Source organism: Lagenorhynchus albirostris, chromosome 12 (assembly GCF_949774975.1).
Source record: "Lagenorhynchus albirostris chromosome 12, mLagAlb1.1, whole genome shotgun sequence".
Taxonomy (NCBI): Eukaryota; Metazoa; Chordata; class Mammalia; order Artiodactyla; family Delphinidae; genus Lagenorhynchus; species Lagenorhynchus albirostris.
In genome coordinates, this window is record NC_083106.1 from 50,489,631 (window position 1) to 50,550,578 (window position 60,948).

At 38.6% G+C, this 60,948-nt stretch overlaps 1 protein-coding gene, 1 non-coding gene and 1 pseudogene across 4 annotated transcripts; 2 read left to right on the forward strand and 1 right to left on the reverse strand.

Annotated features, from left to right (window-relative positions):
• The first annotated feature begins 7,554 nt into the window (after positions 1-7,554).
• OSTM1 (osteoclastogenesis associated transmembrane protein 1) lies at positions 7,555-55,416 on the forward strand. 3 transcript variants are annotated; one of them, XR_009543756.1, is made up of 8 exons: positions 7,555-8,030; positions 22,069-22,183; positions 33,244-33,341; positions 38,187-38,354; positions 40,639-40,804; positions 44,545-44,781; positions 48,502-48,744; positions 55,302-55,416. XR_009543756.1 is itself a non-coding variant. In XM_060167370.1 (6 exons), the coding sequence occupies exons 1-6, from the start codon at positions 7,626-7,628 to the stop codon at positions 44,598-44,600; spliced, it is 1,008 nt and encodes a 335-aa protein (XP_060023353.1). In that variant the 5' UTR covers positions 7,555-7,625; the 3' UTR covers positions 44,601-46,631. The 3 variants fall into 3 exon arrangements, 1 of the variants encoding a protein (XP_060023353.1); XR_009543755.1 differs by lacking the exon at positions 55,302-55,416 and having other exon boundaries at positions 48,502-49,750; XM_060167370.1 differs by lacking the exons at positions 48,502-48,744; positions 55,302-55,416 and having other exon boundaries at positions 44,545-46,631.
• On the forward strand, positions 26,531-26,637 carry LOC132530944 (U6 spliceosomal RNA). Its single transcript, XR_009543951.1, has one exon. It is a non-coding gene; the product is annotated as a U6 spliceosomal RNA (small nuclear RNA).
• On the reverse strand, positions 35,203-35,683 carry LOC132530386 (small ribosomal subunit protein eS25-like; annotated as a pseudogene).
• Positions 55,417-60,948: the final 5,532 nt, after the last annotated feature.

Consider the following 60,948-nt stretch of genomic DNA (forward strand, 5'->3'; position numbering starts at 1 on the left):
TGAACACACATATTAATGTGTATCTCTATTCATTTCTTTATTGAGCAGATATTTATTTAAAATATATTGATACAAACATGAAGTCCTAATAAGATTCATCTGTTAGAAATATACATTTACAATCAGATAGTCTGTCAGGTAAGTGTAATTAAACTTCACTGTTTTAAAAATATCTTCTAACGCAGAGGCTATAAAATACTCTGTTTAGGAGTAGGAGATTTGGAAATGAGATTGGCCACCAGAGTGAGTACATGAGACTCTCTGCGAAGTGTCATGAATGAACAACATGATTTATGTGTTCCACGTGTTCAGGTCATTTTAGTCATGCATGCAAAGTTTACGGACATTAGGAGTTAACTTATTGCATTTTTGCATATTAAAGAATTAGGAAAATAGAAGTATAAGTTTCCACTGATATATTAATGGAAAAAGCATTTAAAGCAGATGTGAATTTGCATTACATAAGTTCAGTGTAGCAAATGTACTGAGTACCTATTAAGGCCAGGTACTTCTGAGTATACAAATATAAATAGGACACAGTTCACATTCTCCATGAGGTTATCATCTCATGGGAGTGGGGGGTGGTGAATAAGAGACACATTCTAATTACTTTAACGAAGAGTGAGGTAAAACAGGGGAAACTGCCATTTAAGATAGCAAGTTGAATGCATGATTAGATCTGCTTCTTCCTGAAATCTCACCAAAATGACAGTAAAAGAATTTTTTTTAAAAGACACACAAGGACGTAGACAACAGGAGGGAAGAAAACAAAATAAGAATATTGGAAGCTGGAAAGCAGATGGACTAATGATAACTGACTTAGCAGAACCAGGAAAATTAAATCCTAAGCCTGCAGTGGGAGGGAAAAAAAAAGCAAGTGAATTACATTATAGAACTCTCAAATAACCCAGGAAGTGGGGGACCTCAGGTATCTCTGAAAATGTAGGTGGAGGAGCTAAAAAGAAGATGATGTTTGAAAGTTTGTTTACAATACCCTCCCTGCAACTCTGTCTCACTCTGATTCCATCAGAATACCCCTGAAGTTCTGATCTCTGGAGAAAGTGAAACAGAGGGAGTCTGGACCAAGAGGCACAAGCATATTTGAGGGCAGGAGTGTTTTACTAAAAATAGGGTAATTAAATAAAGGTTTACTAACAGAGTGCAAAGACTGAGTCTTTTTCCATTGCTAGGATCTCAGAATGCTGGCAGCCAGATAGCATATTGGCAAGTCTTCTCTGAAGAGCGTGATCTGCACAAGAGAAAAGATCTAAAATATTTATGTTTTCAGTTCTTTGTTTTGGGTGACCATTCTGTGCATTGTAAGATGTTTAGTAGTCCTGGTCTCTACACACTAGATACCAGCAACACTCCTCCCCCTGTTGTAACAACCAAAAATGTCTCTAAACACTGCCAATGTCCGCAGTGGAGGAGGATAAATTGTCCCCAGTTGATAACTACTGGCCTATAGTGATCCCTACAGTCAAAAAGCCCTTTCCATGAACTTCCATTCAGCTTTGTAGTGCCTCTCTCTTAAATATAAGCAGAAAGAGCCAAAGTTCACCAGAAATCCAAGGAAAAATGAAGAAAAAAGCAGCTTGGAGGAACCAGGCTATGAGGAAGAAGAAAACTTTAAAGAGAGCATATAGCATCTACAAAAAAAGAACTACTGGAAATTAAAAATGTAGCAGCAGAAATGAAAACTTAGAAGAAGCACTGGAAAACAAAGGTAATGAAATCTCCAGAAAGTAGGGTTAAAAGACACAGAAATGGAAAAATAGGAGAGGACATAGAAGATGAGAAAATTAAAGTAACAGCCTAGGGGGACTATATTAGGAAGCAGCTTAAGTTGTTATAACAAGGAGACTCCAATATATAGTGGCATAAATAGCAAAGAAGTTTATTTCTCTGTAGCCTAGGGTAGGTAAATGGCTCTGCTTTATGACCAGCTGGCTCTGTCATGCCAAACATGTTACATCCATATCCATCCCTGTAGCCAGGGCTGCTGTTTCAGTTGTTAACATTCCCTAACTAGCAGGAAGGAGGTCAATAAAAGTCAAAACTTAAAGATATGACTCATAAGGTACATGTATCACTTCTGTTCACATCTAGCTGCAAGGGAGGCTAGGGGATGTAGTCCTGCCTATGCAGGCAAAACTCAGGAGAGAGTTATTAAAAGGAAGAAGAGGATGGATATTGAAGGAAGTTGAGCAATTTCCTCAATAAAGTCTAACATCCAAATAAAAAGAGATCCAAAGAGAGAGAACCAGAGAAAATAGTGGGGAGAAAATCAGCAAATAAATATATATTAAGATGATTAGGTTTTCCTGGGGTAAAAAGCAATCCCTAAATCTTAGTAGCTTATAAAAACAAAGGTTTATTTCTCATTCAAGTTGCACGTCCATCACAAGTCAGTCAGCTGGGAGTTCTGTTCCATGCTTTCTCACTTAGGCCAACAGAATTTCCATCATTTAGAAAAGTGTTAGTCATTGTGATGGCAGGTGGGTGGGACCCCTGGTGAATCATACACTCATCTCTAAAGCTTCCACCTGTCATTCTTGCTCACATTTTACTGGCCAAATTAAGTCAAATGGCTAACCTAACTTCAAGTCAGGACAAACTTCAAGGGCACAGCAAAATGCAATCCTATTACGTGCACAGGAGAAACACTGGAAATATTTAGTGAAAAATATTAATGACTACCACAGCTCACCTAAATAACTGGTTCACTTTCCTCCTTGCAGGCAATATACACTCATTCCCCCTCCATGGGAAACAGCTCCAAAGTCCCATGTTGTCATTGTATAAAGCTCAAAGTCTAGACTTTTGGGCTTCCCTGGTGGCGCAGTGGTTGAGAGTCTGCCTGCCGATGCAGGGGACGTGGGTTCGTGCCCCAGTCCAGGAAGATCCCACATGCCGCGGAGCGGCTGGACCTGTGAGCCATGGCCGCTGAGCCTGCGCGTCCGGAGCCTGTGCTCCACAACGGGAGAGGCCACAACAGTGAGAGGCCCATGTACCGCAAACAAAAACAAAAACAAAAAACTATGATGAAAGTTGTCATTCTTCTCAGAAAGATATACATACATACAAAATTCCATGAAAAAGTTTCGTAGGATTCACAAATGCCCTGAACTCACTGATAGCTGACAAGTGAAGAAACTATCTTTTCATTTTTATTAATTTTTTTGAGTAAGAATAATATTCACATGGAACAAAAATTTAAAATAAAGTTTACAATGAACAGTCTCTCTTCTAGCCCTGTTCCCATACTACTCAATTCAATTCCTCTTCTATCAAAGTGACCACACTTAGTGTATCCTTCTGGAGACAGTCTATGCATATGTATGCATGAGGATTAAAAATTCTTTTTCTTGACACTTTCTTTTTTTCTATTTAATTTATGTTGGCAATTGTTCCACATTGGGTACATAAGACGTCAAATGCACAGAATTCTATTGCATTGCTGTACCCTAATTTTTTTACAATGTATTTTAAATTTTGAAACAATTTCAAGCTTACAAAAAAGTTGGAAGCACAGTACAAATCATTTCTTTCCAGAACCAACTGAAAGTAAGTTGCTGAATCAAAACGACAATGAGATATCACCTCACACTGGTCAGAATGGCTACCATTAAAAAATCTAAAAATGATAAATGCTGGAGAGGGTGTGGAGAAAAGAGAACCCTCTTACACTGTTGGTGGGAATGTAAATTGGTGCAGCCACTATGGAAAAAAGTATGGAGGTTCCTTAAAAAATGAAAAATAGAGCTACCATATGATCCAGCCATCCCACTCCTGGGCATATATCCAGAAAAGATGAAAAACTCTAATTTGAAAAGGTACATGCACCCCAATGTTCACAGCAGCACTATTTACAATAGCCAAGACATGGAAGCAACCTAAGCGTCCACTGACAGATGAATGGCTAAAGAAGATGTGGTACATATATACAATGGAATACTACTCAGCCATAAAAAGAATGAAATATTGCCATTTGCAGCAACATGGATGTACCTAGAGAACATCATACTAAGTGAAGTAAGTCAGACAAAGACAAATATTATATGATATCACTTACATGTGGAATCTAAAAAATAATACAAATGAATGTATATACAAAGCATAAACAGACTCACAGACAGAAAACAAACTTACGGTTACCAAAGGGGAAAGGGAGGGGGAGAGGGATAAATTAGGAGTATGGGATTAATAGATACACACTACTGTATGTAAAATAGATAAGCAACAAGGATTTACTGTATAATAGGGAAAAATATTCAATATCTTGTAATAACCTATAATGGAAAATAATCTGAAAAAAATATGACTGAATCACTTTGCTGTACACCTGAAACTGACACAATATTGTAAATCAATTATACCTCAAAAAAAAAGTAAGTTGCTGACCTGATGTCCTATCACCCCTGAATGCTTTCCTGTGTATTTTATATTTACAAATAAAAACATTCTCCAGGGCTTCCCTGGTGGCGCAGTGGTTGGGAGTCCACCTGCCGATGCAGGGGACACGGGTTCGTGCCCGGTCTGGGAGGATCCCGCGTGCCGCGGAGCGGCTGGGCCCGTGAGCCATGGGTGCTGGGCCTGCGCGTCCGGAGCCTGTGCTCCGCAGCGGGAGAGGCCACAGCAGTGAGAGGCCCGCGTATCGCAAAAAAAAAAAAAACATTCTCTTGCATAACCACAATACAATTATAAAAATCAGGAAATTAACATTATACATTACTACCTTCTAATTCTCAGATCCCATTCAAATTTCGCTAGTTGTCTGAATAATGTCCTTTATGTCAGGTGCAATTCCTCAATCTTTTCTTGACTCTTGTAGACATAACACTATAGATTATAGGCTAGATATTTTGCAGAATGAAACAACTTGATTTATCTGATGTTTTCTCATGATTAGAATCAGGTTATGCATCTTTGGTAGGAATATAATAGAATTGGTGCTATGTTCTTCTAAATGCATTCTATCAGGTGGCATACAATTTCTATTTGTCCCATTATAATGACGTTCATGTTGATCATTTGATTAATGTGGGATCTGACAGACTTCTCCACTGTAAATTTACTCATTTTTTCCATTTATAATTAATACATTTTTTAGCAGATGACTTTGAATAGATGTAAATATTTTAATCCCCATGAAACATTCAGCTTATTCATTTATTTAAATATATCACAATAGGTTCATGGTTTCCTGTTTTATTCAATGGTTTACGACCCATTAACCATCATTATTTATTTTGATGCTCATATTGTTCCAGATTTGGCCAGTGGGAGCCTAGTTAAGCTGGCTTCTGTGTGTTCTTGACACATCCCCATCATTCTCTCAGCACTTCCTTACTTTCTGGTACAAAATGATGATCCAGGCTAAACTTCTGCTTTTCCTACCCCAGTGGTAGAATTGGCTATTCCTCCAAGGATTCTTGATTCCTTTTAGTGGGGAATGACATTTAGAAGCCACAATCTATTTCTGTATGTATTTGCAGCCACTAATAATACATACATTGCTAATTCTAATCCAACACTACAGAGTTCATTCTACTTTTCTCCCTTTTCATATTTGTAACTCCCTTCTTGGACAATGAGAAACCAGACTCCCATTATCCTTAATATATTTACCTATTTGATCAATCCTTCTGAAGGTAAGCAAACTCCCAGTCACTGCTGTACCCTCCCTTACAGGGAAACCCTTCTTACCCAACTCAGGATCCAATACCCTGCATCAGGATACCCCCACCCCCACCCTGGTCATGTCTTCCTCGTCTTCCCTGTGCTCTGACACCCCTCTCTGGGCCTCTGACACCCCCACCCCACCAAGCATGGATGCCAACCTTACGCTACTTGATCTAACGGCTTTAGGATGGAATTGCTCCAGGAAGGGAAGTTTGAAATTGAGCGGTTTGTCCAGGATTTTCCAGGTTTTTGCATTGGATGCAGGTTTGTGCTGCATGCACTCTAGGAACTCCTTCAGTCCTAAGGAAACCTGGACATTAGCCACCCCAGTAAAATAAGTTGTCTTAATTTTCTCAAATGTCATCCTATAACTTTTAGGTCTTTCTACATGTTAGAATTACCATTCTTTAAGAGTTCTTTAGGAACCATTATGAGTAAATTATTAAACCTCCGTGGAAAGTAATATAGCACAATCAACAACATCACAAATACACATACTCTCTGACCCAGCAAGTCTACTGCTAGGAATTTATCTTAAACATATACCAACCTTGTATAGATATGATTATTACCTGCAATATTGTTTGTAATAGTAAAAGAATAAAGAGGCATGTTAAAGAAATTATGGGCCTTTTCTCCCTTCCCATTAGGAACACAAAACAATAATCAGACTTAAAAAGGTAACTCTACCAACTCTCAGAAACATAAATTAGCACCATAAGATGAATAGGAATTAGTACAGCCACTCTGCAATTTACAAGGCAAAAACGAAAGCGGGATGACACAAAACAGCCAGGAAATAATTTTTCTACCAAATTTGTTAGCATATGCTTGTCAGAAAACCGTTTTCCAGGTCATTAGCTAAATTCTTTTTACAGCCCAGTAGTGGTATCAGGAAGCTTTTCCGAGTGTCCCCAAAGATTGCCCTGGGCTTGTCAGAAACTGGATAGGAGTTTGAAATTGAGCGGTTTGGCAAGGATTTTCCAGGTTTTTGCACTGGGATACAGGCTTGGGCTGCACCCCAGGAACCCCTTCAGTCGCAAGGAAACCTGGACATTAGCCACCCAAGGACCAGGCTACACAGTGAGAGAACTTAGACCTGCGCTGTCCGACACAGCACCGCTCGCCAGATAGGGCTATTTACATTCACATTAAATACAGTTAAAAATTCAGTTCCCCGGTGGCAGCAGCCACATTACGAGTGTTCCACAGCCGCAAGTGGCTAGTGGCTACTGTATGAGCGCAGATACAGAATCTTTCCATCACCTCAGGAAGTCTATCGGACAGCGCTGACACAGATGAGTTTTTTTTTTTTTAAAAAAAGCTTTAAGCCGCTAGGTTCCACTATCAAAAATAATCAACACACGTCATTACTCTTTCCAAATATTTTGAGGGGGAAAATTATGCTAAGAAATACCAAGTAAAAAAACCTGCAAGGCACGTGCCAGCAGGCTTTCTCAGAGAACTCACTCGTAATTCCCACGGCGGAGGCCGTCCGTCTTTCTGTGGCACATAACTCCTCAGACTTCTAGAACTCAACGAACTCCTAAAGAGGTGGGCAACCGAGGGCAAGACCCCAGAGATTTAACTGCTCAAAGCGGCCGACGCCTATATTCATAGGGCAGGCGAGCCTCAGCTCCGGCCTCCACAGCTGACGCCAACCGGGTCTCGCGCGCCCCTCGGTCAGGCGCTTGCCACAGGCTGGGAGCGCGAAACCGCCCCTGTGTGCGCGCTCCCGCACGCGCGCCGGCCCGCGGCGCGAGAGGCTCTCTGCAGCCAATGGGGCGGGGCGCCGCGCGCCGGAGGCGGGGCCGTGACGCGCGCTCCTCGTGACCCTGCTCGCGGCCTGCGCCCGAGGAAACCGGAAGCGGCAGCTGTCCGCAGCACCGATTAGGGGCGGAGAGGTGGAGGTCTGTACCTTGGGGTTCGTGAACCCCGCGATGGACCCGGACCGGACAGTCGCGCGGCGGAGGTCATCGTTGCTGCTGCTGCGGCTGCTGCTAGTGGCGCTGCTGTGGTCGGGGCTGGCTCTGGGCACCTTCTCCTTGGGCAGCAGTCCCCACCGGGTCCTCCACGACCTCTTGTCGGAGGAGCAGTTGCTGAAGGTGGAGGACTTGTCCCTGGCTCTACTGCAGGGCGGAAGCATGGGGCCACTGTCACTACCCCCAGACTTGCCGGATCTGGATCCCGAGTGCCGGGAGCTGCTGCTGGACTTCGCCAACAGCAGCGCAGAGCTGACCGGGTGTCTAGTGCGCGGCGCCCGGCCGGTGCGCCTCTGTCAGACCTGCTATCCTCTCTTCCAACAGGTCGCCAGCAAGATGGACAACATCAGCCGAGCCGTAGGGGTGGGTAGAAGGCACACCCGGGACCTCTGGCGTGGATTGTGGGAAAGGGAGGAGGATGGAATGATGGTTATCTCGGGGTGGGGGGGGTGTTCAGTTTCCCCTTTTGTGAGAAAAAGAGGTTGGATTGGGACTGTGGAGTTAGGGGCATCAGAAAAGTGGGTGGCATTATGGGGCGTGGGGTTTGGATTTTTGCTTCCATGGCTGCTGTTGGGCATCTTTGGGTACATATTTGCAGATAGGTATGACTAGTTTTCTTGGGGCTTCTGCACCCCAACTCTACCTTTCGTCACCTCTTTCCCCCCAGTCTGCCACAGCTTCTTCCCATCTCCACCTGGAGTTCCCAGGAAGGACTCTTTCCTGAAACCCCAGGTGGAGTGGGGAAACTATAGTGTGCTGGTGGTAAGGAGCTTGAGCTCTGTAGCCAGGCATTTTCAGATCCACCACTTTCTAGCAGTTGGACCTTGGATTAATTATCTTGGAGTCTATCTTGGAGTTTCCTCCTCTGTAGAATGGAGAAAAACCGCTGCCAGATGTGACTGTTAAAAAAATAAAAAGAGATAATGCATGAGAGTTCATTTTAGTCATTAATACAGGCTGGAGCCATTCTGCCAGGAGACCAGTTCTCTGCTTATTAGAGGTGTACTCTGGGCAAGTTATATTCTCTGTAACTGTTGTCTCATCTGTAAGATGGGGATGAGAGGAACTCTTAGAAAACTATTACTACACATAGTAACAGTTCTCAGTAAATGGGAACTAAAATTTTACAAAAGGGTAAATCTGCCTTCCACTCTTGGTACTCTTCGAGCTCTCTGGTCATGTGGTTGGTGCTGTGAGGGTCTTAATTAAAAGAAAGAAAGAGAAAGAAAGGAAGGCAGGGAGGGAGGAAGGAAGACAGGCAGGCACAGACATGTCCTTGTTCCTAAGTACCTTAAAGGGGCTAGAGTAGGAAGGGATTAGTGTCAGGGCTGGTGGGAGTCATGAGGTATGGGCTGGATATGCCTTGTAAAGGAAAAACAGGAGAAATGACTTTGCGATTATGGAGTGGAAAGTTCCTCTTGTACTGGGAGAAAAAGTCTCATGAAAATGTGGTTGGAATTATTTCATAAATTATAGTTGATTTGACAAAATATAAACATATATAGTTGCATCCTACTTTGTCAGCTTGATATTACTTGACATAAATATGTATTTTTTACAAAAATAGGGAATTTATTTGCATTAAATAAATTCTGTGGCCAGTCTCTGTAAAGAGCTACTTTTCAAGGTACTTTAAGTAAATGTAGACCTACATGTAGTATTTTTCAGGCATACTTCTCCTGGGTATAGCAAGGGATATGTGTGTGTGTGTGTGTGTGTGTGTGTATGTATATATATACATATATATATATATATATATATAGTATATCTCACCATGATTTTAAAGTAAAACACCAAAGACTTGTCCCTGTCAACTACAGCAGGATATGATATGGCATCATATTCTGTTTTAAGCAGTTACGTGCATTGTTCTGTGGCCAGAATGACCGTGAGTCCTGAAGCAAAGCTTGGATCTTTTGAGGCAGCAAACACATTCCTCATTTGTGTAGTTTCTGTGGAATTAAGAAGAGGTTAAAAAATTACCCCAAACTCTGGTGGCACAGTGATGGGCATCTGTGGGCCAATTATGGGCATATTTGTATATGAATTTCCACATGAATTCCCTACTGCCTACAGGAGGCTTCCCAGTGTGGAGACGGCAGAAACTTGCTTCCTCTGCTTTGTGTCTGATTCTACCAGTGACCTGCACACCCAGCTCGCCTCACTGTTGTGTGAAGGAACGGGGTAAAGAGATAAAAAGAGGCAGAAACCCCTTTCCCCAATCCGTATTTCCTCTCCAACTCATCCTAGATCTTGCCTACCCCCCATCCCCTTTCCTCAGTAGAGCTGGATGTGGTAGCTCAAAAGCATGATTTCTGCAGTTGTGAGGTACTTCGTGGATTTTATAGGCCTTTTCAGATTGGTCTGGGAATTGAACCATTATGTGTAATGATGAACCTATGGAAAATTATGTCTGAGTTTCTTAGGAGTGAACTTAAAGGAATCAGTTGTCCTTTGTGTGTGTGTGGCAGGGAATTGTTTCTGGAGAGTAATGTATTTTCTTTGACTCACATAGACTCAGTCTTTCATTTAAATAAGCTTAATTAGCAAGCACATGCTATTCTTAAATATTGGGCTGGTTAAAGGGTATTTGAAGGAAAAGGAGGGTAAAGTCCAGGCCTTAAACTGTCAGTGTAGTTGGGGAAATAAAAATAAATCTATACTGAGAAAAAGAAAAAGGGAAAAAATCATCAATGTGAGTGTTATAAATTGTACAATAGGATTTTAGAACAAAAGAGTGAAGGAGATGCTGAATTAAAGGAGGGAACAGAGCAAGGTGGGGTTAATCAGAGAATACCTACAAGTGCAATTATGAACAAGACATTCTTTCTCACCTCTTTAGGGTGAATCAATGTCCATGGATTGATTGAGAGAGGAGGGGAGTATAACAAGGAGAAAAAGAATCAAAGGTAGAAATTAGTAAGCTATTTCTGTGGTACAGCAAGCTGATTCATTTAACTGTAATAGAGTTGTCTGATGAGAATTCTATTTTCTAGTCACTTCCTCTTGGAATTACTGGGTCAAGGACTAATAAGATAAAACTAATATAAAACAAATAATATCATTTTATTATCTCAAGGTAAAGAATACAGTGATTTGTGAAACCTGAATAGTAGAATTGACGGATTCCCTCTTACTTAGAGTCATAGTTTCTTCTTTAATTTAAACTGAAAAGAGATGTAGTTTCATTGAGCTGTTCAGCATCACTAGAGTGGTTGCCAGGTTGCTTTGGCCCCCCAAATTCTGAATTGCTAATCTTCATCTTATTATACTTGGTTTGTTTAAAATTTATATAAGCAGATAGACATATAGATATGTATATATATATTACCTATGATTGGAGGTATGTATCTGGAAGTGTTCAACATAGTTTTAGTGTAGTTTTAGTCTCTTTCATTGGAGATCAGAAAATGTAGTGCTTCTTTTTCACTAAAAAAAAAAATTATTGAGTACCTGTTATGTGCAGGGTAGTGGTAGTAACTAGGCATATAGCTGTGAATGAGCAGAGCTTGTAGTCTGGTAGGGGAAACAGACATTAAACATATTGTTATAAAAGTAATTATTTAATTCAGGTGTGATAAGTGTTGCAGAGAAAAAAATCCCAGATGCTGCCAAAGCATATAACAAGAATGCAGATCTTGAGCATTCAAGATCAGCTGAGAGTAGATAGAAGTGGTCAGTGATTAAAGCTGACACCTAAAATTTGAGAAGGTTGGGGAGGAGAGAGAATGTATACATGTTACGAAGTAGCAGGTGTGAAGACTCTGAATGGGAGTCTGGTATGTTTAAGGACTAGAAAGAACTCAAAGCACCGTGAGCCAGGAGGAGACTAGTGATCTGAGCCTGAGGAAGTGGGCAGGTGCCAGGTCATATTAACTGTAGGGTATTACTAAGGGTTTTAGTCTTTGATTTTAAAGCAGTGTGATATTACTGAAGGGTTTAATTCTGTGAATGATATGATCCGATTTGTACTTTAAAAGGTCATTATGGCTACATGAGAGAAAATGGAGGGGACAGGGACTGGGGAGGGTAGGGGAATAGTATGTGTGGGGAAATGAATTAAGAGACTCTTACAGTGATGTGAGAAATGGTGGTGGCTAGGCCACATGGGGGCCATTGTGACGGGGAGAAATGGATAGATTTCAGAGATATTTAGGAGGTAGAACTGACAAAACTTGGTAGTTAATTGAATATGGAATATGAAGGAAAGGAACGATGATTTCCAGGGTTTTAATAAGAGCAGCTTAGTGAATAGGGTTGCTATTTACTAAGATGGAGGGAGGAACCTGTTTGGTGGGGGAAGATCATGAACTTGATATTGAACTTGTTGATTCTGAGGTGTTTATGAGACATCTAGGTGGAGATATTGCATATGTGGTTGGATGTGTGTGTCTAGAGATGTGGATTGGGGATAATAGGTTTGGGAGTAGTCAGCTTAAAAGTAGTGTTTGAAACCATGGCATGATGAGTTTGAGTAAGAAGTGAGAATACATAAGAACTGCTGGGTTGAAGATTTGGTTAGAAGATAAAATATTGAAAGAGACCAAGAAAGAAGAGCCGGAGAGATTAAGAAAAATCAGGAGAATGTGCTGTCCTATAAATCAGGGAAAAGGGAAGGGGTGGTTATTTGTGTCAAATCCAGCTGAGAGGACCAGAAGTGAATCTATCAACATTGGCATTCTTGGTGCCATAAGAGCCATTTTGAGGGAGCACTTGGGGGTGGGAGTAAGATTAAAGTAGATTAAATAATGAATGGAAGATGAGGAAGTGGGAATAGTGATGTTACACAACTAAAAGTTTGGCCATAAGGAAGAGATAAGAAAGGTCACTAAAGAGGAATTGAGACTCAGGGATTTTCTTTTAATTTCTTTCGGTTCCTTTGTCCCTCCATCCCTCTGTCTCTACTTCCCTTCTTCCTTTCTTAAGATGGGAGAGACCTGAACATGTTCAAATGCTGATAGGAAGAATCCTATAGAGAGAGGGAAGATATAGGAAACAGTGGGAAAGTAAACAAGGTCAGTTTTCCTGAGAAGGCAGAGTAGTTGAGATCTAAGACATCCACAGAGAGAGAGAGAGAGATGAGCCTTTGACAGGGGCAGGCACGTTCTGCACTCTAACAGGAGGGTAGAAGGAGAGGTTGGGTGTAGAGGGGTAGGCAGATCAGAGTTTCAGCTTGATGGTCTCTGTTTTCACTGTCAACCAGGAGGCTAGATCTTCACTTGAGAGTAAAGGGTCAGAGGGATATCAGAGTTTCAAGGGAGAGTGGAGAAGATTGCAATAGTGGTGTTAATCAGGGGAGAATGAGCAGACAGAGTGAGGAGTACAGTTTGGGATTATGGATTTATTGTGGAAATAATCTGTCTGGTTGTTTGCATTTAGCCAAATAGGCATGATGAAAGTGTATTGTTGGATTCATTGTGGTTAGGTTTCTGCTAAGTGGTTGTGACAGATTTGAGTTCTAAAAGTTCTAAATATAAACCAAAGGCCAATGTTTTTTGTCATATGCTAGGTGTTGGGAATACAAAGATATAAGACAAAGTTTCCATCCTAAAGGAACTTTTGTCCAAATAAGGAACCTAGACATATATAGGTGGATATCATGCTTTAAGAAACTGAGCCTCGGAGTGATTAAGTAACTTACCCAAGACCATGCAGTGAAAGAGGCTGGGTTTGAATCCAAAAGGATACTACTGCCTATTTCATAGCGTTGTTACAAGGATTAAATGAGTTATACATTTAGAGCTTTTAGAACCATTAGGTATTCAAAAGTACATCATCGTTGTTGGGATTATTCATCACTAACCTTCCATTCTCACTGTTGCTACTATCTTCTCATTATACATGAACTATGGAAATAGTCTATTTAGTCTCCTGCTTCACCCTACATATTATGACATAGACCTATGCTCTCCAAACTCTGCTTTTCATGCCATCTTCCTCAAAAATCTTAAAAAGTTTCCCACTGTGTGACTCTCATAACCCTCAAGACGTTTCATTACCTTGCCCTGACTTCTCCCTCTACTGCCTCTACTTTCATAGAGGTACCTTCCACTGGTCTCCTGAATACTCCCTGAATACTGCATAACCATTCCTACTTTCACCCCTTGATCATTTTATTTACCCCATTTTAAAACCTTCTTCCCTTTCTTAGTATAGGGCTTAGTTCAAATCCTGCTTCCTCCATGAACTCTCCTTATTTCTCCCAACTACTCTGATGTCTTCCTCAACTGAACTGTTCCGCACGTTGACCACTCATACAGGTTATTCTGTATTGATTTTGACTTATTTATTTATTTTTATTTTTAATTTTTTCTTTGTACAGCAGGTTCTTATTAGTCATCAATTTTATACACATCAGTGTATACATGTCAATCCCAATCACCCAGTTCATCCCACCACACCCACCCCCCCGCAGCTTTCCCCCCTTGGTGTCCATACGTTTGTTCTCTATATCTGTGTCTCAATTTCTGCCCTGCAAACCGGTTCATCTGTACCATTTTTCTAGGTTCCACATATATGCGTTAACATACGATATTTGTTTTTCTCTTTCTGACTTACTTCACTCTGTATGACACTCTCTAGATCCATCCACGTATCAACAAATGACCCAGTTTCATTCCTTTTTATGGCTGAGTAATATTCCATTGTATCTATGTGCCACATCTTCTTTATCCATTCTTCTGTTGATAGGCAGTTAGGTTGCTTCCATGACCTGGCTATTGTAAATAGTGCTGCAGTGAACATTGGGGTGCATGTGTCTTTTTGAATTGTGGTTTTTTCTGGGTATATGCCCAGTAGTGGGATTGCTGGATCATATGGTAATTCTATTCTTAGTTTTTTAAGGAACCTCCCTACTGTTCTCCATAGTGGCTGTATCAGTTTACATTCCCATCAACAGTGCAAGAGGGTTCCCTTTTCTCCACACCCTCTCCAGCATTTGTTGTTTGTAGATTTTCTGATGATGCCCATTCTAACTGGTGTGAGGTGATACCTCATTGTAGTTTTGATTTGCATTTCTCTAATAATTAGTGATGTTGAGCAGCTTTTCATGTGCTTCTTGGCCATCTGTATGTCTTCTTTGGAGAAATGTCTATTTAGGTCTTCTGCCCATTTTTGGATTGGGTTGTTTGTTTTTTAATATTGAGCTGCATGAGCTGTTTATATATTTTGCAGATTAATCCTTTGTCCGTTGATTCATTTGCAAATATTTTCTCCCATTCTGAGAGTTGTCTTTTCGTCTTGTTTATGGTTTCCTTTGCTTTGCAAAAGCTTTTAAGTTTCATTAGGTCCCATTTGTTTATTTTTCGTTTTATTTCCATTACTCTAGGAGGTGGATCAAAAAAGATTTTGCTGTGATTTATGTCAAAGAGTGTTCTTCCTATGTTTTCCTCTAAGAGTTTTATAGTGTCCAGTCTTACATTTAGGTCTCAAATCCATTTTGAGTTTATTTTTGTGTATGGTGTTCGGGAGTGTTCTAATTTCATTCTTTTACATGTAGCTGTCCAGTTTTCCCAGCACCACTTATTGAAAATACAATTATTTCCATTGTATATCCTTGCCTCCTTTGTCATAGATTAGTTGACCATAGGTGTGTGGGTTTACCTCTGGGCTTTCTATCTTGTTCCATTGATCTATGTTTCTGTTTTTGTGCCAGTACCATATTGTCTTGATTACTGTAGGTTTGTAGTATAGTCTGAATTCAGAGAGTCTGATTCCTCCAGCTCCGTTTTTTTCCCTCAAGACTGCTTTGGCTATTCGGGGTCTTTTTTTTTTTTTTTTTTGCGGTACGCGGGCCTCTCACTGTTGTGGCCTTTCCCGCTGCGGAGCACAGGCTCCGGATGCGCAGGCTCAGTGGCCATGGCTCACGGGCCCAGCCGCTCCACGGCATGTAGGATCCTCCCAGACTGGGGCATGAACCCGTGTCCCCTGCATCTGCAGGCGGACTCTCAACCACTGCACCACCAGGGAAGCCCTATTCGGGGTCTTTTGTGTCTCCATACAAATTTGAAGATTTTTTGTCCTACTTCTATAAAAAATGGCATTGGTAACATGATACAGATTGCATTGAATCTGTAGATTGCTTTGGGTAGTATAGTCATTTTCACAATATTGATTCTTCCAATCCAAGAACATGTAATATCTCTCCATCTGTTGGTATCATCCTTAATTTCTTTCATCAGTGTCTTATAGTTTTCTGCATTCAGGTATTTTGTCTCCCTAGGTAGGTTTATTCCTAGGTATTTTATTCTTTTTATTGCAGTGGTAAATGGGAATGTTTCCTTAATTTCTCTTTCTGATTTTTCATCCTTAGTGTATAGGAATGCAAGAGATTTCTGCATTAATTTTATATCCTGCAACTTTACCAAATTCATTGATCAGCTCTAGTAGTTTTCTGGTGGCATCTTTAGGATTCTCTATGTATAGTATCATGTCATCTGCAAACAGTGACAGCCTTACTTCTTCTTTTCCAATTTGTATTCCTTTTATTTGTTTTTCTTCTCTGATTGCTGAGGCTAGGACTTCCAAAACTATGTTGAATAATAGCGGTGATTGTGGACATCCTTGTCTTGTTCCTGATCTTAGAGGAAATGCTTTCAGTTTTTCACCATTGAGAATGATGTTTACTGTGGGTTTGTCGTATATGACCTTTATTATGTTGAGGTAGGTTCCCTCTATGCCCACTTTCTGGAGAGTTTTCATCATAAATGGGTGTTTAATATTGTCAAAAGCTTTTTCTGCATCTATTGAGATGATCATATGGTTTTTATTCTTCAGTTTGTTAATATGGTGTATCACATTGATTGATTTGTGTATATTGAAGAATCCTTGCATCCCTGGGATAAATCCCACTTGATCATGGTGTATGATCCTTTTAATGTGTTGTTGGATTCTGTTTGCTAGTATTTTGTTGAGGAATTTTGCATCTATATTTATCAGTGCTATTGGTCTGTAATTTTCTATTTTTGTAGTATCTTTGTCTGGTTTTGGTATCAGGGTGATGGTGGCCTCATAGAATGAGTTTGGAAGTGTTCCTTCCTCTGCAATTTTTTTGGAAGAGTTTGAGAAGGATGGATGTTAGCTCTTCTCTAAGTGTTTGATAGAATTCACCTGTGAAGCCATCTGGTCCTGGACTTTTGTTTGTTGGAAGATTTTTAATCACAGTTTCAATTTCATTACTTGTGATTGGTCTGTTCATATTTTCTATTTCTTCCTGGTTCAGTCTTGCAAGGTTATACCTTTCTAAGAATTTGTCCATTTCTTCCAGGTTGTCCATTTTATTGGCATAGAGTTGCTTGTAGTAGTCTCTTAGGATGCTTTGTATTTCTGTGGTGTCTGTTGTAACTTCTCCCTTTTCATTTCTATTTTTATTGATTTGAGTCCTCTCCCTTTTTGTTAATGAGTCTGGCTAATGGTTTATCAATTTTGTTTATCTTCTCAAAGAACCAGCTTTTAGTTTTATTGATCTTTGCTATTGTTTTCTTTGTTTCTATTTCATTTATTTCTGCTCTGATCTTTATGATTTCTTTCCTTCTGCTAACTGGGTTTTGTTTGTTCTTTCTCTAGTTCCTTTAGGTGTAAGGTTAGATTATTTATTTGAGATTTTTCTTGTTTCTTGAGGTAGGCTTGTATAGCTATAAACTTCCCTCTTAGAACTGCTTTTGCTGCATCCCGTAGGTTTTGGATTGTCGTGTTTTTATTGTCATTTGTCTCTAGGTATTTTTGATTTCCTCTTTGATTTCTTCAGTGATCTCTTGGTTTTAGTAACGTAGTGTTTAGCCTCCATGTGTTTGTGTTTTTTACGTTTTTCCCCTGTAATTCATTTCTAATCTCATAGCGTTGTGGTCTAAAAAGATGCTTGATATGATTTCAGTTTTCTTAAATTTACTGAGGCTTAATTTGTGACCCAAGATGTGATCTGTCCTGGAGAATGTTCTGTGCACACTTGAGAAGACAGTGTAATCTGCCGTTTTTGGATGGAATGTCCTATAAATATCAATTAAATCTATCTGGTCTATTTGTGTCATTTAAAGCTTCTGTTTCCTTATTTATTTTCATTTTGGATGATCTGTCCATTGGTGTAAGTGAGGTGTTAAAGTCCCCAACTATTTTGTGTTACTGTCGATTTCCTCTTTTACATCTGTTAGCAGTTGCCTTATGTATTGAGGTGCTTCTATGTTGGGTGCATATATATTTATAATTGTTATATCTTCTTGGATTGATCCCTTGATCATTATGTAGTGTCCTTCCTTGTCTCTTGTAACATTGTTTATTTTAAAGTCTATTTTATCTGATATGAGTATTGCTACTCCAGTTTTCTTTTGATTTCCATTTGCATGGAATATCTTTTTCCATCCCATCACTTTTAGTATCTATGTTTCCCTAGGTCTGAAGTGGGTCTCTTGTAGACAGCATATATATGGGTCTTGTTTTTCTATCCATTCAGCAAGCCTGTGTCTTTTGCTTGGAGCATTTAATCCATTCACGTTTGAGGTAATTATCGATATGTATGTTACTCTGACCATTTTCTTAATTGTTTTGGGTTTGTTTTTGTAGGTCCTTTTCTTCTCTTGTGTTTCCCACTTAGAGATGTTCCTTTAGCATTTGTTGTAGAGCTGGTTTGGTGGTGCTGAATTCTCTTAGCTTTTGCTTGTCTGTAAAGCTTTTGATTTCTCCATCGAATCTGAATGAGATCCTTGCCAGGTAGAATAATCTTGGCTGTAGGTTCTTCCCTTTCATTACTTTAAGTATATCATGCCACTCCCTTCTGGCTTATAGAGTGTCTGCTGAGAAATCAGCTGTTAAACTTATGGGAGTTCCCTTGTATGTTATTTGTCATTTTTCCCTTGCTGCTTTCAATAATTTTTCTTTGTCTTTAATTTTTGCCAATTTGATTAGTATGTGTCTTGGCGTTTTTCTCCTTGGGTTTATCCTGTATGGGACTCGCTGCGCTTCCTGGACTTGGATGGCTATTTCATTTCCCATATTAGGGAAGTTTTCGACTATAATCTCTTCAAATATCTTCTCAGGTCCTTTCTCTCTCTCTTCTCCTTCTGGGACCCCTATAATGCAAATGTTGTTGCATTTAATGTTGTCCCAGAGGTCTCTTAGGCTGTCTTCATTTCTTTTCATTCTTTTTTCTTTATTCTGTTCTGCAGCAGTGAATTCCACCATTCTGTCTTCCAGGTCACTTATCCGTTCTTCTGCCTCAGTTATTCTGCTATTGATTCCTTCTAGTGTAGTTTTCATTTCAGTTATTGTATTGTTCATCTCTGTTTGTTTGTTCTTTAATTCTTCTACGTCTTTGTTAAACATTTCTTGCATCTTCTCGATCTTTTCCTCTGTTGTTTTTCCGAGGTCCTGGATCATCTTCATATTATTATTCTGAATTCTTTTTCTGGAAGGTTGTCTATCTCCACTTCATTTAGTTGTTTTTCCGGGGTTTTATCTTGTTCCTTCATCTGGTACATAGCCCTCTTCCTTTTCATCTTGTCTGTCTTTCTGTGAATGTGGTTTTTGTTCCACAGGCTGTGGGTTTTTTCCCACAGTATTGTAGTTCTTCTTGCTTTTGCTGTGTGCCCTCTGGTGGGTGAGGCTATCTAAGAGGCTTGTGCAGGTTTCCTGATGGGAGGGACTGGTGGTGGGTAGAGCTGGGTGTTGCTCTGGTGGGCAGAGCTCAGTAAAACTTTAATCCACTTGACTGCTGATGGGTGGGGCTGGGTTCCCTCCCTTTTGGTTGTTTGACCTGAGGCAACCCAACACTGGAGCCTACCTGGGCTCTTTGGTGGGGCTAATGGCGGACTCTGGGAGGGCTCACGCCAAGGAGTACTTACCAGAACTTCTGCTGCCAGTGTCCTTGTCCCCGTGGTGAGCCACAGCCACCCCCCGCCTCTGCAGGAGACCCTCCAACACTAGCAGGTAGGTCTGGTTCAGTCTCCCCTGGGTTCACTGCTCCTTCCCCTGGGTCCCGACGCGCATACTACTTTGTGTGTACCCTCCAAGAGTGGAGTCTCTGTTTCCCCCAGTCCTGTCGAAGTCCTGCAATCAGATCCCACTAGTCTTCAAAGTCTGATTCTCTAGGAATTCCTCCTCCCGTTGCCGGACCCCCAGGTTGGGAAGCCTGATGTGGGGCTCAGAACCTTCACTCCAGTGGGTGGACTTCTGTGGTATAATTGTTCTCCAGTCTGTGAGTCACCCACCCAGCAGTTATGGGATTTGATTTTGCTGTGATTGTGCCCCTACCGTCTCATTGTGGCTTCTCCTTTGTCTTTGGATGTGGGGTGTCTTTTTTTGGTGAGTTCCAGTGCCTTCCTGTCGATGATTGTCCAGCAGCTAGTTGTGATTCTGGTGTTCTCACAAGAGGGAGCGAGAGCACGTCCTTCTACTCCACCATCTTGGTTCAGGCCCCTAGTTTCTATCTGTATTGATTTTTAAAATATCCAATCATCTACTTATAAGACTCTACTTAAGTAACTGGTTATACTTAGCCAGCTACACCCACTTAGAGCACTTCTTGTTGGCAACAGGTAGCTAGGTGAAATAGTATATATCAGTTACTTACTAGGTGCCAGACATTGTGCTAAGTGATTAACATATGGTATTTCATTTAATGCTGTACCTGTAGGACTCATGATCATGGAACTGAGCCTCAGAGAGTTTACCTCAGCTGTCCAAGATTACCAGCTAGTAATCCAGGTTTGTCTGACTCTTTAGGCCATGCTCTACTTTAATCGGGTGGGTAAATTATCACAAACCATTGTTTGATCTTTTATGAAATCTTCTTCTATAGCTGATATTGCTCTGAAAGCAATTCCAAGAAAAGGGCTTTTTAAAATGTTTTATTCAGGGCTTCTCTGGTGGTACAGTGGTTGAGAGTCCACCTGCCGATGCGGGGGACACAGGTTCGTGCCCCGGTCCGGGAAGATCCCACATGCCGCGGAGCGGCTAGGCCCGTGAGCCATGGCCGCTGAGCCTGCATGTCCGGATCCTGCGTGTCCGGAGCCTGTGCTCCGGAACGGGAGAGGCCACAACAGTGAGGGGCCCGCGTACCACAGAAAAAAAAAAAAAGTAAAATGTTTTATTCAATTTACTATTTTAAAGGCAAGCATTCATTTGGCTGCATGTTTTAATGAGAAAACAAAACTAAGCCACAGAAAGGGTAATCATCCCAAAATGATCTTCAGAAATATTTTAAAACAAGAATTCTGCTGTTAAGCCCTCCTTCCCTCTTTTCTTATCCCACATGGCTGATCAGTTCTTTTCTAGAGTTAACATATTCTCTCTTTTATTACTAATGACACTATTTAATTCCTTATCTGTATGTCTCTGGGGAGGTTTTGAAGACCCAGTGTTGATGGCATTCCTTTATACTCTTTGTATACTCAAAACTCCAAGATTCTTATAGTGCCGGATAAATAGTAGGAGTTAAATAACTTTGAAAGAATGAAGAGTCAGCAGGACTTAGTTCCTTGCTTGGGGCAAAAAGGAAAGGAAATAGATAAGGATCCAATAATTTAGGAACTTGAATTTATTATTTGCATAGTGTGAGTTTCATTATTAAAACGATCTGTGGAAAGCATGTTCTTCTATCTGGGTACAAACTGTTTCGGTACAAACTAGATGTATCACATTTTCTTGTGGGTTTTAAGATTTTGAGCCAAAAAATGTCCAGAAGATGAAACAATTTTTTTTGTTTTTTGTGGTATGCGGGCTTCTCACTGTTGTGGCCTCTCCCGTTGCGGAGCACAGGCTCCGGACACGCAGGATCCGGACATGCAGGCTCAGCGGCCATGGCTCACGGGCCTAGCCGCTCCGCGGCATGTGGGATCTTCCCGGACCGGGGCACAGGGGACTGTGTCCCCTGCATCAGCAGGCGGACTCTCAACCACTGCGCCACCAGGGAAGCCCTGAAACAATGTTTTGTGATCATTTATCCACCAGGTTTTTAAAAATGTGTAAATAATATATGTTCATTGTAGAAAAATTTAGTGTAAAAGAGGCAAAAAAGAAATTGAAAATCGCTCTATTTCCATTATTCAGAGATAACTAATGCTACATTTTGGTGAATAGCTTTCCAGAATTTTTTCCTGTGCGTAAGGAGTAAGAAATATTACATGTGGGCCTAAGCAGTTGAGATTGTACCATAGAAGCAAGTACTTATTTATTTAAGAAGCAAAGATTTTCTTCCCTTGCAAGTGAACCTGGTACCAGTAAATGTTAGCTGCTATTGTTTTATTACAGTTGTTATTATTAATGACATCATTATTTGATTATAGCAAAAAAATTAAATGCTTATAATAAATATTTGAATTATTTTTATAAGGTTTTTTGCCTCAAGTAGTTGTTTGGGAAGTCTAAAAATATTCAGAGTGTATTTTTCTTTCTTTTTCTTTTGTCGTTATAGAATTCCTCAGAGAGTCATAGTTGTGCCAGAAGTCTCTTAATGGCAGATAGAATGCAAATAGTTGTGATTCTGTCTGAGTTTTTCAATTCCACATGGCAGAAGGCAAATTGTGCAAGTAAGTAATTCTTTCATTTTCATGTTGCTGTCATGGTTCAACAGTATAGATGTCATTTTATTTGACTCTGAAAATTTTGAATATTTTTTGTTACTAAGTTTAAATGAACTGTGATTAGCATCACGGTTTATTAGTGAGAAATGCTTGGGCAAATACTGAAAGGCAGAAAAGTGTAGCAGTTAACAGTGAGCTTTGCAGTCAGACAGATCTGGAATTTATTCTAAGCTCTGCCGTTTATTAGCCCTAACCTACTACTGTCAGACCTTGGGCATGTGATTTTACCTCTTGGAGCTTCAGTTTCCTCATCCGTAAATTGGTGGTAATAATGGAACCTACTTTATATGATTGTTTTGAGGAGTAAATGAAATAAACTGTGTAAAGCACTTAGCTTAGTATCTGGCATATAGTTAATGTTCAAGGAATGTTAGCTGCTTAATATAATAGTAATTATGATGTTTATAATAATCTGTGATGGGGGAGGTGATAACGTCTGTTCTACCAGTTTTGCAGGCTTGTATGTATTTGTATAATGAAATGAGATCTATTTTCAAGCATTCTTTAGGAAAATTAAAATCACTATTTCAATTCATAAGTGTTTTGAATACCAACTATGTACTAGGAAATTCTTATTTTCTATTCCTTATAATGTTTGAGGAAGGAAGTTATAGTTACAATATAACCTAAAGCAGACAAATAACTGCTATAATAAAGTTATAGAGTCTTGGGGAAGCTGAAAATAAATCAGATTGGAGAGAATTTGAAATACTTCCTGGAGGAGGTACCTTTTGATCCTACACTTTTGTGACTGGACATGATTTCAATAAGTAGAGATGAGAGGAAGGACATTGCAGATAGGGAGGCATCGTGAACAGAGGCACAGAGGTATAAAAGAGTAGTAGATGTTACAGGATGCTGGAAGCACAATGGGAGGTAAACTTGGAAAGGGAAGGTAAGACCTTGACCTATATAGTAGTTTATCACTTATGCCAACATTTTTCATACTGCCTAGAACACCAGCATAGTATTAAGAAATGGTTATATACTATAGTATCTTGGGAATTTACAATACACATAGAATATTAAAAGCAGTGAGAAGGACTATAGGTTAAAAAAAACTTTTAAACATCATTTAACCTAGCACTTTCTGAGCTTTTTTTTTTTTTAAACTACAAAGACCCTTTCTTTTTCTTTTTTTTTTTGTGGAACCCCATTGGAAGAGAGAGACCAGTGAGGAAATTCTTACAATGGTTTAGGCAAGAAGCAAAGAAAACATTAAGTAGGGCATGGGCTGTGGAAATAGAAAGGATAGAGTGAATTAAAAATCTGTGTATCTGTAAGTCATTAAGGAGCTTAACTTTTTAAGGACTTTGTCTTTTTGTTTAGTTCATATGAAGAAAAACTGTAAATGGGAAAGACTCCCTGCTAAGTTTCTTTTCCTTTGTAGTATACCATGGATATTGAATATTAACTCTTTTAATTTTGTCTCTATTAATTCAAAATTTCTGGTAATTTGAACAGAGGCTTGACTGACAGCTAACTTTTTTTTAAAGCAAATCTTTACTTTTTTGGAGTAAAACTTTTTAGTGTAAATATGATTGAACAGAGTTTGCTTAACTTATACGGAAGAGCTGTTTTTAATTATTCTTAAGCCCTTCCGAAAAATCCATTGATATAGGAAAAAATATGTTAATTGCAAATAATTTAAAATCAGTTAATTAGAATAAGTGGGGTATGTGTTGGGATTCACTTCTTTCGACTGATGTTACTTAATTTACATACTTGAGAGGTAAATCATCTTTTCTTTAAAAGATATTTTGTAATGAATTTACTAATTTAAAATAGCTTTCTTCTCTGGCTATTTAAAAAAAAATAAAAAGGAAAGAAAACATTTTGCTGCATATTTACTCAGTATGGTAGATGTAAAACTCTTTAGAATAAATTCTTAGGGTACTTTTGTTTTTCTGTGAGGCATCCTATCTTGAACATATTCCTTGATTGAACTTCTTCTGAAGAAAAAATGAAATGTTTACTTCCTAATTAAAATTAATTTGGCCAAAATATATGACCAAGCAAGGTGCAGAGAAATATGACATCTTTTGGAGAATTAGATAGCTGAGTGGGCAGGAAAGACAGGAAGACCTAGTTTTCATTCTGCTTACATTTGTACCCTTTGGATTGTATACCATAGCATTTAATACCTATTCAAAAATACATAAAGATTTTTAAAACTTGACGGACTGTCCAAATCTGCCATGATTATTCATATGTTAGATGTAATCAGAGAGATTGGCTATTTTCTTTTTCCAGATTATGCATTTTAAAAAAGTTATCTTCCATTCGTTGTTTCATTCACATTTTAAAATTTATCATAATTTATATTCTGTATTTTATATGGAAATAAAATAGTTTTATAAATTTGTGCTCCTCAGATGTTTTCCCTTGGGTATTCATTCTAAAGTAATCATCTAGGACTTCCCTGGTGGTACAGTGGTTAAGACTTTGCCTTCCAATGCAGGGGATGTGGATTCGATCCCTGGTTGGGGAGGTAAGATTCCACATGCCTCGAAACCAAAAAACTAAAACATAAAACAGAAACAATATTGTAACAAATTCAATAAAGACTTTAAAAGAAATGGTCCACATCAAAAAAAATCTTTAAATAAAATAATAAAATAAAATAATCACCTTACCTAGAAATGAATAATCTTTACCAAATTACCTGGAAACACTTCTAATTATGTTTTCTACAAATCTCTGTAATAAAGATAACATGAACATTTTCTGAAAAATTTAAAGAATTGTTCAAAAAACTTTGCAATTTTTACCAAAATTTAATAAAGCATTCTTACTTGAGCAACATAGTCTTCTGTTACAAAGCAGTGAGAAAAGAAATTTGAAGGAAGGAGAAAATGAGCTAAAGAAGGTGAATAGCAAGTCAGCAATTAAATTAAATAATATTTCTCAATGTCATGGCCCTTGGTTCATTTGAACTTCACAATAAGCCGAGCCCTGTGAGGTAGAATGGGGGCTCAGAAAGTGTAAATGAACTGCAGATCAAGAGCCTAGAACTAAAATCGGAGGGCTTTAAGATTGTTCATCTGAATAGACAGTGTTCATGAGTTAAGGCCTAATTTTGTTTTTAAAGTGCTATTTGACAAATTCATTGCACAGTCTCCATTTTAAGAAATATTAGCCCTGCACTTTAGCCCTACAAAGTTTAATATCTATGCTATATACATGTTTGATATCATGGAAAACCTGGTCTTTTACTAAAGATATAAATGTAAAATACTCTTTTTTTGCCTAAAGACCTATCAGTACTACATAAAATTAAAACTAGATAATGTGAAAAAAAAGTTTTTAATAGGGTTGCACATTTTCTAATGTTAATGGTCAGCAATGATCAGGAATCAGGCATCAGGTTCTGAGACAATCGCATCTCTAGCAACCAGATCTATTAAACCACTGATTTCATGGAATCCTCACTCTTCTATTTTCTTAATAAATAATGCTAAAGGCTTCTCTTTTCCTTTTACTTAAAGGATAATCCATTTGTTACCTATCCAGTCATTGTTTTTTAAAAATCTTTGGCCTTTAGAAATAGGTAAAAGAATGAATACAAAGGATATTTACTCTTTTAATAAAATGGAAGAAAGCAATCATATCACACTATAATTTTAAGTGAATTTGTGCCTGATCAGAAGTTTGCCTAGGATGTTGTCATTTTGTATTGTCGGAGACCAAAATGTGCCATCCCAAAATATGCCTCTTTGGCATAAGGATTATTTTGAGCTGATTATTTTGAGAAACCGCAGACACAGGAGAAGCTCTGAAAACAGAGTAGAAATAACCATTTTGTATGAGAAATTTATATTTATTAAGGAAATCTCCACTGCTAAGGGTGTCTCCCTCTCTGTACCAGGAAGAAAAGGATGACTTTAAATCACTAGAGAATCTTGTAAATGGAGAAGGCAGGGACATAATCTGCATAACCTTATGCTTGTTTACCTCACTTTTCCTGGTCATTTCCCCATAACTGACCTCCCCCACACCCATCTTTGCTTTTACCTGAAGATGATATTCAAGTCTGACTTCTAAGCCCCTTTGAGTTACTCAATTTCCCTTTGTATCTTCTGTGTATATGCGGAAGATATACAAGTTAACAAACTTCTGTTTGTTTTTCTCCTATTGATCTGTCTTTTGTTACAGGGGACCCAACTGAGAACTTACAAGGTAGAGGGAAAATTATGTTTCCTCCCCTACCTTATATACATGAAAACACAGTATAAATATTCCCCCCAAAATCTAGATTATTTGCTTTTTTATTTAAACATAAAAAGACTGGTTGTGCTTGCTTCGGCAGCACATATACTAAAATTGGAACGATACAGAGAAGATTAGCACGGCCCCCGCGCAAGGATGACACGCAAATTCGTGAAGTGTTCCATATTTTTAGCAATTATACTCCAAGAAAGATGTTAAAAAAATAAAAAATAAAAAAAATAGACATTAAAAAAAAAAGACTGGTCAGTTTTCTCAGAACTTATGTAAAACTGTTAAATACAAGCTATGAACCCTTTTGTCTCAGTTAACTTTTTGTGGTGATCTAGTTATTAAATTTGCAAATACAGAGCTGATAAGTGATGCCAGCAATAGAACTCTTTAATGGTAAATAATCTGGAGTCTATTCAGTCTGACACCTAAAAGATAAAATGGGAAGGAAAAACATTACGAAGGAAGAACGAAAACTACTGAGGTGTTTTTAAAATTTGTTTTTAATTGAGACTTAAACCAATATGTGATCCATTTTGTAAGAATATATATTTTGATATAAAATGACTATTCCTTTTTCATCCTCTGTGCTAGAAAATGCAAAACTATAATTATATAAATATCTTTTTTTTTTTTTTTTTTGCCGTACGTGGTCCTCTCACTCTTGTGGCCTCTCCCGTTGTGGAGCACAGGCTCCAGACGCGCAGGCTCAGCGGCCATGGCTCACGGGCCCAGCCGCTCTGCGGCATGTGGGATCTTCCTGGACCGGGGCACGAACCCGTGTCCCCTGCATCGGTAGGCGGACTGTCAACCACTGCGCCACCAGGGAAACCCTATAAATATCTTTTAAAGTTAATTTAAGGGGCTATTAAAAATTTTTTAAATAATATTATTAAAAATATAAACATGTAAAGCTATAAAAGCTAAAATATTGTTTAAAAGAATACTTTTAAAAGTAATACATTGCCAAAAAAAATCACCTTTCTACTTGATCTAGCTGTGGGTTGGCACGTAGTCTTTGCCATTATTACTTGATGAAAGGAAGGCTAGACTCTCAATGAAAGAGAGTGCCATCCTGATACAACATTGTTAATCAAGTATACTCCAATATAAAAAAAAAGAGTGCCATCCGTTACCACTACCATCTATTTTATCTTTAGAATTTCTGTGTCTTTGAATGATATTAGTCTTCATCAGAAATGAGTTTTTGGAAACTGATTGAAACTCAAAAGGAGTGTACACAACTCTTCCAATTCATATTACAAATAGCATGGAAATTAATTCTTGTGGAGAGTGACTGTTAAGAAGTAAAGAAAATATATCAAGGATTTCTCCTCTTCACAATTTTAAAGCTGTTATCAGAAGTGTATTGTTAACGCATATATGTGGAACCTAGAAAAATGGTACAGATGAACGGGTTTGCAGGGCAGAAATAGAGACACAGATGCAGGGAACAAATGTATGGACACCACGGGGGGTAAAGTGGCGGGGCGGGGGGTGGTGGTGTGATGAATTGGGAGATTGGGATTGACATATATACACTAATATGTATAAAATGGATAACTAATAAGGACCTGCTGTGTAAAAAAATAAATTAAAAAATGTCTATGTGTTTGAAAAAAAAAGTTTTTTTTTTAAAAAAGAAGTGTATTGTTGACATAGGGATAGCCTGGTTATTGAGATGCTTCTTGGTTATCTTATGCATATGACAGGTGAATAATCAGTAGAGTGACCAGATTTGATGAGACTATGAATTGCTTTATGGTAAAGTGTTTTGGTACTTTGTTTTTGTTCTTTTTTCAACTTTATTGAGATATAATTGACATATAACATTGTTTAAGGTGTACAGTGTGTTGATTTGATACACTTATAAATTGCAGAATGATTACCACCATAGTGTTAGGTAACACCTCCGTCATGTCACATAATTACCTTTTTGTATGTGTGTGTGTGTGTGGTGAGATCATTTAAGATTTATTCTCTTAGCAACTTTCAAGTATAGAATACAGTATTGCTAACTAAAATCACCATACTGTACATTTGATCCCCAGAACTTATCTTACAGCTGGAGGTTTGTGCCCTTTGACAAATATCTTCCCATTTCTCCCACCCCCCAGCCTTTGGCAATCACCATTCTGCTCTCTGTTTCTAGGAGTTCAGCTCATAGTTGACTGTATATGCAAGAATTTATTTCTGGACTCTCCATTCTGTTTGATTGGTCTCCTTTCCTCTGATAGGGGAAAATCTTCCCTAGTTGATGAAACTCCTGGAGAAGGGATTTATGACAACTGATTTTCTTTTGGAAGCTCTGTCTTCAAGCAGATAAGGGGAATTCACAGAAAGCTTCTCTCTGCCTTGGCTATTTTCCAAGTGCCGTCAGCTCAGAATAATCCATATGGCAAATATTCTGCCACTTTTCACTTTTTATGTCTTGATTCTTTAAAAATCAATAATAAAACTTGATAGTTAACCAGAAGATCAATTAATCAGAACCCATCTTTCCCATATTTTATCTAAATGGTAACATACTAAGCATTGGACTCATTTATATCTTACAACTTAAAATGTCCTAGTTTTCATACTTATTAAACTTAATTATGTTGTTTAAGTACAAAGTTCCCATAGTTTAATACTATGTTTTCTGAAGCTTGCCCTGTTTTTCAGAAATTGATAATTGTCTCTGTTCTCTATAGAATTAGTTTTGAAAAACAGCAGAGATCCTTATACAAGCTCCTAATAGATGCCAAATACTTTATCTAAAGATGCATACATAATTCCTGTTATGATATTTAGTGGGTTTCTATGTAAGGTCTTAACTTGAATCCTTAACACCTTTAAGAATGCCTCTTGAGCTGATGCTTGAGCCCTCACTGAGAAAGAAGCTATGCTAATCTGTCCTTGATGAGGCTGCATTGATTATCTGAGATGAGGAAAATTCATGATGACCACTTCACTTAGTGCTTATAGGAAGCTTTAGTACTACTAATGTTTCTTTTTTTTTTGCGGTACGCGGGCCTCTCACTGCTGTGGCCTCTCCCGTTGCGGAGCACAGGCTCCGGACGCGCAGGCTCAGCGGCCATGGCTCACGGGCCCAGCCGCTCCACGGCATGTGGGATCTTCCCAGACCGGGGCACGAACCCGTGTTCCCTGCATCGACAGGCAGACTCTCAACCACTGCGCCACCAGGGAAGCCCCATATAAATTACTTTTTTATAAAGAAATTATTTCAGTTACATACTTTGTATAGAAGTATGAATCACATTCATGCTTTATACTGCTTTTGTAAGACAATCCAGGGACACACACACCCCCATATTGTGCATGTCATTTGCCATGATGTGGCTCATTATACACAGATGTACAGTTGTTGTGGATGAAATTGTATTCCCTGTACTTCCCTCCAAAATGTCAACTACAAAAACTGAAAACTTCTTCAATCTCGTTAGCACAGTATAATAATATTATGCATATTTGTAACTTTGTTTTTATTTCTATATACTCTACCTCGTGTAAAAAGATTCAAGGCTACTTTGTGATGATGTTAAACCAGGATTAAGAGAGACTTATGTTATTTTTTTTTTTTAAGAATTTAGTGTGTGAACTTTTTGAAAGCCAACAGAGAGAGTAACATTTTTAAATAGTAAAGGAAAAATGGTATAATTAGGATAATACTTAATCAAGAGCCTGGAAAGTATATTTTGTATTTCAATGCCTTACTAACTTGATGTATGATCCTCAGTATATCACTTTATTTCTCTAGCTGTTTCCTAATTTGTGAAGTGATCCCTCAGATTTTTAAATGATAAGGTGAACAGTCAGAACAGGACTTACATGCTGGAGAAGATAAAGCTGCAGAGAATGTAGAGTGTGTGAGTTCAGAGAGGGATAGACTCTTGGAATAGGTTCATCAGTAGAGCCCCAGGAATGCCAGGTGCAGGCCAAGTCCTACACTAGGGGCCATGTAAGGGGATGAGTGGGGCTGGATTCCAGCTCAGCTTCTGGAGGTAGGAGCACTTTTTTGTAAATAATCTACCTGGACGGAATGTCTTTTTCCAGTTTGCACAAAGGAGTCTTTATGTGCTAGTTGCTGCCCTGTTTACCAGTTTTATGCTTCATCTCAGTTGCCAGCACTGATCAGTTGGTAGCGACTGCCTGAATCCCTGCATGGTGTAAGAAATCTATGGGTGGTGGAGGGAGGAGCAGTGGCATGTATTTATTGATTCCCAGTATTGAACTTTAATTGTCTAGAGTGTAGATATTTTATATTTGTAGTGTTTGCAAGTGCAGGCTCAGGAATCAGACTGAGTAGAAATTCCAGGTTTTTACTTACCAGTTTTATGACCTTGGGTAACTTCTTAATTCCTCTCTGCCTTTGTTCCTTATTTAGAAAATGGAGATGATAGTTCTTGCCTCATAGGATTGTTGTAAGAATTGAATAAATGTGTTTAAAGTACAAGCATGGCACTTGGAACATGGCAACTACTCAGTTAACATTAGCTTTCATTGTAGTGATTGTTGTTTATAATAGTGCATGCGTCATATAGTGTGTCATATCCTAATGTCTACTCTAAGGGAGGGAAAAAATCTTTTTCCTCTATCCATTTTAGGTTCTCTGGCTAGAACTCTCTAATTAGACTGGCCAAAGACGGAGTAACAAGAGAAAACAAACAGAAGTTTATTAACAAGTGCATTGCACATGTACACACGGGAGCACCCCGTGATGAGTAACCCAAATGGATGGTTAGAATTTGGGTTTATATACCATCTTAGGATAATCAGAGGAGAAAGGGTTTTGGTCTTCTGGATGAAGGAGGCAAGTTATGGGAAAATGACCAGGAAAAGTATGGTAAACGGGATTGTTTAGTAAGGTTTGTTACATAGATTTAAGTTAGAACCATCTCCATTGGTAAGAGTTAGTTGTTAAGAGTCCTCCCTTTTCTTTTTCTTGAGAGAGAGAGACATCTTTACAAATGGAAATTTCCTTTACAAGTGTAAATTTTATCTACAAAATAAAAACTTGTGCCCTGTTTTTAGAGTTTTTCCTGAATCTGTTGGTTCTTAAAGGCCTTTACTTTTTTAAAATTTATTTATTTTTGGCTGCGTTGGGTCTTCGTTGCTGTGCGCGGGCTTTCTCTAGTTGCGGCGCGCGGGGGCTACTCTTCTTTGCGGTGCGCGGGCTTCTCCCTGCAGTGGCTCCTCTTGTAGTGGAGAATGGGCTCTAGGCGCGCAGGCTTCAGTAGTTGTGGCACGCGGGCTCAGTAGTTGTGGCTAATGGGCTCTAGAGCGCAGACTCAGTAGCTGTGGCACACGGGCTTAGTTGCTGTGCAGCATGTGGGATCTTTCCCAACCAGGGCTCGAACCCACGTCCCCTGCATTGGCATGCAGATTCTTAACCACTGCGCCACCAGGGAAGTCCTTAAAGGCCTTTAGCTCAGAATAATCCATATGCCAAAGAGGCATATTTTGAGTTGGCATATTCTGGTACTCTTCACTACCTATTCTGTGTATCTCTTATCCATTGATTTCTTTCTGTTTGCATTGCCACCTTTCTCCTGGATAACTGCAACAGCCTTCTATCCTGTCTCTCCCCTCCCAGTTGAAAGATCATAATAGATGGCCCTGAGTGTGTATAATATACAGCTCTCAGTTAAATTTAAGAAGAACAAGAGTATGGTTGAGTACTAGAGAATAGAAAGTATTTGAACATCCCTTGTGGAGTAATTGGTAGGGCATCTACAAGGATTGTTTTGTGGCCCTGAAACTAGTTTGAATTGAGTCCCCTCATTATAACTTTAGAATTTTCTATAATAGTGTTCTACAACCACAATTGGGAGTAGAGAAAGTTAATGAAGGTTTTAAATATTTGTGAGTATGTGGAATGTAAAAAGGGCAAGGATTCTAGGAAAGTGAGATTGAAATGGTTGACTATGAGTTCCAGGATATGGTGCCAGGCACTTGAACCTAGATCCCAGAGGGTAAGCTGAGAGCACAGGGAGAGGTAAAAGCAAACTGAGGATAAAGAATAAGTTCATCCAAGAAGGGAGAATAGATTAAAAAATTGTGCTATGTTCATACATAGAAATAGAAAACAATTCAAAGGAATGAACTTGCTAAGTGAGAGTAGCAAGTTGCAGAGGAATATCATTTATGTAAGATTTTAAGAAAAACATAAAACAAGTGTATTTATTTCCAGATTTTACTTGAAGCCCCTTTATCAGTATTTTATGCAAGATTCTCACCAGCTTGTTTCTCTGGTCTCCCAACTCACAATAGATTAGAAAGAGCAGATTTTAAAAGATTAACCTCTTAGATGCAATAACTGACCCACTAGTGAAGATGGAAGAGACCCAGAACTACTAAATGTAACACAGAAAACAATCAAACAGCATATGAATTTAGCTAAAATTAATGCAGGATAGTCTTATGCCTAAACAGCACTAAGAGTACTCCTATTAAGGCGGCATTTGATAACTGATATTCATGATTAAGACTTTGTACCATCAAAAATCAATTTCAATTTTACATGGTATATGGTTTTTACAAAGAGAGAAAAGTATGTGACTATTTTAATATTTTCATTTAAATGGTTATGATGTAAAAAAAACCTTTTGGAAACTAAAAGGGGTAAGCTTCATGTATTTGGAAAATTCTCTTAATGTGGAACACTTCATGCTTGTCTGAATAAAGGATTACGATAGTGTGAAACAGAAGATAACAGCTTGAGAGATAAATGACTATATATAATTGTTGCTTGAGATATATTAATCTACTTTTTGGTTTCTTGACAGATTGTTTAACGAACAAAAGTGAAGAATTATCAAATAGCACAGTATACTTCCTGAATCTGTTTAATCACACCTTGACCTGCTTTGAGAATAACCTTCAGGTATTTTATGTATGACACTTGAAATTAAAATGCTGTCTTGTCCAAGTGAATAATAAATAATTCCAATTTTTATAGCATTAATTGTTGATATTTATCTACATACACAGTGTAGAGGTAGACCTGGATTTCTGCTAAATTCTTCTATTACTAGCCCTTAGGCAAATCATCAAAACTTCAGTTTTTTAATTTGTAGGATGGGAATAGTAAGATCTACCGTGCCTACCTTCCAGTATTTTGTAGTCAGGATCCAATGAGTTAATGAGTGTGAACATATAAACTGAGGCATGTGATTGTTTAATTAAAACACAGTGTTGTTCTATCAGACAATAATTTTTCTTGACTTTGTTTATGCAATAATGTATTTTGCAATTCAGTATGATTCTGCCTATAAAAAGCTTATTCTTTGCCTCAATATTTGCTTAAATATATTTTACCTACTTTAAAAGGTGCTGTTTAATAAGGTAACTTTGAGTTTTGAATTATAATATAAAAGGTAGCCTTTAAGAAACCTACTTTATTGGGTTTTGTTTTCTCCACCTCTGACCCTTGAATGTTAGTACTGGAATGTTCCTGGTAGTGGTGAGGGGTGAAATTGGAATTCTGGTAAAATCCTAGTTTTGAAACTTGCTTTTTAACAAGTAGGTAATCCCCACAAATAGATAGAAATATATTTAGGATATAGGTATGTATAACTTTCTCTTTAATAAATGTGATAACATAGTATATGAATTTCCCTGAGTATAATAAAAACTATTAGATGAACATTTCCCAAAATATGTTCTGCAAGATTTTAATAGATAGCCCATAAAAAAGGTGTAATGTTCTTAATAAGGGTAAGAAATGCTTTAATACAGGACTGCAGAACTTTAGTGGACTAATGTACATTATATAGAACTTCAAATGGTAACTTTGTATACAGCATTTACCAAGACTATTTGACTAGGAACTCTGGTTTTAGAGACCAAAGACACTAGTTCTGATGAATGTACTTTAGGGAAATTAGCATTTTTCCTGGGATGTTAGTTGCAAATATTTTTTCCTCATTTGTTGTTTGTCTCTTTATCGTGCTTCTCTTTTTGATATGAAGAAAATTTTAATTTTTATGTTGTTAGATTTACCAAAATTAATTTAATGGCTTGTGGATTTTGTGTCACACTAGAAGGCCTTTTCCCACTTTGAGATTATTTAAAAAATTTCTCCTGTGATTGTTTTAGGACTCATGGTTTTGTTTTGTACATTTAAGCATCATTTTATCTGTTTGAAATTTATTTTGGTGTAAGACGTAAGGTTTAGCGCCAACCTTTTTTTCCTGTTGGCTTCTTGACTTTCAAAACATGATTTACTAAATAAATCCATGAAATGAATTTTAGAACCAAGTTCAAAATAATCAATCATTTTGATATTTTATTAGAATTGCAGTACATTTTAGAGTCATCATTTGGGAAAAATTGACCTGTTATGATATTAAGCTTTCCTATCTAGGAGTACAGTATATATTCACTATTTTTTATTTCAGTAAAATAGAATATAAAATTTACCACATTACAACTTTTAAGTGTACAGTTCAGTGGCATTAAGTACACTCACATTGTTGTACAACTCTACCACCATCCATCTCCAGAATGTTTCATCTTCTCAAACTGAAACTCTGTACACATTAAGTAATAACTCCCCATTTCCTCTTTCTCTAGCCCCTGGTAACCACCATTATTCTTTATTTTTTAATGTTCTCTAGCACAGTTTTACTTATTTATTTAAATTTCCTATAGGTTTATACATTTCTTAAGTCTATTTCAAGGTACTACATAGTGTTTGGTGCCCTTATGAACGATATCTTTTCTTCCCCCACTACAGATTTTTTATTTTTTGATTTAATAAAGCTTTATTTTTCAAAATATACAGCTGGTGGGACCTGTTAATGCATCTTCACCAGCAGCTGGAGCATCTCCACCCTTGGTATTTCTGGTGTAAATTACTTGAGCTCTGTGCTTTGAAACCAGTTTAATAAGTCCTTTACTAAGCAGCTCCTGCAGGGCTGCCCTGGCCAGGGAGCCACGACAGTCTCTCAGAGACGACAGCTGGAGTTATAAGCTTATAGTTGGGAACTTCTTTACAGAGTTTGTCATACGTTGCTTTGTCAAACAAGACTAGGTTATTGAGCTTGTCCCGAACTTTGCCTTTGGACCACTTCTTCTTTTTGGCCTTGCCCCCAGATTTGTTCACTGGGTCTTTGTCTTTCTTGGCTGACTTTCCGGCATCTTTCTTCTTCTTGTCATCCTTGGGCGGCATAGCGAAGCCGGGAGAGCAACTGCTATCACCTCACCTCCCTAAGATGTCGGACAAAAAGGCCCCACTACAGATTTTAACTGCCTATTTTTAAATGGTTTTTTTTTTTTTGGAATAATTTTAGACTTACAGAAAAGTTGCAAAGCTAATATAGAGAATTCCTGTATATCCCTGACCTAGTTTCCCCTAATGTTCACCTTATGTTACCAAGGTACATTAGTCAAAAATAAGAAATGAACATTGGTATATAACTATTAACTAAATGCCAGACTTCATTCTGATTTCACCAGTTTTTCTACTAATGTCCTTTTCTGTTTCAGGATTCATTCCAGGATAATGCATTGCATTTAGTAATTGGTTACTCCTTAAAATTTCTATCATATATATAGCTACATTTCCTTTCTATTTCCAAATGCTATACTTGTGAGTCCTTTTTTCCCTTGAATTTTCTTTAGGCTTGTTGAAGATACATTTATATTTATTGACCTTTTTGAAAACCCACCTTTGGCTTTATTTATCAGTTTCTGTTTTATTTTTCTTAATGTGTTAAGTTATGCTTTTGCATTTATTAATTCCTCCTATATTCTTTTGGTTTTGTCATTTTTCTATTTCCTTAAATTGAATGGTTTTTAAAAATTAATTAACTAATTAGTTAGTTTGTTTGTTTATTATCAGGGGAGAGGTATGAGCTGGAGCTGTAGATTTGAGAGGCATCAGGTACAGATGGTATCAAGCCTGGAGACTTGGATGTGAGTGAGTGGAGATAGAGATGATGAAGAGGCCCCAAGGACTGAGTTCTGGGCAATGCCAACGTTTTATAGGTTGTGTGTGTGTGTGTGTGTGTGTGTGTGTGTGTGTGTGTGTTTGAAAAGGGAGGAGAACCAGCTAAAGAGATAGGTGGTAGCAGTGAAATTAATGGTATTGGCTGTGGCAGTGCCTTCTGGCTCAGTGATGAGGCAGAGATGTGGGTTTAGGTTCCAGACCAGCTCCACCTTATGGTAGTATGCGTTTGCAGGTGACTTCTCTGGGAACCTGGACTGTCTGGGTGACTGTGGAGACTGCTTTTTGTGGGTGGTCCCGCAGGTAGGGTGGGGCTATTATTCCAGCCCCTCGCATCTCCAGAGGACAGTAGGTGGTTGCAGGGGATAGAGGGTCACAAGAGACTGTGGTTCCGGCTAGTTTCTCTGGGAGTGGTATGACAGCTGTCATACAACCTTCCTATGATGAAATGTGCATGTCATGCCTCTATAATTAACAGTGCTATCAAGGGCCTGGGTTTACTCTTCTGTTCTTGAGTCTCTTCAGGAAAGAAATCAGGAATGGCACATGCTGATGTCATCATTTTCCCAGAATCCTACTTTCTCATTTGCTTTAAACGTTGCAGAGCTTTTTGTTGTTTGACTATGCCACCATTTAGTCAGTCAGTCCCTGTATCAATGGAGAATTTTGTTTGGTTCAGTATTTTACTATCACAAATATGGACAGTCTTTTGCAGGTATTTGTATCTTTGTCTGTCTGGTAGATTCCTAGAAGTGAAATTGCAATGTCAAATGATATGTACATTTTAAGTTTTAATATAAATGACTAAATTATACTCCCCCCTCAAGGTACTGTGCTCCATTTTTGATCGAACACATTTAGCTGAACGTACAATTGTTCTGTGAAAAACAGGCAATGGGCTATTTCTTGTGGCAGAACTAAAGAGAGTCTTGAGTTTCTCTGTCAAGTAGATAGTAAGGGTAATGTTGTAGGGGCTACATCAGCTTAATTCCTTTAATTTTTCCTTTTCTCTTTCATTCTGATAGTTAATATTATTTCTCCAGGCTATAAGGTAAAGAATAAAGGGAATAGAAAACAAAAGTGTGAATTGACTGTTTAGCAAACTTGTTCTTGAAATACAAGCGTCAGTCCCAGAAGTGGAAAAGATTGAGATTCACTAACATAATGTCTTATATCCAGTACCTGAGGTTATATTTTAGGTTACACAATTCATTGGTATTAGTCCCTTTTTGTTGACTTGAAAGGCCTGGATTAAAAGCATTGGGGTAAGAGGGCTGGGGGAGGGATGTGTTTGGGTGCCTTTTCCTAACTCATTATAAAGTCTTCTCTGTCTCAATAAGGCAGACTTCAGGGTTCAAGTCAGCACAGGCAAGGGTATACTTTATTTATTTGGTGAGTATAGGATAGATAAGGGCAGATGTATAAATGACAAGATAACTTAGTAAATTTTTGGTATTTAGGTATCAATAATTTGGTATATGAGCTAGTGTTGCCCTCAGTTAACAGTGGCTAGTGCAGTGGTTTTCAAAATTCAGGGGCGACTAGAAAGTACCAAATATTTTGCTGTGTGCTACATACCAGTCTCTATTCCTTGGGACCTGTAATACAGGTAAGGGTATCCCTATTTTATAGATAAAACCGAGGCTCAGAGTGGTTTAGCAACCTGGCCCACACCACAGCTCAGCACTTTAACATACTCTATTATTTCCTCCAGGAGGGCAAATAAGTTTAAAAAATGTAATGTTTATTGTGTGTATTTTATGTGCCTTTAACTTTTAGGGGAGCGCACACAGTCTTCTTCAGTTAAGAAATTATTCAGAAGTATGCAAAAACTGTCATGACGCATACAAAACTCTGAGTAGTCTGTACAGTGAAATGCAAAAAATGAATGAACTTGAAAATAAGGCTGAATCTGGAACGCACTTATGCATTGATGTGGAAGATGCAGTAAGTACTTTGCTCCTGATACAACACGTGTTTTGCAGTGTTGTTGAATGTGCCTTCAGTATTATTATTGGAATTTGCATATGGTGTCTTCAACCAGAAATAACTAGTTGCTAAGTAGTAAGGTTTTAGAATATCCTGATGTGTCAAACTAAAATGGAAATTAATCAGATACTTCATAAGTAAGTTGATAATTTGGTATATTTGACTTCTTTTTATTAGAGTATAGTTGATTTACAATATTATATTAGTTTCAGGTATACAACATAGTGATTTAATATTTTTATAGATTATACTCCATTTATACATTTTGTTTTTTTAAGTTTGATAATGTGTGTCATTTTCAGAGGTGTGGGTATATTGTTAAATGTTTTCATTTCAGTTTCTTGTGCACTTGTTGCTAATTCAAGAAGTCTCTAGGTTTTGCTACAATATGTTTCTGAAGCCATTCCTCAGTTACTTCCTATCCTGTTGCTTTATTTCTTTATATCTATTACCATCTGAAAAGTTTTGTTTACTTATTTGTAGTCTTTCTCCCCTTACTAAAATATAAGCCATATGAAGACAAGGACATCATTGTCCTTTTTTGTTCACTGTTCAGTATCTAGAACAGCGCCTAGCAAATAGTGGGCCCTTAGTAACATGTATTGATTGAATGAATAGTCAACAAAAACTCTTTTTTCCTCCGTTGAATAGCCTGCCTTTACATGGGGCACCACTAGATGGCAATCATGCCTTTTTATGGGAATACGATGCCTGACTATTGAGGCATTAGAGGAAACAGAAAATTTATTGTCAAAAAGCAGAGAACTTGTGGTCAAAATTGGTAAACTTAATGTTTGAGAATGATGAGTGTGAATTATAGCAGCTCAGAGTGAACATAGTGGATCTGTAATATTCAGAATGGTAAAAAGCACTTAAAATGGATACACCATGGGGATTTTTGTTTGTTACTGCTCTGTTACTAATGTTTAGAGTAGTACCTGGCTTCTAGTAGGTTCCCAATAAATAATAACATCTTTTTAAAGAATAATAGTCTCTTTCTTTTTTTTAAAATAAAGAAGAAAAATGAATATTGGTTCTATGACACAAGTTGGATTACACAGGAAATCAACATGACCAACCTATTTTAGAACATCCATCTTGCAATAAGCAAAAATTACGACAGACGTACAGTGCACCATTTGTAAACCATATCTCAATTAAACAAAATCTAGGCAAGAACAGTTTTAAAAGCTAAATTTGGGGCTTCCCTGGTGGCGCAGTGGTTGAGAGTCCGCCTGCCAATGCACGGGACAGGGGTTCGTGCCCCGGTCCGGGAAGATCCCACATGCTGCGGAGCGGCTGGGCCCGTGAGCCATGGCCGCTGAGCCTGTGCGTCCGGAGCCTGTGCTCTGCAACGGGAGAGGCCACAACAGTGAGAGGCCCGCGTACCGCAAAAAAAAAAAAAAAAAAAAAAGCTGAATTTGATAGTTTCCTTACATCGTTTAGCCTGTTTGACAGAAATCATGAGCTCAATGAAAGTGAGGTACTGCAGCCCCTAAGTGTATCTAGGGGCTAAATAAGATATTAGTATTGTCTAATAAAGTTTCCATGACTCATTAGATATTATATACTTAAAAAATTATTTGCTGTGAGTATGAATCTTTCCTAATATCTTAGATAAGCTATTAAGCATTTCATAGATATCATCTCTTGAAAAGAAGCCCTATAAAGCTGATATTTTTATCTCCATTCTAAAAATATTACAAGCTCAGTGAGATTACGTAGGTAACATATGAAAGAAAATATTTTGTTTGTTTGTTTTGTGAGACTTCCCCTCCCCCCAGTTTTATTGAGGTGTACTTGACAAATAAAATTATAATATATTTAAAGTGTACAGTGTGATGATTTGATATACATACATATTGCAAAAGGATTCCCACAGTCTAATTATTGACATTCATAACCTCACATAGTTACCCTTTTAAATCTTTTTTAATGAATGAAGCACAGTATATTTCTATTGATACAAGTTCTGTGTTTGAAGTCTGTGAAAAGCTGACATTCTTTGGACAGTATTATGAATTTACAATATGAAATTTCTGTATGGATATAAATTTATACAATGACTAATCGTGAACCAGCTTATTTCCCTGACAGAAGAAATTGTCCTCAACTATTAATAGATTTTTTAGGGATGTGTATTTAGTCTAAATTTGGGGTTCTTGTTACTGACAAAATAATTTTATGAAATTGAAGACAAATTAAATATAAAATAGAGTAACATTATTTGTTATTGTTTCAGATGAATATTACTCGAAAACTTTGGAGTCGAACTTTCAACTGTTCAGTCCCTTGCAGTGACACAGTGCCTGTGATTGCTGTTTCTGTGTTCATTCTCTTTCTACCTGTTGTCTTCTACCTTAGTAGTTTTCTTCACTCAGAGCAAAAGAAACGCAAACTCATTCTACGTAAGTTTCTTTTTATGGTTGTTTATTTACTTAGATTAAAAACCTGTATTTAAAAAAATCTAAGCCTGTTTTAGAAATAATATATACTCTGAGAACTCAAAGTATATTAGCCTAAAACAGCTCTCTTCTTCAAATTTTACAACTGTGCTCACTACCAGAAGAGATGTGTAAGTTAAGTGACTTTATAATCAAACTTTAACATACAGTATCTTTCAGAAGCTTTAATTGAGAAAGCTAGGTTCCCTGGAATAAGGTTGACAACAACAAAGGAATAGCAACAAAGGCTTTGCAGACCTGAAATGGCCATAATAGGGAGATAAATAGTAGAGAGCTCTTAGGCCCATTGGCAGAACCACCCATGACAGAACCACCAAACAAGTAGCAGGCAGGGAGAAACTGTAGCTTACACACAGACAATTTGTTTATGAACAAATTGGAATTGTAGTTGCAAGAAAGTTACTTGACATATAGCATGTGCTCAGTATGTGTTCATTCCTTTCCTTTCTCCCCATCAAATAGGGCAGAGCAGAAAAAAAACACTAACTAGAAGGTCCCAACTAGCCAAAGAAAAGTGACCTCCAAATCTCATAGGTTTCTTGTTTATTATCAGAATGAAAGTATGGGCTTATCCCTTAGCAATTTTAGTTTTTTTAAAAAAGAATGTTTTCAGGAGAAAAAAAAAGTCAGGCTTTTTTTCTCTTAAATATTATTCCTAGTTTAGGAACCTATGATATAAAAATTCTTTCCCTTGTAAATTTCTTTCTGGCATTTTTTTCATGATTTATCTAACTTCACGTCTAATATATCTAACTTAAAAAAAAAACCAGATTGCTTGTAGATCAGTTTACATTGAATTTGTAATGTCTTGTCACCTCAAAAGGCTAGCTACTAGAGGAGAGAGTCTTTATCATGGGTGTATTTAGTAAAGTATTTTGAAGATTGCCAGCATTCTGTAAATATGTAATAACTCGGGCCTAAAAGTGCTTCTTTAGGGTAATAACAAAATATTGCAGGGACCTCACTGTTGAAACACTTTATTTTTCAGGGCTTGGTGTACTTTTAAAGTTTAGCATCTTATTTGCTTTGCAAATCTATTTAACTCTACAGAAGATATATAGTACTTCTGATCAGTGTTTTTGTTCGTTTGTTTTCACAATAAAAGTCATTACCATCCATCTGCTTGTATAAGCCACAAATCCTTTTGTCGTTTAATTTCTTTTAATATCTTTCAATTTCTTAACTTTTTCTTTTCTTTTCTTTCCCCATTCCCTTATTCCCTCCGCTACCCCTTTTCAATTCATCAGCAAGTACTGCCAGCTGTATTTCCAAAAATATATCTTAAATTATCTTTTCTCTATCCCCACTGGTAATACCTTAGCCCAGGCCATCACCGTCTCTTACCAGCACTAAAGCAGAGGTCCCTTAACTGGTATCCCTACTTCTACTTCTTGACCCACTACAATCCATTGTCCGTATAGTGGCTAGAGTAAATTTTTAAACACAAATTTTACCACGTGCTCCTCTCCCATTTGAAACCCTTCCCGTGTACCCGTCGCACCTAGAATAAAATACAGACTTATTCCAAGGTCTGCTCTCCAAGCTGCATGTGACCTGGTCCCCATCTGCCTTCCTAAGCTCCTGTGTCTACCCCTCTCCTTTCTCATGATGCTGTATGTAGGCAGTCCGGCCTTCTTTCTGCTCCTCTCAAACACCAAGCTCATTCACACTGTCCTCTTTCCGAGGTTCTTGTATTTTTCCCTCCCTGCTTTCCTTGACTGGCTCCTTGTCATCCAGGTCTTAGGTCAAAGGTTACTGACACAAAGAGAACTTTTATGACCCCCCCAACCTAAGAATACACCCTTTTTAAAATTCTTCTGTATCATCTTTCTTTAATAGCATTTAATCACTATTTAGTCTATTCCAATTAACTTTTCCACTTATTTTCTACCTCATTTGTTTGTCTACCCTGACTCAACTGTAAGTTCCATCAGAAAAAGGATTTTGTTTATGTTGCTCACCACTATATCACTAGCATCTAGAAAGTACCTGGCCCATAGTAGATACTCCAAAATATTCGTTGAATAAAAGAACATTGTACTTAATGTTAGCAACTCCTAGAGTGAGTTCCTTAAAATACTAGTCCTGTGAAATTCCTTTTCATGAGCTTCGTAATGTACCTGAATATAAATTAAGGCCTCTGAGATTACATCCCCCAAACTTGACAATAGGACCTTTGCATAATACCTATTAATGTTTCATAGAAGCATTGTTTACAAATTAAATGATGAACTTAAGGAAGTGCTAGTGTAAGCAAATAGTTCTTGTGCTGATACCTCATGGAAATTTTAATTTACTTTTCTTTATGCTACCATTTTCTTTATGCTACCATTCATCAAGTCCTATGGTAGGAATTAGGGATTTAAAAAGGAACAAAGCACAATAGATGCCCTCAAAGAACATACCGACCATAATCCAATCATTACAACAAATGTAGTAGAAGTGCATACAGTGTGGTTGGACCACAGAGGCATAGAAGACGAACTCTGCATTTGGGGTGTTGGAATTCACCATTAGAAGATCCCTGGAGTAGAATTTTGGAGGATGTAGGGATTTATCAGATAGAGAATAAGGAAGCAAGGACGTTGTATCACTACCTGGTTAGTTTAATGAATTTGGTAATTAGAAACTAGATTACTTTTAATAGTTTTAAACAACGTTTAAAACAAAAAACCCTTTTGATTTAGTTTGCTTCCCAGATCCACTGAAGGCTTAAGAAGTAGACTTTCAGTTTAGGCTGTTTTTTAGTTTAAGTTGCTTTTTAAGTTTAGGCTGAAACAATGCACTGGTCCAGGAAGCCATGTTGTCATCTTCTACTTACAGTTGTCAGGGGAGACCCTGATAGAAACTAGAACAGTGGTTCTCATCCTTGGCCACATATCAGAATTGTCTGCAGAGCTTTCAAAACACAAAAACAAAAATTAAATGTCTGAATCCCATTGCAGACCTTCTAAATCATAACCTCTATTCTAGTGTTGAGAACCTCTGAAGTAGAGAGATTCCTAGTTATCCAATGTAAGATACTTTCACTATGGCATGATTGTTTTTAATTTCTGGAACATGAGAAACATTCATGTTTAACTAAAGAACAAAACATATTACCAAGCCAAATAGCCATGATTTTCTTTATTAACTCTAATGACTCAGTCCCTTTAGCATCATGATCAAAACTGATTGTACATATTTTATTAGTTGCCATATATGTTTGTGCACATGTGTGTAATATCCAACTTACTTTTCTTTGTAAGCCATTTGAATGTTTGTTTTTTTTTTTTAAACATTACAGAGTTCTTTTACTGAATTCTTTTAAGAGAAATTTAGATTTGGATTTCTAGATTAGACTTTCAAATATATAATTTTATTATTATACTTTACAGCACTTCCATTTTTAAAGTAGAGTACTTTCATTTTTATTACATATTTAAGACTGTATTGTTCAGGATGATATAAATTACATCTGTTTTATTTGGCACTGCTTCTAACAAAATCATGTGCAGCTTCTAGCAAAGTTATATCTTTTGAGGTTGGTAGAAAAAAATAGATTTAGGTTTAATTCTTATAAGATTGAATCTATTCAGATTCAAATATGGAATTAATAGATGAATACTATAGTTTACATAAAATAATAATTATGTTTAGAGAATTAAATTTAAGTTAAAATATAATACTTTTGATTTATTTAGCCAAACGTCTCAAGTCCAGTACCAGCTTTGCAAACATTCAAGAAAATTCACACTGAAACCTACAGAATGGAGAATTGACATCATATCCCATGGATGAATGGTGGAAGACACAGCTTGGTCCAAAAGAAGATAAACCGTGATTTGACAAGTCAAGTTCTTAAGAAATGCAAGGACTTCAGATTTATTTTTAAATAAGAATTTTCAATTTTTCTTTCCTGTTCCACCCCCTTTTTAAAGGTTTGGGTATTTTTAATTTACAGGCATAGCAATGTTGTCTATTTTAAAGTGTATTTGTTATACTAACAAAAGATGCAAGAACAATCTTGTTTTATTTTGTAGGCATATTGTTACTATTTGAGACTTCCAGTATCTCCTTAGTTAACATAGTATCTCTAGTAGCAAAGTTTTTGAGAACTAACATTTAAAAATTAATCAGTTATAGCAAAGACTTTGAAAAAAATTTACTTGCCGAAAAGTAGCAAGTCCAAAGATTAAGTTTCTCACCATTGCAGTATTATTGTCACATATATTTAATATGTCATATATTACAAATAATATGTAATTCAATCTCTGGTTTCCTTAAAGTCATTTTTGAAACCACTAGTTATAAACCTCCCCCCAAATTTTTAGAAATGGAAAGGCCCATTACATTTATCTTTGTAAAAAGATTTATGGTAACTGGTTTCTTACTTAACTTTTATAAATAGTGTTTTACACCTTATTTTTGCCTTTATTTCATAAGTAATTTGAAATCACTGGACTGCTTTATTATATTCAGGGCAAGATGGATTCTTTTTATACCAGGGATTTGCATTGTGAATTATATTATTTGGCAATTTATAATTTATTACCACTTTAAATCAAATGTAACATTGTCACAATGTATTTAAATTATGATTTTTTAATAGGAATTTTCTCTTGGGATATATGGGGAGTTTTGGAGGGGAAAAAAAGGAGGAGTAAAAAAGCTTTTAAGATTCAGAAAATAGACAGGGACCTGAAGGGATGCTCACTATAAGAGTATTGAATGGTTCGTACTGGGGGGCATGAGTCAGAAAGAGAATCTGATACAGAAAGTAGTTCAGTTAAGATGATGCTTATTTTTTTTCTAAATTATTTAAATCAGATAAAAGTGATATATGATTGAAATGAAGTCAGATACTTCACACTTGAAAACAAATTCCTTTTTGGAATGTTTATATCAACCTTTCAAAAAAGCTTCATTTCAGAATTGTTCACATTTTTTTCCCTCAGGTTTTTAGCATTAGGTGTTTCACTTGTTAATTCCTTCTAGCTGTCTTGGTGGAAATAGGCTTTCTTTTCTCTTTCTTTCCTTCTTTCTTTCTTTAATATAAAGCCTACTTTATATAGAAAAACAGTTTGCTTAATTGGTACAAGAATCTGAATCCTTTTATACACTGTAAAATGCTCTTACAGAGAGACAAGAAAGTGTTTTTATTATTTTTTAAAATGTTTACCATATATGCAGAGTGAAAGAGAAGCCTCATCCTTGGATATGCAACATATCCAAAAGCTGTTACAGTTTTTCTAGTCTGCTGTGATCCATTTAAAATGTGCTGGGGTTTATTCTGCTGTTACTGTTCATGCTGCTGATGCTAATAGCACTGTCTTGATTTGAAGCATATGGTTGAGGGCCATTGAAAGCAATCTTTCATTAATGCAGATAAAATCAGTTTACATGTACAAAGTTACAAAATGGCATATTTGATTCTGTAAGAGGTGACTCTTTGAGCACCTTTTAATATCATGTATTTCTGAAAACCATTGCTTTTGGATATGGTTGCTAATAAGCACTTTACAAAAGAAAAGGCAGCCTTTAATATTTTTCTGGTTGAGTCATTGCTCTTTAGAGGAGCATCAGCAATAGATTTCAAAAATAAGCATTAAGCACTACCAGTAAAGTGTGTAAATATTTCACTTGTAAAGTCGTATTGAAAAGTTCTTTGCATAGTTCTGAATTCTTAGATTCACAGCATATGTGTGTGCACCAGAACACCTTTAGTTTTTTGGCACTTTGAAATAAACAAAGTAGCTTAAGGAAATTAAAGTGCTATATTTTATTTTTATTATTTATTTATTTATTGGCTGCATTGGGGCTTTGTTGCTGCACACAGGCTTTCCCTAGTCGTGGCGAGTGGAGGCTACTCTTCGTTGAGGTGCACGGGCTTCTCATTGCGGTGGCTTCTCTTTGTTTCAGAGCATGGGCTCTAGGCACGTGGGCTTCAGTTGTTGTGGCACGTGGGCTCTAGAGTGCAGGCTCAGTAGCTGTGGCGCATGGGCTTAGTTGCTCTGCGGCATGTGGGATCTTCCTGGACCAGGGCTCGAACCCGTGTCCCCTGCATTGGCAGGTGGATTCTTAACCACTGCGCCACCAGGGAAGTCCATATTGCTGTATTCTTACAATAAAGTAAGCTACAGAAAAAATGTTATTAAGAAAATCATAAGGAAGAAAAATATGTTTACAGTACTGTACTGTATTTATCGATATTATAAGTTTATGTCACCTGTTTACAAGATGAATTGTCTGTCAGTACCTACATCAGTATTGTCTTATATGATGCAAAATACTGTAGATGTTATACGTATTACTAACACTAGACATCAGAAATGAAGAGATAACGTGAAATTCAGTTTATTTACAGGTATAACAATTCATGCATTGATAATGAAGAAGCAGCTATATGATTGCTTTATGGTAGCCTAGGATAATCAATACAATTGCTTCATGGTAGCCTAGCCTGCTCACTAATGAATGAATTGTTATAAAATTTTTATGGCATGCATAAAATTTTTATGGCATGCATTATTGCAGTCATATTCATGATACAGTATTGGAAACATAATTATATATTTTTAAAAAACACTTCCCTGTGATGATAGGCTGATACACAGTTTCTCCAATTATGAAAGAGAGAGGCATACTGTACAGTTACGTAATTCTTTGAAAGCAAAGTTATAAAACAGTAAGAAAACTAATATCATTAACGTTATGTTAAATATCACTCACCCTGTGCCTATGTAGGGATAGGCTATCCACTTCAATACAAGTCTTGCACATGATGTTCTACACATATATTTTTGTATATATGTTGAAAAAGAATCTGTGTATGAGTAGACCTGCACATTTCAAAGACATGTTGTTCAAGGGTCAACTGTACCTTAAAGAAATCACTATTGCCTTCTGGCTTGCAAATTTTCTGATGACAGGTCTGCTGTGATTCTTATATTTGTTCTTCTCTATGTAACATTTTTATTTTCTGACTGCCTTCAAGATTTCCTCTTAACTTTCAATTTTCAACAGTTTTACTATGATGTGTCTTGGTATGTTTATCTTTGTATTTATTCTGCTTGGGATTCTCTGAGCCTCTTGGATTTTTTGGTTGTATATCATTAATTTTGGAAAATTCTCATCCATTATACCATCAAATATTCTTCTGTCCTGTACTCTCTCTCTCTTCTCCTTCTGGGACTCCAATTAGATTTATGTTAGACCATTTGATATTGTCCCACAGCTCTGTTGGATGCACTCTTCTGTTTTATTCACTCTCTTTTACTTTTATGTTTCAATGTGCATCATTTCTATTGACCTACTTTAGGTTCACTGATTCTTTCTTGTGCTGTGTCCAGTCTACTAATAAGCCTGTCAAAATGATTCTTCATCTCTTGATACTGTATTTTTATTCCCAGGGTTTCCATTTAACTCTTTTTTATAGTTTCTATCTCTCTGCTGAAATTCTCTGTTTTTGTATGCTGTCCACTCATTCCACTAGATCCCTTAGCATTTTAATCACAGTTATTTTAAATTCCTGTTGGATAGTGTCAATATCTAGGTCATCTCTGGATTTAGTTCTGTTAACTACTTTATCTCTTGACAGTGGATCATTGTCATTTTTTTCTCTTGCTTTTTAATGTCTTATAATTTTTTTTTTTTTGCAGTACACGGGCCTCTCACCGCTGTGGCCTCTCCCGCTGTGGAGCACAGGCTCCGGACGCGCAGGCTCAGTGGCCATGGCTCTCGGGCCCAGCCGCTCCACGGCACGTGGATCCTCCCGGACTGGGGCACGAACCCGTGTCCCCTGCATCGGCAGGCGGACTCCCAACCACTGTGCCACCAGGGAAGCCCTTATAATTTTTGATTGAATGTCAGACATTGCATGTAAAAGAACAGTAGAAACTGAGGTAAATAGTATTTATACGTACAGTGGGCACACCTCTCCTTCTCTTGGGCCATTAGTGTGGGGGTACCAAGTAACTCTCAGTAGTAGTTGATCTGGGCTTGGGTTTTATTGTTGATATTGTAACCTTCAATATACCACAGCTTTAAAATTCATCCAGTGGTGAACTGCTGCTACTTTGTGTTTAGTGAGTGGCCTAGAATGCCAGGGAGTTTTTCTCAGTGTCCCTGCTTCACCCTCTTGCTTTCAGCAGACTGCACAACTGTACTACAAGTGGAATCTCTACAAGTCCTGCCCCTCCCTTAGCTCTAGGGATCTGTTGCTTGTTTCTTTGAGCAAGTTTTGTGGTTGGGGCAGGCATTGTTTTCCCCGCTAGCCTCAGTCTCATGCAGGCCCCGGGCTCTTGAGCTTTATAGGTGCACCTCCTTCTCCCCATGGCAGTCAGACTCTGCATTGTAATTGGGGGGGACGGTTCTTAAATGAGAGTAAGTTTCCTGTCCCTCTCTCACTGGCAGCAGACCTAATGCTTTGCATTAGGGCAGGATCCTGGTCACAGGTGGGTTTCCTACCCCCCTCTAGCATCTGATGCTTTTTCCTTCAACTTCTCTACCACAGCCTTTTCCTGGAACCAGGGAACAGGAAGGTTTTGTACCACTCCACTAGTGGCAAATGGCTCTTTCTTTGTATAAAAGAACATGGGTTTCATGCCTTTACCCCAGTGCCAGATGGTTGTTATCTGCATGCCTGTGTCACCAAAGGGTGGCTCTTTCAGTTTTCCTGATCTATCCCGCATTTTTCTTATGAACACCCAGTGGAGGCCTATAGAAAAGAGCTGGCAAGTGAGGGCAGACTCTTCTTGTATCTGTGCCTCCTGGAGATTCTAAGCTGTCACACTGGCCCATACTTTGTCTTTAAGCATTTGTTAAAATTTCGGGTTTTTCCTCTTACTGTTTTGGCTGACTCTTCCTTCTGTACTCTGCCCAAAGAAACATAGTTTGTTGGAGCAGAACTTCTTGTTTTTCTATATCCTAAGTGGGACTGGAGCTCATTGATTGCTTCTCTGTTGTCAAGTTTTTTCTTGACAGCAAATTGCTGTGCAATTTGTTTAATGGGTAAAGAGATGAAACAAAAAAAGCAAGGTTGATAATGATGGAAAACATAAATAGGAACTAAATCCCAAACCAAAAAATATAGTAGCTGAAATGAACTCAGTGGAAGGGTTTTATAACCAATAAGACATGGTTGAAGAGATGATTAAGAATAAATTAGAAGAATATCTCCAGAAGGAAACCTGCAGAGAAAAAAGTTTGTAAATACAAATGGGGGTGGGGTGTGTAAGAGATATAGGGGATATCGTGAGAAGATTTAATATAAGTGTATTTAGAGTCCCTGAAGCAAAGGAGAGAGAAAAATGGAACAGAAACAATTTTTGAAAAGATAATAGCTGAGAATATTCCCAAACTGGTGAAAAACATTGTCACAAATTAAGAAGCCCAAAAAGGATTTAAAACAAACCCAAAAACCTAGTCACATTCATAGTAAATGAAAACCAAGGAGAGAATCATACATACATACAGCTAGAGAAAAAAGACATTACCTTCATGAGAGCAATAATTAAACTTATTGTTAGTTTCTCAAGAGAAATAATGAAAGCGGGAAGTTAAACGGAGTATTTTCAAAGTGCTGAAAGAAAGTAACTGACAATCTAGAATTCTATGCCCAGCAAAAATGTGTTCTTCAAATTGAAAGGGGAATAAGGCATATCTGGGCATAAAGTCTGAGAGAATTATCACAAGCAAGGCCTGCATTAAAGGGAATACTAAAGATCGTTCTTCAGGCAGAAGAAATAAAATGAACTTAGGTGGAAACCCAAAGGCACAAGAAGGATAAAATAGATAAATAAATCTGAATAATTATTGACTATACAACAATAATGCCCTGTGGGATTAACATATATATAATGAAAACACAACAATGGCATAAAAATCAAAAGAGGATTCTTGGAGTTAAAATGTTTTAAGGTCGTTGTATTATGTGGAAAGAAGGTTATTTCTTTAGGCTGTTTCTGGAAGTAAAATTGATTGTCAAGTGGGTACTGGTAAAGAATTTTTTTGTTTTTAAGTTGGATTGAAGGTGTATTCTGACTCAGATCCAATTCCACTCCTTTCGTGACATCTTTTACGATTTTCTTCTGCTCTTGACTCTTCATATTTAAGAAAGCAGCTTGTCATAAAGGAAAAAACGAGGCCTTTAGAATTAGACCTGGGTTTAAACTCCTGCTTTTTCCCTTCCTTGGACAGGCAATTTACTTCCCCTTCCTTGGACAAATAGGAGGTAATAATACTGGCCTCACAAGATTATTGTGCAAATTAAATGAGATTAGGTATATGAAGAGCCTCCAGTGCAGCGCCCAGTATCTAGTACTTCATACTCTGCTCAATTGCACTATGCAATTCGGCACTTGATTAGACACCCTCTCACATTGTCTCCTAGGTTCCTTATGTTTGAGATTATTATCCCTCCTCTCCTGACTAGACTGTAATCCTTTCCAGTTCAGGGACTATATCTCTTTTTCCTCTTGTACCTGTAGTTCGATGAAGGGTTTTTGGAGTCAGGGTAACACTTGTTTGAAGAAAGCACGTGTAAACAAGATAAAATACATTCCTGAGCTACACACTGTTTTGTAGCAGGTCCACACAGAAGGATGTTTGAGACCTTGAAGAAAAGTCCTTCAGCTGCCCTTGAAAAGCATAAATGGTGAAAACATAACTATTTAATGGAAAGAGAGAAGTGCTATCTTACCATTCAGGACCCCTCCAGTTTAAGCACTGAAGATTCCAGGCTAGAGCCAGTATCGAGTGTCCTGGATTGCTGCCCTTAAAAGTAGCATCTTAAGTTGCATATAATACCTTTTCTGGGCAAGAGTCCCATCTGCTTAATCTCTGCTAAATGAGTGTATATTAGATCTGACTCTTGAAAAATACCAAGTTAAATCAGACAGTTAAAATAAAATCAACATTATAACCATAACTGGTTTAATTTATCTTTCCTTTCAGTAATCCCACACATTACCTACTTATTTGCTGTAATGAACATGCCATTCAGCTAAAATAAGATTAACTGCTTAAACTGCAGCATTACAGTCAGAGAACGTTAATGCCACTTTGTGTTTCATTGTAAGGTTCAGCAGTTAAGCAATATGGTGTTGTCATTCCTTCCTTTGTAATCAAGATGGTTTCACTTAGGATTAGTGCTCCCCAGCCGATTCTCCTGATGGAACATTTGAAGCAGTACATTTATATGTCTAGGTTATAGCCTGGCAGCAATAACAATCTTCAGAATCAAACCTGTTGGCCTCATCAGCACTCAGATTACACTGCTCTTTGTGAAGCCCCCCTCTGCTCTAACGGTGATGAAAACCTCGCCTGCCATGCAGACTGTGGAAGGGAAGTTGGAAGGGGACTTGACTATGCATCTGGAAAATAGCATTGTGACTCAGGTGGAATCAGAGTCCAGAAAATTAACCCAAGTTTTCCCCAAGTGAATGCACATTTGTCTGTTCTCTGCGTCAAGGTCAAATCCCACTTCAATGGATCTTTCTAGACTGTTTGAGCCCCACTCATCTCTCTTTTCTTTGGACTCTAATTGCAATTATAGTCCTCCCTACATTACTTAAGACCGCTTATTTAGTGATTTATATGATTCATATCATTGTTCTATATGGGCTAAGACTATCTCTTCAGTTAGACTGCAAGGTCTCAGAAGTCAGGGACTAACGTCTATATGGTCCTGAACCCAAAAGAAGGGCCCAGTAGTTGCTCCTTGACTGAAGGAAATAACCTCTGTGTGATGTGACCCATCAGACCCATCAGACTCTGCCTGGATAGTCTGGAGAGGGGACCATTAGCCTCAGCTAAGCCTGCAAGGAGCCCCATCCTCGTCATGCCTTCTCTTCCATGGAGCATACTCCATTTTTGTGGTTCGTCAAAGAGAGTCAGTATGGTGACCAACAGATTTTTCCGTCCATTCACTTACTTATTCATTCAATAAAGATTTATTAAGCACCTGCCGTGTGCTAAGTCTTACTCGTCAGCACTGTAAGAACTGAGAAACTTCTTGCTGGCTATTTTGGCTGAAATGGGGAAAACGGTTTAAAAGAGCTAGAAGAAAACTCCTTTCTTCTCAGACACTACCTTTCAACCCCAACTTTTGAGCAGGAGCACACTTCTGTAGAGCTTTCTTTCCCCGTGTTTATTCATCACTTCTTCCCATTCTCATCTCTCCTCCTACTTAAATTGCTGTGATGGGGGGCTTCCCTGGTGGCGCAGTGGTTGAGAGTCCGCCTGCCGATGCAGGGGACACGGGTTCGTGCCCTGGTCCGGGAAGATCCCACATGCCGTGGAGCGGCTGGGCCCATGAGCCATGGCCGCTGAGCCTGCGCGTCCGGAGCCTGTGCTCCACAGCAGGAGAGGCCACAACAGTGAGAGGCCCGCGTACCGCAAAAAAAAAAAAAAAAAATTGCCGTGATGGGTAGGAGTGCTCCTCCCCTGCCTCCCTGGCTGTGACAATAGCAGGCAATTGAATTTTCCTGTGTGAAACTGGTTTGCTCAGGTCTCTGCCGGACAGGCTGCACTTGCTATGTTGGATGAGTTCCAGCATACTCCTCTGGATAGGATCTAATATGGATCAGGATTCCTCAGTGGGCAGGAAGAGGGTGGGGAGGGAAGAAGGCGATTAGGTGGGTTCTGCCCTGTCTGCCCAGGGCGTCTGATGAATTCTTTAATGAATTATAAACAAGGAGCTCTGTCTTGGATATACCTCTACCCCCAGCCCAATAATTGTTGACCAAGTTTTGACCCTTCCAGGGAAAAGCCAGAGCCTCAGTTGCCTGGGATGATCTGAGGCTGGTTTGGGGGTATTGGAACAGCTGCCTTCTGAGCTAGACCTCTTGGGAAACCTGAGGTCATGCTCTTGACAGCAGTGAATCCAACAGTGATGCACCCTACTCCCTTGTGTCCTTCATTTTCCTGCTAGAAATAAGGATATACTAGAAGGATCGACTATTAGAGCCAAGATGGACCTTAATCACCTCTATTCCAGGCCTCCTTATTTCTCAGGTGTAGCAATTACAACTAGTCAAAGTGGTTCACCCAAGCAGATGGAGCAGTAGTGGCAGAGCCAGGGCTGTGACCCAGGTCCCCTGACTCCCAGGCTGGAAGCTCTGATACTCCGTGCCATCTCTCACTATTCCCTTCTCCATCACTCTGTTCCCATACCTCCTTTTACTACCTCTCTATCCCTTCTCTGTTGACTGACTCATTGTTTTTCTTCTTACAATTTCAAAAGCAAAAACTGCCAGTGTAAGAAGGAAGACAGCAAAAATGAGCAAAACTGACTTCCTCAACATTCTCCTAAACACCTTTGATTTGTCCGTAGTATGCTAACGAATATTTCTTAGATACCAACCTGCTTAAGCATTCGTCTCGTTGAATTTACTGTGGACTCATAGAAGTTTAGTAAGTGTATTTCTAATAGAAAGAGCATGTTGTTTAACTTTTACTTTTTTTTTTAGTTCAGACTTGTACAAGTGACAGAAATCCAACTCAGACTAGCTTAAGCATTAAAGGAGATTTATTGGATTACCTAACTGGGAAGTCCAGAAATTGATCTAGCTTCGGGTTTGACTGGACTGAGGAACTGCAGGGAGGTTGCCACCTGTGCCCTCTACCCATTTGTCTATATTGTCTTCATTCTTTCCTACTGCAGACAGGTGTTCTTCATGTAGTGAAAAAAATATGGCTGCCGGCAGTCCCCATTGACATACTTCCAAAAAGCAAGACCCCTTCTCCTCCAGCCCCAAACTGGTCTCAGAAAAGGGCTCTAATTGGCCCAGACTGGGGCACATGCCCTTCCCTGGACCAATCACTGTGCCCAGGAGAATGAGGTGCTATGATTGGCTGGGCCATCCCTGGTTGGGGAGCTAAGGTCCTGCATGCCACGTGGCAGGCTGTCTCCACCTCTCAGATATGAAATGTATTCTGTAATTCCAGTTACAGTCAATGCTATCTTTACCCAGATTTGCTCTGACTGCTTGGTATGTTTGGGCAGTGGCAACAGTCTAAGACAAAGTCTACTGATTGCTCATGTTTGGAAACCAGGCTCTGAGCAGAGTTCAAGGTGGGGCAGAATGAGACAGTACAGCTTTCTGTTTCATTTTTGTTGTTTTTTCTGGCCTCGCCACAGCAACATGCAGGATCTTAGTTCCTCGACCAGGGAGCAAACCCGTGGCCCCTGCAGTCGAAGCGTGGAGTCTTAACCACTGGACCACCGGGGAAGTCCCTCTGGTTTTCTTTTAGTTTCACACCGTACCTCTTCTGAGAAGCTGAAAACCACTATAAAATGCCCTCTTCTACTGTCAAGATGGCACTGGTTTTTTTAAAAAAAATCTCCTTGCCTTCTTTTCCTATTGACTGTGGTGAGGAAGGAGAGCGGTAGAGAGGAAGATGTCTTTAACAGAGGTTGCTTGTTGCCCTCAGTGGTTGCTCTTCATTTCTTCCATAGCTATAGAAGTTTGCACTGGATGCCTGACTTCTCAGGATAAAGACATTTCCCAGCTTCCCTGATGTGGGGGAGAGGAGCGGCATCCAACTGAGGTTAGTGGCCCACGGGCTCACAGCAGGAGTGTTGAATGGCAACTTCTAGGACGCTTGTTTTAAGAGAGAACTGGTGTAGGTGAGTTCCCACGTTCCTCCTTTCCTCTCACACTACTACTACACTTCACTTCTGATGCCAGGTGTATGGGGTTTGACACATCGAGCAACTCTCTGGCACCGGCTGGGTGTCCTACAATCTAACTCCACTCTGACACTACCTGGAGATGGCCTCAGGTCCCACCCCCACTTCAGGTGTCAATCACAAGTTTCAGCTTTTCACCTATACTTCTGACTGACTGGCTATAATTGGGGTTCCCATGACTCTCTCCTTGTGAATGGCTCAAAGAACTCAGGGAAACACAGTTACCAGTTTATTATGTAATTAAGGATGTGGTAGAGGATACGGATGAACAGCCAGATGACGAGGAGAGGTCCAGATGGGTCCTGAGTACAGAAGCTTCTGTCTCTGTGGAGTTGGGGTCTGTCACCCTCCCCACATGTGGATGTGTTTACCAACCTGGAAATTCTCCAAAACCCAGCATACTCCTCTGGATAGGATCTAATATAGATCCTATACTTTGGGGATTTTTATAAAGGCTTTGTATGATCAATTATTAACTCAATCATCAGCCCCTTTCCAGACCTTCCCAGAGGATAGGGGTGGGATTGAAGTTACAAGCTTCTAATCATGGATTGGTCTTTCTGGTTACCAGCCCCCATCCTGAAGCTATTCAAGAGCCCACCAAGAGTTGCCTCATTAGAATAACAAAATTCCTATCATCCAAAATTCCAAGGGCTTTAGGAGCTCTGTGTCAGGAACTGGGGTCAAAGGCCAAATATTAGAACAAAAGATGCTCCTAGTGCCCTTATCACTTAGGAAATTACAAGGGTTTTAGGATCTCTGTGCCTGGACCTGGGAGGCAGAGACCAATATATATTTTCTATTATTTCACAAGGCCCTTTATCTTTCTCCCCTTTCTCCATCCTGCTGCTTGGAAAGTGGCTGTGATGGCTGGAGCTCCATCTTGAAAGAAAAGGACAAGGGCCGTGCATAGCAGAGTAACAAGCCTGAGTCCTTGACACCATGGAGCACCCTACCAACTCAGGCCTGCCCACTCAGATTTTATGTGAAGGAGGAATAAACTTCCATGTTGCTTAAGCTACTATTGTCTTGAGATTTTGGTCATTCACAATTAAACCAATACCAATTGATGTAGTATATTTCAGGTGGAGCAGATGAGCAGAGGAATTCTATTTTGTACTAAAGGACAAGGGAAAGTGTCATATCACCCAGGAAGGGCTGGGTGTGTGATAGGCTGGAGTGAAAAGCGTGAAAAGCTGGGCAGTCGTTTTGGGAGGTTGGTAGGAACAATGCTACTTCCTAAAAGTAACCAAGGCCAAGGCTTTTGAACTCCCTTCTTTCTCTGCTATTGGTCCTTAATCTCAAACCAGTGCAAATCCCTTGAGCATTCAATGTCCATATTGGTAAACTAATAATAATGTTTTATAATGTGTTTGGCTTTTAGTTTCACAAGTAAGAAACACTGAACAATTAATAGAGAGAAATTGCAGTATCACAGTTTGAAAATTGAAATATACTTAAATAGTAATAAGAAAGAAGCACTCCAACTTATCGACAGTCTTTTAAGTGCTGTGCTAGGCTAAGTACTTTATAAACATTATCTCATTTAATCCTAACAACAATTTATGTGCTAAATGAATTAAATACTGTTTTTAGCTCCATTTTCTGGATGAGATACATAGAGATACTTAACTGACACTTGGAGAGAAAGATTAGGCATACCTAGAATCACACAGTTAATAACAGATCTGCATGACCCCAACACCCATACTCCTAAGCAATACTCTGACTGAAGTTGTGAAGAAATATATTCTACAAAATCGAGATCTCTTTTAACAATTTCATATTAAAATGAGGGTCAGTTTGTGTAACAGCCAGGTTCCCCACAGGAAACAGAATTTATCCCAACAGGTAAGACTTTTAGTACAATGGGGAGACTGTAATAAAGGGACTGCCTCCAGAGGTGTGGGCAGGGTTAAGGAAATGAATGAAGGATTTTGAGGCACCCAGAGTCTGGCACCAGCAGGAAGCCATTAATTCCCCTAGGGCTGAAGGAGAAGAAAAAGTGGTCTTGGAGCCTGGCGAGAGCTGGAGCTCCCTGAGGGGAGCCATAGGCGTGGAACATCACAGCTATCAACAGAGATGCAGCTACTAAGGAGGGAGGGCAAAGAATAAAGCCTGACCCCTCTCTCCTCTTGCCCTCTCATCAGAAGGGGTCAGTCTCCTTGGGCACAGAGCAGGGCTGGGAAAGATGGAGAATGGGTCAGGAAGGCAAGCAGAGGAATTACAGCCAGCACCGTCCATCTCTGAGCTACAAGAGCTCTGTAATCCAGCCATCATTCAGACTTTTCTAGAAAACAGACTCTTTGGGCAATTCTTTGAGGGAAAAATCCCACAGGACTGAGAGCAGCTCTCAGAGCTCAGGATCCACTCCCTTTCTTACCCTGCTTTGCAAGGATAACCCTGCTGCAGGGAATCTTCAGGGCAGCATAGGCAGTTCAGCCCTGCAATCCCAGGGTTCTCTTTTCCTCCATGTAGCCTCTCCAGCCATCCTTTAGGACAGTCTCCGCCTTTAGTGCTGTATCCTTTCATGCCACAGGAGGAGAGGCAGCTGTCAGAGTAAAGAAGTGAGTAGATGATGGTCAGACAAAAAGCTGCTTCAATGATTAAGACATATTTTTTACTTGGGCCCAGTCTAGTCATTTATTTTTGGAAAATCCATGGATATTATATCCGCAGGAACCAAAAATTAGTTTCCAACTGCAGTAGGCACCTCTTAAATGGTAAGCAATGATGGGCCAAGGCCCGTACCACTATCAGTTGTGTTTACTTCATATTATTCATGAATTTTTTGTTAAAAGGAGGTAAGAGGGGTGCAGGGAATCTGTGAGAAAATATTTTGTGGGAAATGAAGGATAAATAAATTGATAATCTATTGTCTTTTGACTTCTGAGAAAGGAAAAATTCTAAACTCTGTAGCTTCTCCCCAGAGGATATTTTACACCCATTAACTACGAAACAAAATTGGTATTACAAAGAAAAGGAAAAGGTAAATTCTGACCGCTTAAGCCTCTGGGAAGCATGAGTGAGAAAGTGACACTGCCAGTCTACCATACAATCTTGTTTTAATGAGAAAAAGCGTGAAAAAACTTCAGCAGCCCACACAGTCCAAATCAGGTCTTTTATAAGCGGATGTTGCCAACTTTGGGGCCACTAGAATATCAAATCAAATCCTTGGGCAAATTATAAAATGGTACCCTTAGGAATTACAGAAATAATGAGTCATTCTACTTTTCAAATACTTGGTAATAAAACCACATTATATCTCTGTTTTATGGTTAAGTTTTATTTATTATTATTATTTTTTTCCGGTACGCGGGCCTCTCACTGTTGTGGCCTTTCCCGTTGCGGAGCACAGGCTCCGGACGCGCAGGCTCAGCGGCCGTGGCTCACAGGCCCAGCCGCTCCGTGGCATGTGGGATCCTCCCAGACCGGGACACGAACCCGTGTCCCCTGCATCGGAAGGCGGACTCTCAACCACTGCACCACCAGGGAAGCCCAAGTTTTATTTTTAAAGTATTTTTTAAAGTTATATTTTGGTAAATCATTTTTCTAACTTTGTGTTCTTTCACAAAACAGTTTTGTCATATTTTTCTGTTTGTCATGATCACTGAACAGCTATTATATTTATATAAAGTAATAATACCAGTTCTGGCTTCAATAGGCAAAATTTAGGAGAAAAGAATCTTTCTTTCTTACTGAAAAAATATATACTTCTGGTCTTTATATTTTCATTTGGGCTTTTGCCATGCCACAAAAAAAGAAAATGAAGCCCTCTGAAAAGTGTTGACATAGATGGGGAATTTCTTTTAGCAAAGAGTGCTTAAGAGGAAGGTGGAATTACTAAGTCAATATTTTCCCCCCAAAGAGATGCTACTCTCTCTCTCTCCTCTCTCTCTCTCTCTCTCTCTGACTCATAATGTACATTAACATATTAAAGACTCTGAGAATTACTGCAAGAAAGTAATCTGCTTAACATTTGTTTTACCATTATTTTTCCTTCCACAAAACCCTATAATTCCCCATTGACATTATTAAAAAAAACAAAAAATATACTTTGGGGAATGTGGCCTTGAACTGAAGTTCCCCTAACTACAGTATAACTCACTGTAAAGATTTTTGTTGTCAAATTGTTTTGAAATTTTTAAGCCATCCCAGGAAGAGTCTGATTTCAATGAACCAAATCGAATCTTTAAGTAGGAGAACTGGTCTTTATGTCACATCCCCAGGCACCAGCAAGAATGACATCCAAGACCCTTGCTTTGTTCTTTGCCCTATTCACACCTGAGTTCCTGAGAAGTTCCTGACGTCCTCTGCCTGAACTTTCCCCTTATCTCTTATTTTTGGCCTCATAAAAATCCCCTAGAGAGGGCTTGGGGAGACAAAAACCAAAACACATTTGATAATCCTTTGGTCTTAGCTCCCTTCCTCTGCTCTGATTCACATTTATCCCTTAAATTCTATCTGTCTCCTTCCAGACACTCCAGAAATAATCCAACCATATTCAGCTTATTCTAAAGCCCTGGTGCTGGATTGTGTCCACTCACTCAGTCTTTGAAGGGATATTTCTGGCCCCCTAAGGTGAGGCAGGCAGTGTGCCAGGCCCTGGGGCTTCTGCAGTGACCCAGACAGACATGAGCCTGAGCTCACAGAGTTCTTGATCTAATGAGAATGCCAATGTCAGGAACCAGGCAGGTCCTAGGTAAGAAAACCAGGGATTACTAACTAATAAAGAGCAGGGAGACTGTAATTTAGTCATAATAGGCAATTATATTTTATTTAAAATTTAAAATTGTATATCCTTTTCAATAAAGTGGTTTTTGTTTCTTTGGGTGTTTTAATTTTATATGAAAAGCACAGTTGGCTATAAACTCATGAAGATTTCCTTCTAGATTAACCGATCTTATGGATAATATAAGGGTAAACAAGTTTACTTGGTGGCTGCATATTCTAATTTCAGTAAAATAAGTAGAGACCAGTTAAAATCTTCTTCAGGACTGGTGTTATAACTCAAAACTTTTAAGTGCTAAGTGAATGGTAGGTGTTCACATATGTAGAGACAAAATTTTTTTTTTTTTTTAAGAATCTTTCTTTTTTATTTATGTATTTATTTTTGGCTGCCTTGGGTCTTCGTTGCTGCACGCAGGCTTTCTCTAGTTGCGGCGAGCAGGGGCTACTCTTCGTTGTGGTGTGTGGGCTTCTCATTGTGGTGGCTTCTCTTGTGGAGCACGGGCTCTAGGTGCGTGGGCTTCAGTAGTTGTGGTGCGCGGGCTCAGTAGTTGTGGCTTGCGGGCTCTAGAGCGCAGTCTCAGTAGTTGTGGCGCATGGGCTTAGTTGCTCCGCGGCATGTGGGATCTTTCCGGACCAGGGCTCGAACCCGTGTCCCTTGCATTGGCAGGCGGATTCTTAACCA

Excerpts from the sequence above, each read along its gene's own strand:
- OSTM1 (XM_060167370.1), top strand. The coding sequence starts at position 7,626 with ATGGACCCGGACCGGACAGTCGCGCGGCGGAGGTCATCGTTGCTGCTG. Across the intron at positions 8,031-22,068 it reads ACATCAGCCGAGCCGTAGGG|AATTCCTCAGAGAGTCATAG; the intron begins GTGGGTAGAAGG and ends TTGTCGTTATAG. Across the intron at positions 40,805-44,544 it reads GAAACGCAAACTCATTCTAC|CCAAACGTCTCAAGTCCAGT; the intron begins GTAAGTTTCTTT and ends TGATTTATTTAG.